The following is a 60099-nucleotide window of genomic DNA, read 5'->3' on the forward strand; positions in this document are numbered from 1 at the left end:
GAATACTGCAACCAGGATTTATGCTCCAGATCTTGGCATACCATACAATTTGTGCAGGAATACACAAATTGACATATAGACCTGCTGCCTCATTTCTCCATGATTTCTTCTCTTTGCAGGAGTTCTCTAACTGTGAGTTTTTGTCTATGGGAACTGAGAGGGCCAAATAAAAAGTGACAATAGCAACTGTGCCACCAGTAATTTTTCTCAAAATTATTTTTGTGTCCCTCACTGTATAAATTGGTTGTCTTATTCTAAAAGTATAAGACTATACTGCCATAAAATAACATAAAAAACTAATATATTTTAATTTCTGAGACAACTTCATCTGAGGTGCCAATTTTTTGTTTGTATATAAAGAATTATAATAGCTGTGATGCAGATGTTTACATAGCCTGTGAACCCGTTGTAATCATTACATTATTAGCGTGAACACTATGGTCACAACTTGTCATTGTGATTCAAATATTCTGCATGTAATCTATCATCTTATCAAGGAAGCAAAGAATCCAATCACTGTCATTTCAACATGCAAAGCAGACGTTTTGGAGATTTAATGTCTTAAGTTAATTACACTGCTGACATGAAAGAGCATTTCATCCCGGGAATAAGTTGAGAAAAAGAGCAGTTGAGCCAAGGTGGAAAACTCCAACACAATTAGATGCATGCAGAGCTCTGTTCTGAATTCTGAGCAGGCTTTCCATCCGCGAAGCTCCTGATGATCTGAGCCGAGGAGAGCGTGTGCTGGGTGCTGATGTGACTGACAGAACAGCAGTGGAGCGCTGGTCGGGCTGCCGCAGAGGACTCTGGGTAATTAGGCTGCAGATGAGTGTGACCCAAAAAACAATGCAAGAGAGGGGGAAATGGATGAGGACATCTGTTTGTGTGTGTGTGTGTGGGGGGGTGTGGGTGTGTGTGTGTGTGTGTGTGTACAGAGAAGGAACCTCTTGTGCTGCTGGTCTAAAGCACATTTTTGGATTTAGCAGCACAAAAATGACAACATGCCAAAGGACTGGATGCAGTGTTCAGGTGGTGCATATGTTTGTGAGAATACTGACCTTAATTTCTTAATTTCAATCCTTTATTAAACTTAGCAACATGTAAAACTAATCCAAGCATTCTCCTTAAATTCTAGCACAGCAGCTTTTTCCCATGTGTGCTAACAAAGAAATCAGCTTTTCTTTTATTCCTGTTTGTCCGAACTTGCTATTTTTTAATTGTTAGAGCACAATTCAGTTATTATCAGTACTTTAAAAGATTAAAGACTGAGTTTCATAATGTATGTAGTAACAGAGGTATACAATTGTGTCAGAAATTTCCTTCAACATTCTGACCCCTAGTAGTTATTCTTGGTCAATCGCTCAGCTTTGTAAAGTTTTGTTTGTAGAGGCTATTTAGTGTACAAGCCTTACATACCGACTCTACACTGCAAGACAAGCCTCTGCTTGAGTGATGGTTACCACTATTTCCTCAAGTGGCAGTAAGGATGTGTGAAGTATATTGTTCAAATAACATTGACACAGCTAGCATAATCAAGTGTTTCTTTCACTTAGCCAAATAAAAATAAATAAATAATGAACTGAGCTGTAGCAATACACATGAAGATTACATAAAATATTTTAGCTTTTAATTGTCACAATTACAAACTGGGATGAATAAACAGAATAATCTGGTTGCAAGAAAAACACATGGGGGTTTAATTTAAATCTACACCATGTCCATATCTGCTCATTTTATTTCAAATTAGTTTTTTCTTTTATATTTATATTCTGTTATATTTATTGCTTTTTGGACATCACCAGGCCACTGAAAAGGCTGGATCTAGGTCTAATCGTACCGATAATGCCTCAACAGGTGTGAACTAAGGATATATTTTCGAAACTGAAACTGCTTAAATTTTTGTCTGACCCTGTCCACTTTTTAACCTCCTTAGTGGTTGATGGCATGCTATTATTTTAGTGGAAGTTGAGTTGTTGCTGCATAAGCATCTTTTCCATCAGAGCAATAATTTGAAAAGGATGCCTAACACTTTTGGAATTTTTGAAACTGATTAGTCGCCACTGGGCCTTTTAAGAACTACAGATGATGGATAATCTGGTGTCAGAGTCAGCACAGTGGTTGTGGTCCAATATCAAGCACTTTCTTTGAAAATTTGAGGGATCAGCATGAATGTGCTGTTTGTGTCAGAGTGACCAACACAAGTACACTGGCTGAGTGGTAAAGAAATACAAGTTGAGGAATGAGATGACACCCCACAGCAGTGTGTGACCAATCTGCTGAAGATCATGAAGAGCGGTGTCAGGGCTGTGTATCATTCTCCTACTGTGGTCTCTGTTTGTTCAATAAATTTGTTAAATAGCCAGTTTGACTAGTTTCTGAATTTTGATAATTTTATCCAGGAAGCGCCACCAAACCCAACTCAATAGCAGAACAAGCTGTTTGGCATTGACAGAGCTGACTTTGGAGGTTTTTCAGAGGCCCAACTTACAAATTGAAACCACAAACACACTTCCTTACAAGTGTGGCACTATTTCAAGAAAAATAAGTAAAATTTCCAACCACACAGTATTTATTGCCATGAGGGACTGTTGCAACAACAAACAAAAATAACCAAGCAAACAATTTCCCTCACTTTTTGTGCTAAGTATACAAAGATCACTCATTAAAGCTGCAGTATGCTGCAGTAAGTTCAAACTAGATTTTACATATTTGTTGAAACTATCACAAGTGTTTCCCCTACCATTATCTAAGGGGGCACCACTCCCTGCCAACCCCAAGAAGGTCGGCATGCAGTAATTGAAGGTATTCACAGTTAAAGTTATTGACTTTATTATTGGGCATAACTGATGCATGCATGCATGCGTCATTTAGAAGCTATGCCCAAGCCGCACTGCTAGTTTGGCTAGCACTAATTGATTGTGAATTTTCTAAGCTCCAACAACAAACTTGACAAAAACTGAAAGAAAACATGCGCTTAACTCTCATGTGAGCGAAGTCAGCTGCTGCTAAGTTATGCGCTTGCACATGACTTTGCACCCTTTCATGTAGGCGTGTGCAAGCGCACGTCTTTCCTCTTTCACAGCAGACAGACAGCCACAGCAAAACAATTGCAAAAACTTTCAAAATAGGAAGCTACATCAGCGTTTTTTTAAATGTGCCAAATTTTATTTTGATGGCAGCACTTGCTCTCCTCCAAGCAGCAGCAAAAGATTCATTCTTCTACTTCTGGTTCATCTGGCGAAGGTACAAGGACCTAGGAGTTTTTATTGCCCAAGACATGTTCAAGTACTTCTTCAATTTCTTCAATAGTTGTTAAATATGTTTTGTTTATATTAATGGTCATTACTCAATTGCTCTTCAGACTTATTGTTGTTATTAAAGAACGGCAGATTATCTGTTTCTTATTACACCGTCACAGCCTAGTGGTAGTTTTAACAAAATATGTAAAAGAATGGATTTCTCCTTTTACATAGTTAGTTAGTTACTTGCTGCAGATTTAACTAACATTTCCAGTGTGTTGTAAAATAGTACAATGATTTTCTGACTCGTATCTTTAATTTGGTCCACCATTATTTAGTTAGTAGATAGTGGATTTGTAACTGTTCAAAGTCACCAGAAGGTGAATCTAAATCAAATTAATGGTTTTAGAAAAATAATATAGCACTGGAATTCTGTAAATATTGTAGTCTAATGTTTTGGATTTATAACCACTGAGCACCGCTTAGTCCACTCAAATAAAAGAAAATGTAAAATAAAGGTCAAACTTGGTATTTGGGAAGACTGATGTGACACATTTTCTCAGTTAAACCCTTCTATAATTGGTACCAACCAATCGCCACACATGCTGCTGGAGGAATAAAGGGAGTCGTAATGTTTTGCAAAAAGCTTGAGTTACAGCCAGGAGAGCGGCTCAGCTTTGCCTGTGGAGCGGCGGCGTCTTCATGCTTCACTGGCTGCTTTAAAAGAAAGTGTTGCTCTGTTCCTCACCGAGGTCTTTGGAAGGTGAACGGTAATTGCTTAGGGAGGATTTAGAATGACGACGGAACAAAGCACCTCCTTTGTCTTACAGTCCTAACTCTCATGATTTAAGATGGAGCAGTGATTCAGACACAAACTACAGACAGTAACATGAAGCTCTTCTTCGTGCGGCTGTGTGAGGGAGTTTGTGTGTTGACCAGAGACTAACAGAAACTGATTTGCAGACTACATGGTATTGTTTCTGACTCATTAGCTGCTGTGCCGGCGCTGTGCTAACATGACATCATGGTGGCATTGGCTTTTAAAGTCTGACCACAGGGTATGATGCTCTGTTAGGAATGACTTCTTTCAATGTGACTTCATCATGTAAATCTAACTGGAAACCCCAAACAGGTCGCCTCCATTGTCTGACTTGTGCATAATAAAGTTGCTGGAAAGACAAACAGTCGGGTGGTTCAGAAACTGGCTGACTTAATCAAATCCCACGCAAAACAGAGGAAAAGAAGTATATGAAAGACATGCTTTTATGTATAATGTTCTCAAAAAAACAAGAACAGAGAAAATTGTTTTGCATATAAAGAACGTATAATGCGCACAATGTGCTGCAAATTAAAAAAAAGGAAAGAAGCAGAGGGAAAGGAGCAACAGAGGATGTGAAAGACTGGGAGGCGAGACTGTTAATGCCATCTTTTCCTGCTCCTAAATGAGCCTGTCTACGTGTTAATCAGCCAGAGAAGCTGACAAAGAACCGGGTTCTGCCTGGTTGTCGGATCTTTCAGCACCCTACAGGAGCCTCCTCTGTCCCGACCAGCATTGTTTGGGAAGAAGAAAGCTATCAGAGGATCTGAGCAAGATTAGGGCTGCCAACTGTTCCCTCTGTGGCTTCCTGTTTTGCCGCAGGAATTCTTTTAGCGGGTGCAAAAAAAAAAAAAAAAAAAAAAAAAGAAAAGCCACATAAGTGAACAAATCCAACAGATTTAACCCTTTCCTATCCAGCAAAAAGCTAAATATTTAAAAGTGCTGGTTTGAAAAAAAGTCCTCTAGGTTAACAAAGTCTACAAAATAAATTGTTTCATATTCAGAGGGTTTTTTCTATTTTATTCTCAAAGTGCATGGAACATTTTTTTTTTCAACGCCACATAATCTTGAATTATAAGGAAAATGATTTGTAGTTTTTAGAACCGTATTGGGTACTTTTTCATACCTGTGTTTTGCCACAGATGACATTTTGCATACAGTATATGCAAAATAGGGTCACATCATGCCAGAGCACCTTTCTTCAGATGTTTGCTGTGTATCTTCTATTAGTATGTGGTCATTTTTAACCGGGGCATCTTCTTCGGAGTTTCCTTTAAGGGGGGCTTTCTTTTGGTCTCTCCTCCATTAAATCCAAATACGTGGAGTGAACAAAGAATAGTTGTCATGTTAGCAGATTGTGAGCTATGCATATCTACAGTTTTCCCAGAATTACCATGGACCTCTTAGTATTACTCTCCTTGTCATACTTTAAATTTTTTGGGTAGCCTAATGGATGAAAAGTATTCCAATCTTGTTTTATAGAACTTCACAACTTTCTCCCTGACCTGATAATGTTTGGTATCTCTGATGGTACCTGTTCACTAATGTTTGCTAACAAACCTCTGGGCCTTCAGAGAAGAGATAAATTTATACTGAAATGGAATGCCATTTCAGAGGACTCTATATACTAACTGTGTTACTTTTGAAAGCAGTTAGGTTAACTTGATTTTATTTAGGGGCTTCGGAATAAAGGGGACGAAAGGCAGATACTCCACATTTTTCAAGATTGTATTATTTGTAACAACATGTATCTTTCTCCTACTGGCATCTGCTACATTGTATTGGTCTATCACATGGAATCCCAGTAAAATTACATCTTGGTTTGTAACTGTAATGTAACAAAATGCATGAAAGACAGAGAAGTATGAACTTCTTTAATGTACTTTCTAGAAATTCTGAAAAATTGCTTTTATTGTTATAAATGCAAAATATATGAGAAATTTGACCACCAAATCTAAAAAGTCAGGCATGTGGTTCATCTTATATCATTCTGTTTCTCTCACTCCATCTATGTTCCACTTTACCAAATATTTTTTCTTGCAGTGCTTCCACACTACCTCCTCTTTCTTTTCCATCCTCTCTTCTCTTCAGCCTACTGCTGCTCACTGTCAGACTTCTTCATTTTCCTCCAGTTTTAACCCACCACCTCCTGCTCTCCCCCTTCCTCTCCATCTAAATTGCAAATAGCAGCAGTGCCGACTGCCAGAAGAGCTCCTCAATGTCATTAGAGCTGACCCTGTGGATTAACCAGCGGAGGGAGGTGCTGTGCAGAAAGTACAGATCAATAAAATGCTTATCCTCTGGGCTCTTTTACTTCACTGTGGATTTAGATCTAACTATCTCAAATGTTTACTCCAGTCTTGAAAAAGCAAGCAGCCAAGGTTATAAGTGGCTGGTGCAGTTTGAATATTAGTAAAAAGCATAAAGTGTGAGGAGTGACAAAAGGAGGGAGCTCTATCATGATCATTTGGCTGCAACGGAGAGCCTTGTAATAACGACTGAAACAAGTTGCATGAACCTGAGGGATCAATCAAAATGCCAGTCACTGTTGTCAGGATCAGCCAACTATTTCATGAGAACATTAAAAAGTGAAGATGATGAGCTATGAGTCGGCGTGCATTTGTCTGTGGACCTAGACACCATTATCAGAGACTGATGAAGCTACGTGCAACAAGAATGCAGTAAACCACTTTCTACAAACACATAGAAACACACAAGCCAAATGGACATGGGGAAAATTTGTTGCCACTATAGGGAAGTAGTCCTTTATTGCAGTAACAAGATGTCACATTGTTTTTTTTTTTATAAGCCTTATCTTTATTCTTAATACATTTGCTTAGCAGGGACAAAATGTTGAGAATAAATATTGTTTAGACCATCGTCTGTTGTACAATTACACATGTGCACGGTTTTCTAAAATCTATTGGCACTAATTGGAACCATGTGCTTTACTGATGGATATTTGGGAAGTGAGGAGGATCAGCGATGCTGCTTGTTTCTCTCTCAAAGGTTCTGAGTGCATTGGAATGGAATGATAAACTTTTTGAAATATCAACATCATAGATAAAAATATGAGAATCCTGCCTGGAAGCTAAACATTTTTGATGGTTGAGTCATGAATAAAAATCAAATCTACAGTAATCTAATCTTTTAATATCCAGAACTTCAACTTTACAGTAAATGCTTTTTCAACTTAACTGCACTACATATGAAGTACAATGCCAATCAAATGCTACTACTGTATGTCCAAACACTTTTTAAAAAAAAATTCTAGGTCAGTTTCATCTTGTTCTTCTCTCAAAGGACTGGACTTTGAGAAAGAGACAGGAGGTAAACTCAACAGATCAGCAGACTGTCACTGTAAAGATACTGACTTCAAGTACAATCAAGATTTATAGAAACCCATACCAACAGATGTGTTGTGCCAAACCAATGTGTTAAAACACCGCTCTGGTCTAATCCTGAAATATATTTAGTTTGGCAAGTCAAAAAAGGAGAGCAATAAAATCTTATTGAAAAAAAGGTTTATTTTTCTGAAATTGTTCTTGAAAAAAGAGCTGGTAATAGACAAAAAGTAAAGTGAAGGTTTTTGTATAAAAGACTACTTGGAGGTCCAGTTTGTAATTACCAGTAGCATAGAATGGCGACACTGTGACACATCGTCCATCCAGTTCTGTGCTGATACTCATACAGTTTATTGAGTATCTAAGTGTTTAGGGCCATCTAGTGGTTGATTTTAGTAGAGTCAAACAAGTACAGAAATAAAATAGAAAAATAATTAATTAACATACTTCAGCTTTTATATTATTATTATTATAATTTTTATTTGTAGTAGTAGTATTAGTAATACTCATAGTGGTATTAGCATTATGAACAAATAATGAAATTAAGTGTCTGTTTGACACTGCTGAAGTTAGCTTCAGGGTAGTAGCTTGAGTGAATGTTTATTTCAGCTCGTAATAAATGGAGTTCCTATGATCAGTCCAAACTCAAGAAAATATTTCAACATTTTTGAAAACTATTTGAATTATTATAAATTGAAGCCAGATCTTCTAAAACACAGTGTGTGATTTTTGAAACCATTTTTATTTAAAATAACATGAAGGTTTGGCCTGAATTTATATAGCACTTTTCCAGTCATACTTACTCCTCATAGCTCTTTACGCAATACCCATATTCACCAAATTACACTCACAAACTCATTTGCACACCAAAGGAAACTTGGGGCTAAGTGCCTTGCCCATGTGGATGTGGAATTGAACCCACATCCTTCCAATTACAACATAACTACTCTGACTACTTAATGTAGTAATCCACTCTAAGCTGAAATTCAGACGACTCTGCAGTTGAAATAAATGTAACCAGAAGGTATAACGTCTTGTAAACTCACCATTCACAGTTTAAAACAAACTGTACTTTATAAGGCCCAGTCTAATACAGGTGCATGAAAAAGACTGTTTTGATTTAATGAGATTTTACACTACCTGTAGTTGTTGGACTTTAGAGATAAATAAAGTACTTTAAGCTTGATGCTTCCATGTTGTCTTTTAACAAATGATATGACTTTCAAGAGGGTCAAGAGGGAAAACCTTAAAACTGCCTTATTCCCAGGATTTAGCTGCATCAAGGATTTCTTCCAGGGTTGGCCTGGAAGAAACTCAGAGTTCATCTTCCCATGAACTCTGACCACACCTCCTTTCCAGTTCTCCACTCTGCCTTTTTTTTTTTTGGAATATTTTTTTTTAAATAGATTCAGTTTTGAAAATACTGAATCTGTATTTTCAAATACTTGTCCTTGTTTTGTCCCTAAACAAGGACAACATATATGTTGTCCTTGTTTATTAGGAGAAAAAAATACTAAGGAGGGGACAATTGACTTTAGAGTTTGTTTAGTTTTGGGTGGCTGGGAATTTGCTCCGCCTCATAACAAGGCGGTTCCTGCCCGGATGTTGCCCAGATGTCCTCCCAGTTGTCTGTTTTGAACGTAATTTTGTTAACTCTTCCCTTTACAATTTTAGTATTTACCGAGAAACTCGTGAAATTTAAAATTTACAAATTTCCCACGGTCCACGCAACTTCGTGATTAACGATGTTTCAAGATACGATCAAGAATTTTAGCATCAGCTTTGATGAGAGAAACACGTTCTCTGCAGGCGACTTAACAGGAACTATCAGTTTTGACTTAACAAAGGAGATCAAGATTAGCGCCTTAACGATAAAGATAAAGGGGGGAGCGAATGTGCAGTGGTCTACAGCATCACGTTCGGGAAATCTGAGAAGAAGAAACTACCGCGCAAGGATGGAGTTCTTCACTTACAAAAGCGCCATCATACAAACCAACACGGGTATGCGCACTAACTAACTTTCTGCGCTGGTTTGCATGCATGATATTAAGTCATTTGCTTGGGCTTTTACAGCTGTTAACGGGACAACAAAACTCGCTGCAGGCACGCATGTTTATTCGTTCTCATGCCAGCTTCCAGAGGGGTAAGTGCAGGGCCGGCCCAAGCCTCCATGGGGCCCTAAGCAAAATTTGGTTTTGGGGCCCTCTATTTCTTCTAATAATGTGGATTGCTGCAATCAACAGTGAGATGATTAGCTCATTCAAACGCCTGCCATAAACTTAGTGCATCTCTGACAGTGCTGGTTACATTATATCCTATGTGCATGTATCATACAGGATATATTTGTCGGCCAGCCAATTTATTGGTGCCAGTTTCTTTAATTTTGGGAGATTGGTGATCGGCCACTACTCAAATGTGAAGCCGATTCTATCCTCCAATCTTATCTTCCTTAGCAAAGGTCAAAAAAAAAAAAAAAAGCCACTGTACTCTTCTTCTCTGCTATGAGAAAGGTTTGACTGATAGACCGGCCCACCAAGTCAAGTTTCCATGTTAACAATAGTCACCCCAATGTTGTCAACTCAGCGACTTCCTTGCTAGATTTAGCCACATTTCAGACAAAAAAATATAAAAATTGGTATTAGCCAAAATCATAATCGGCAGGTCAAACTCTGAAGATCGGTAATTGACAATCGGCTAGAAAACTGCAATCGGTGTACCCTACTTAAAATGGAATATATACACATATGTTCATGACATACTTTGATTAAATTAATTTCTCTTAAGTTCAATACCAAAAGCTAAAATTTGAGTTTGTACTTTGAATTCGTCTTGCCTAAGAATATGAACTGGTATTGGGCTGATTCTGTCACCTTCAAATAATTTGAACAGCTTCTGGAGAAGTTTCATGTTGTAATGGCAGTATTGATGCATAAGTCTGTCATTAAATAATTCACCTACTGATGCATTCATTTACCTGTGGAAGGCATTTTGTGACAATATTTGTGTGCTTTCTGTACATCATGGTTTCATAAAGAAATCAGTTTTTTTTGTTTCCATTGACATTCCCAGTCGACTCCTTGCCTCTTTTCCTCTCAGATATGTTCCTTATATATTCCATCAAATGTAATTTTGTTTGTTTGCATCAACATAGAAACTTTCCTTCTTCTTTTCGCGGAATACATGGACGGATATCCTACTCACTGACAGTGAGCATCGACAGACCGTGGCATTTGTCCAAGGACTTCAGAACAGAACTGAACTTTGTCAGCTACATTGATCCCCACCAGCCAGAGTTGTGGGTAAGTGAAACAGCTCCTGACACATCTCCTTTTCCTCAGGAAAATAAATGCTCTCTGTTGTGTAGATGCAGTTTATTGATGGACTTAACTGCAATGTTACATGATAGACAGGTCATGGTCAAGTTCTTAATTTTAATGTTTTAAAATGCCATGGGACATTGCCCCATGTTTTCTGTCTTTGCAAACGTGAGAGGAAAGTAATGTTTTCAAATGAATGCACCTTAGAAGAATCAAAGTCAGTGATCCCTCTTCTGCTGTTTCTGCACTCAGAATGTGGAGTAAAGCTACCCTCCAACATGGACGCAGCTGTAGCTCCAGCACTTTTTAAGTCTAAACTTAAAATTTGTTTATTCAAATTGTTCAGACAGGTCATATTTTCATCCATCTGAAAAAAACACCTCCTTCCAATCCCAGATTATGGCACTGTCATCCTCATCTTTAATTATGGGTATGTTGTTCTTTTGCTCATTTTCAATTTTTATGTCAAACATGCCTTATGGAATATCATCCCAAACATTTTCTCACAAGTTTGATGAAGATTGTTGCCAAGCTTGAATATTTTCTTTAAAAGAAAAGGCGTTTGTTTTACAGTTCTGCTCATTTTTCTAGAGAAAACCAGAGATTTGTGTCGTATGTGGAACTCAATCTTAATTTTGCTGCAGCTCCATTGCATTGCTGTTCTGCTCTTGGTGCCATCTTTTAGCTCTATAGTGTTTAAAATGGCACTTTTCTCAGGAGGAGATTCAGTGCTCCATCCAGCTGCAGACTAGGGCTGAGCTCACGCAGAACATTTCAGCTGGATTCATAGGAGGAGATCTACTTGTGTCTGGTTACCTTCTTCTAGAATGTTTCTCCTCGCTTCCCTCCTTCTGTGGGTTAACTTACTAGGTACCAGAGTTAATTTATCTCCCACAGATCACAACCGTTAACGGTCGTTCTCCTCATTTTCACAACATGCTCTTAAAATTTGCCCAGGTTAGGCTTTTGCGTCTTGAGTTACAAGTCGCAGAGGAGATATTTTTACCTTCTACTTGTTTGCTAAGCCACAGGTGGTTACACCTGTCAGTTTATTCATTCAAACAACATGATTAAACCTGGTAACAAGCCATTCATTTGATTCAGCTGTATTGAAGCTGGAGTGCATCAACACGTTGCTGGATAGCAGACCTTGAAGCCTGGACTTGGGTACTCCTGATTTAGAACGTTCATATTTTCTTCAAATTATTTATGACTAGTTTTACTGTCCATTGGCATATATAGTTATTTCTCAATATCCATTATAAAATGTGTTATTAGAGTGATCAAACTTTTCCTGTTCTTGTTGCTGCCCTTTTGTTAATGCATGTTTCTACAGGTGTTTTGATGATTCATCTTTGACGATGAGCCCCAAATCTGAGGTTGGATGACCTCTCTGCCATCACTGTGATCTTTAACTCTGTCTAACAATACTCTGGGGTATTACCAAATCTTCATTTTATTTATTGTCAGAAGGAAGATATTTTTTTATGGCGAGGAGTAATTTACAGTTAATCTCTCTACACTGCTGTAGATTCTTTTGCACCATTTCTGACTGTTGTTTGTGCGGGGGAATCCTTTGGAGCTTTTGTAACCTTTCTTAAAATCATGGCTTTAGGTAAAGGTAAATAAGCAAGTGTCAAGAATGAGAAAAAAATTGTGCTCAATAAATTGATTACATATACAATATTTTTAGTGGGTCTAGAGATAAGGAGATGTTAATTGTAGGACTATTGAAATTCATTTTTAATACCAACAGATTGTCTTAATTAGGCTTCAATACTTACGTTTTATCCAGTGCTATGGGATAGATTTGCATGTTGTGTTTGTAGCTTTTTCTTTAGACCAATATTTACCTTTCTTCATAATTGTAGCACAAAAGAAGAGGGATTTTAGAGTTTCTGTGTCGTAAAAATGTAACGTCATTGAGATTGGATTTCTTTTGTTTGCTCTGCATGACTTACATGAGCTATTATTTCAGAAAAGATAAACAAACAATTGGAGAATAAAACTTTTCAGGTTTTCTGCAGCACCTCTGTCATTGTGATGATTTTCTGCAGGCCCCGCTCTCAGGATCAAACTTCAAGACATTGTGCTGCCTGTGGTGTACATCAGGTCCCATCACAATGACAGTCAGCTTGGAGAGGAAAGCCTTTAAACCTGGTATGATTGCCTTCCCTGGATCTGTTACTTAACATACCACAATGTATAATTCTTTTAATGAATCAAATTCTTTTCTCCATCAGGAGAAACGGTAAAAGTAATGTGCAGTTTTAGCAATGCTTCATCTAGAACGGTTACTCCAAATGTGAAGCTCCAGCAGAAGCAGACGTACTACACCCACTACAGGACGAATTGGACAAAGGTGGTCAAGACTCTAGCCAGGTTCACTGGGAACCCTGTCAGTGCTCACACGTCAGATGTGCAAACTGAGATCCTGCTCCCTATTCCCTTAAATGCACCCCCAACCATCTCAAACTGCATGATCCTGGAAGTTGAATACATTATAGAGGTTAGTTCCCCAGATTGATTTATTATTTGATAACTCAAAGTTGTAAGGTGATCTGGCTTGCCTCAGCTTTGTCTATGCTGTTTTATTTGACAAAAGCTAATTTCGATTAGCATGATGGTATTGATTTTCCAGATCCTCTGGGTGTTCTTGTTTCTTGTAGGTAAGCCTCTGTCTTTGGGGATCACCTGACCTCATTGTGGTGTTTCCCATCGTGCTGTGTGAATTGCCGGCATACTGGTATCTAACAGAGTAATCGTGAAATGCATAAATGATGAAATGAATTCTAAAAGTTACAGAATGTAAGAGGAAATCCACTCCTATCAACTCTGTCGTGCTTACAAGTTGAGATGGTGTATTTAAAAGTTAAAGAAAACACAATTGCTGTATTATTACAGTGTGTTCAGATTTTTATTTTTGTGCTGGTTTTATGTCTTTCCTTTGCTGAACATCATCTATGTCAATTTATATTTGAGTATAATTTGGAATACCTTCATAGTGTCACTAATTTGTTCTCCTCTATTACTACATAATGACTGTTACATTATTTTTTTTACCACAAACCTTCTTCACAGTGCTTTTAATCTCTTCAGTTATTTAAATGCTTTTGTAGGTTTAGATTTTAGTCTGAATGTAATTCCTAATGTCTGCAGTTTTACAAGGAAAACATGCCAAAAGGATGTGGCTGTATGTTAAAACGTTCCTCCTTATTTCCTCTGTGCTATTAACTGAAGGAAGCAAAACAAAAACTGCTGATTACTAAATGTCTAAAAGCAACACTGTGGGCCACCAACACAACACAAGCAGTGCTTTCGTTGTTGATCCTTGCATTGTGTTGGTGGGAAGTTTCTAAACATTGTTCAGTAAGCCTGCCAGAACTCTGATACACACATATAAGCAACTTTTTAAAAAAACAGTTGTTTATATGCAACTGTTTTAAAAAGTTGCATATAAACAACTTCTTATATATCATAGTAGAAAAAAGAATTGTGCTCTAACTTAAAGATGTGCTCTTATATGAAGTTAGCAAAAATGTGCTTTAAGTTTTTTTCTTTTTTCTTTCTCTAGATGCTTATCTAGAGATTATTTTATGTAAAGTTAAATATTGAATGAAATGTTAAATATTATTGTCACGTGATTTTTAAACTATTTTCATCTATCATATTTTAACTATCTTTTTTCTTTTTCTTAAATTTTATAGTAAATATGACCACATCTATATACTCACTTTTACTCAGCAACAGACTTTAAGCACTTTGTATTGCCTTGTGGCTGAAAATGTGCAGTATAAATAAAATTACCTTTACCTCGAATGCACCCAGATGTGTTTTTCATGAATTTATTGGATTTGTTCTTATATCTGAGAATTAATTACATAAATGGGGGTTTGTTCAGTCAAGTTCAGAAGAATTTGCAAACTGTATTTCTTTCTAAGACAAACATTCAAAACAATTTACCGTTCTTATTGCTATTACAAATCATAATTGATAAAATGTGGGGGGGGGGTAAACAAACAATCCTCTCCCTCCCTAACTCTCTTGACTGTCTATAAAAACTGTTTTTTACAAAATCATAACTTAAATAAAAACATTTAAAATATCAATTTGTTTTCCTGCATTCATTTTTCAGTACCTTTTACAAGCCTTAGTAATTTTTGAACCATCCCCTGAGTTGTGCTTATATTCTTATTTTATATTATTTGTCAAAGAGTAAAATTTAAAAGAAATTTGCCAGTTTCTTTCTAGTATTTTTTTATTATTTCATAGGAGTGAGGTTATTCCAGCCTGCCGTGACCTCTGATAATGTTTCCTCATTCATACTCTCATGCTCTTCAGCGACGTGAGACACATGATGTCTGCTCAGATTACATGTGTAAATATCTAAAGCACTCCCTGCTTTGAACGTTCAAGTTGCATCATGTGGCAACACACAGTCAGTCATGTAGCTAATACCTACGCATTCAAAGGCTTGTTTTGTAACATGCTTTACCAACTAGACATAATTTAACCTCAGTCATGTTCCTTGCTCAAAGCAATAAGTTGTATACCAAAATAAATTTTGGTTTTATGCATTTTTGCATGCTCATTAGTGTGTCATGCAGTATCTCCAGCATGATTTGCAAAGGGTAATGTGGTTTAATTATTAGCAAGGTGATTGTATCTTTATTTTCCGGCACACCTTAGAACATAAAATCTGACTTTAATATCTGACTTTATTGCCTTGCACGCCTTTTGTTTCCTGTGTCATCATGTTTGCTAGTCTAAAGACCTACTTCTGAAACTAATATATAAGGATAGTTGTTTCTGTGAAATTGCTTCCCACTCTGTATTTTTATATATATGGGAGTTATGATACATGGCACCACTTTGGAGCTTTCCATCTATTTTATAAGTGTATTGTAGTAAAGGGGAATGAATACAAATAAGGACATGCCACAAGTTAAAATATTTAAACATGTAGCCTATCTCTTTTCTCTCAATTTTGTGTTAGTCCACCCACAAATTGCCATTAAAAGACCTTAGAGATTAAAGTTAAAATATTAGAAAAGTTCAAATTGTAAGGCACTCTTTTCTGAAAAATCTCCATTTACTTGAGCAGCTATGAGCAAATAATAAAATTACTTATTTCATTAATGAAATTACATACGTTTCTCTATGATCAGTCATTAAATCAACTTTTACTTTCTAATATTGTAAACAAAACGATTGGAAGCCATTTCCTCATTCAACATCCAGACCCTGTTTAAATTGACTCACAAACATTCATACAATTTACTTTCAAATGCCAAAGTATTGGAGATAAATTATAAACAAGTCATTAAATACTAAAGAGTATACATCACGTTTACAACAAATGTTCAGTCATTACCATGAACACACATTTATTGAACAAAATCTGTAGCTCTTGATTTTAGGAACATAGCAGCTGTGGGAATACATGATCTATTAAGGGCAGGTCATTAAAAAAAATACAATTTCACAATAGTACAAAGTGGCTGATAGACCATATGGAAATCTTTATCACATGGAAAGTTTTTATTGTATGAAGATCAGATAATATCTGAGACGTATTGGAAAATATTGACCAATAAATGCAAAATAATATGTCCTAGATTTGACTGATAAAGCCTTGTTTTATTAAAGAGGGATAATCGACTGCAGAAATGGTAATACATTTGAGTCATTTCTTAATACAACTTTTTTAATGACACCACAAACAATCTCTAAGTAAACATTTGCAAATGCTGTGAACACAAGGCTCTAAAAAGTCCACATATGTTTAGGGAACATTGCAAATATTTACTAAAATCCAGGATTACATAAAACAGTTCAGAGTAAGACTGCTTGGAATTTAGAACATAATGTTTTCAAAATAAAAACCCATGAGTGTCAGAGGAGTAATGTTTAACATGATCTCATTTAAAGCTATACGGAAGAGGATTAGGGCCACCGAAAAAAAAAAAAAAAAAAAGAATTCTGAGTTTAAAGTCAGAAAGTCTTTAATTCTTTAATTCTGAGATTAAAGTCAGAATTCTGAGATTAAAGTCAGAAAGTCAGAATTCTGACTTTAATCTCAGAATTCTTTTTTTTTTCTGTATGTTTACTTTTCTGCAGTGCAGATGCAGCTTTCTCACACCACTGTCCAAAATGGAGAATTAAGCTTACTTTAAATTATGTTAATGATATGGACTTGTCCAGTCAAAGATAAAAAGCTGAATTATGTTACCCTGGCTTTTTTTTCTTCTTAAATACATGTTGGTTTAAATAATCTGATTTTAGTTAACCGCGATGCATTATGTTGTTAGTTTACTGTACCTTTAACCCATTTTAAAGGAATGGGTTAAACTGCCCTGTCATTTTTAACCTTACATGATCAAGCTTTGTTCACACATAAGTGCCAGTTAATACCAACTCCTGACGGTATGAATTATGTTTAAATTTTACTTGTCGTTTCGAAAGCTGTTTTCTCCAAATACAATTAGATATGCAGATCTGTATACACCTATTGTAAAACACAATGAAACTGTGCAATCTGGACAAAAGTGAAATAACTTCCATAATAAGAGCAGGAAATGTTTGCATAACTCCCACCAGCTGCTCATTTTGTGAATTTTAGCATCTTAGTATGTTGTAAGGATTAGCAAGGATGGGCTCTAATTCTTTTCCCACAGTCTCAGCTTTTATTTTATAAAAAAAAACAAAAAAAAAAACATTTAAGATAAGACAATCGCTTATTGTGATGGGAGGAGGCGGCGCCGCACATAAATCAAGCCAGTCCTCTTCACTGTACAAGTATGCCCTCCTACTGTAGGCGGAGGGAAACGCCTGCTTTTAGTGTCAGGTTTCCTCATCTGCCAACGACTTTAGGTTTCCTCATCTGCCAACGACTTTAGGTTTCCTCATCTGCCAACGACTTTAGGTTTCCTCATCTGCCAACGACTTTAGGTTTCCTCATCTGCCAACGACTTTAGGTTTCCTCATCTGCCAACGACTTTGGTGCGTAAATCCTCTGTCACGATGTTGTCGACAATAAAGAAGATAGAAATTACTTATAACTCCATCAATGCCAGCAATACTTTTACAAACGGAGACATTGTTTCTGGTCATGTTTCGGTGGAAGTGGCCAAGGATTGCCAGATCAGCTCCTTCTACATCAAGTTTAAGGGGAAAGCTGACGTCTTGTGGTCGGAGAGGCACGGTCAGACCACCCACGTGTACCACTCCAAAGATAAGTACTTCAGCGTGCGGCAGTACTTCATCACAGACCCAAACAGCAAGGGTAAGGCTTATTTCTCTAGCTTTCACTGCAGGAAGAAGTTGAAAACTGAAAAAGTAGCAAGTGGTAACCTGTCGTTGAAATAAAAGCTCCATGCATATTTTTGATTGGATTTTCTTCTGAGAAACAAAGATGACAAAACAAACAACCCCAAAAAAAAAAGTTGTTCGATTTTATTTTAAGTACACAAAATAAGAGCTTTTAGCTTTATTTCTTTTTGTTACCTAAAATGAATAGAAACCTTTAACGGTAGCTCTATTTTCTTCATGTTTAAATCATGGTTAACATGAACCAGAAAAAAAGAAGATTTTTGTTAAGATCGCTAACAATGCAACCAATTCTGTGAACCATCATGTAGCCTATTGTGACTTTAGCAGGCGCTGTTTCTCCTTTGACCTGCCCTTAAAGTGATAAGAGCAGAGCTAAGGGTCAACAATTGTGTCCTGATAACAACAACAACAATAGTAATAATAATAATAATAATAATAATAATAATAATAATAATAATAATACATGGTTTCAAAGTGCTTTACATTACATTGTAAAATAAGAATGCATAAAATACATAACATAAGTAAAAATGTTGTCAAAAATCAGCGGTTAAAAATCAAACTAAATAATAATAGTTATATAGGGATATAAGCGTAATTTGTATTAGAAGAATATGAGATGGTCCATAAATGAATCTTCTGATCTTGCAGATGAAAGCTATGGTCCGTTTTAAAAATAGGCTGAAGCTAAAAGGGAAAAAAAAAAGCTAAGAGAAGAGAGGAGAGTTTATTAGATGGATCAGAGGTTTTAACCCTTTCATTTAAGGCAATTATACAACAATTTCTGTTAACTGTTTAACATGGGTTTCACATGGAAGTAATGACCAGCTGTATCCAGAACATGGAAATGATGAGAATGAATCACAGCAACTTGCTTTCTCACATTACATTTTTTTGCATGGTGGTGCAATGTTCTGGATTGTTTATAATAACAGGTCACACTGTGAAACATTCATAAAACAGTGTTTTTTGTTTTTTTGCTGTTGTTAAGAAATATTCATTTTAAATACTGACTTTTGGGCCAAGCTGGTTGCTTTTCATTTATTGTATTGTAATTCCTGTTTCTCTGCAGATGACCAGCAAACCTTGATTACACACCAAAGTGGAGAAACTTGTAAGTCTTTGTATTTCTCTGTCAGGCTTTTTTTTTATTACAATGAAAACATGCCAGTGATTTAACTTTGCTTTTTGTAATAACAACACACATTTTGATAGGACATGCGTTCAGTTTAGAAAAGCTTTATGTGCGTTGGTTTAAATGAGAGCTTCAGAGCTTAGACTAGATTTTACCTGAGATCTGGAAGGCCATCCCAAAGCCCCCACAAAGGAAAATGAATTGTGTTTTCTTATTTTTATGTTCTTTTGTTATACTTCTATGTTTTTTATTCCTTGTTAGACTCCAACGTTTTGCCTCCAGGAATCCATGTGTACCCATTCTCCTTTCAGTTCCCTCTCCAGTAAGAATCAGTTCTGATTGTTTCTTTTGTTGTTGTTGTTTTTCAGTTATTATTAAGGCCACACTGTCCTACATATACTTTATGTTGTGTTGGGGTTAAATAAGGACACTTGAATTAATATACCATATAACTTTTTTTTTTTTTTTTGGTTTTTTGCTTGTCACTGTTGAACTTGTCTTTCATTAAGCCATTTATAAAAAATGAACAACAAAAAGTGTAATGCATGATTCTCACTGTTATCTGTCTCCATGTTTTTCCTCGTTAGGAATATTCCTTCCTCCTTTAAAGGTGAAAACGGTAAAATTGTGTACTTGCTGGAGGCTGCTTTGAGCAGGTCGATGAGGATGGACAGCAAAGAATCAACCATGATCAACTTTGTGGGAAGAGGAGACCTGAACCCAGTTCCTGGATTAATGGTATATTTGACTTCTGTGCCATGTTCTGTCTCTTTAGATGTCAGGGGCCTGGTGTACAAATTCTTGAATTAATTTGGTACTACAACATGCTGTATGCTTAAATCAAGAAAATGTGCACAGACTAATCCAGATAACCCCAGACACATAGATCCAAGCACACTCCTTTTGTGTATTCAAATCAGTGTGAATTTGAGAGCATATGAGGAAATGCCAGGCAACCGTAAGGCTAGTTGGTTCACATCACACATAATTTGTGTGGAGGAAATGTTTCTTGTTTGCATTGGAAAATAAACTGTTTTAGCTGTATGTGTGCAGTTAGTAGCTTCACTTGCATTTGGAGAACTGTCTCTTGCTGCAAACGATACCTTAATGTCTGCTTGTACAACAATGCTACTTGGATTGACCAGGCTGACAAATGGTTTCTCACCATGCCGTGCTGTGACTGGCCACAGTCCCAAGCACAGATCCAACATGATTGCTCTAGAAAACCTAAACAGCTGATGAGTCTGATATTTTGGACCAGAAGATCCTCTTGTACGGTATTTTAACTAGAACCAAACAGAGAATATTATCTTTCAGCCTTTGCAAAGGGGGAGAATCACAGCAGTTCCTCAGGACAAATCCAACTTGCCTCCTCGCAGCCTTGGTGTTATTGAAAGCAGGGACGGGGTCGGTCATAAAACAGAAACTTAAAGATAAGGAGTAGAGAGGTCTCACTGAACTAGCTGAAACCGGTTTCTCCAAGAACAGGATGGTCCACCTCATCCTGTTTCAGCTTAGAGCAGAGAGACAAACAACTTATTCATGAGATAACTATTATGGAGGAATTTAAAGGTGCCTAAACTCATGGACTATATAAATAAAGAAATTATACAAATTCCCTCTGCTCATAGCCAAAACGGGAAGAGATTTAATGCACATCTGCGGAACCAAAACATCACATCTACATCGTTACAGGAATCCAAAATCTCTTGACTTCTGCTTCGTACATTAGTTTTTTATAGAGTCCCAGCTCTACTGATGTGTATTGGGAAGCTTCGATCAATAGCGTTACTTCCCTTCATAGCAATTCTGGCTCCGTTTTACACTGGATGTGTATTTGGAAGTTCAGAGAATTAGGAGTTGACTTCCTGGAATCAAATCTGCAAATCTTAGTCAAGTTGTTTGTTCCGTATCTGTCCAAGCAGAGATTTTTTTCCCCAAGTCTTGGGCTCCGCCCCGGTTCCGTTGCAGGCGAGCATGGGGAAAAGTCAGGAGCCGGAACTATCTTGCACAACATCTTAAAACTAACATCTTTCCCCTCTTAAGGTGTATGTGAATGTGGATTGTTATTCCACATTCCTCAATCTGACTTGAGGTCAGATTGACCCAATCCATTTGACACAGTACATTTCTTTTAGGTAAAAACATATCTTAGTGCGAACCAACCAAGCAACATAATTTTTAACTATTAATATAATTATATTCCTCTACACTATTTGCAAAACACTGACAATTCAGTAATTCCCTCCCTTAGCAAGATATTGCTAAAGATAGTGCCTTTAGCAATATCTTCTAATTTGAGTTGAAGCCATTGTCAATAAAAGGTATTTTCTGCGCTACATTCCACATCCTTTTAATATGAACTCATCCAAATGTACAAACATAGATCTGTAGTTATTCACCTTGTACTTCGGTTTTGCTTATTGTGCATTTTCACAACTTTAAAAGTTTGCGAGTATACGCTTTGAGTGTTACCAAACTAACAACCGTAGAAAGCTACAAATGATAGCCATGAAATTTTCAGTTGGCTAAAAGTGTAAGCATGAAATTGGTCACTTTGTGCTCTTTGTATTTTAGATCCTGACCTGACCAAAATGCATGTTACCTGTGTTGCCTGCCCCTTGACATATATCTGCAAACTTTACAGACATTAGAAAGACTGTTATGGTGTTTAAGGTTTCTACTTGTTTTCTATTTGCATTTACTGTCTTGTAGGAACCCCAACATGAATCTAAGGATAAGAAAATGAAACTTTTCACCTCAGGAACTGTTGCCATGGATGTAAATCTTGAAAAGTCAGGCTTTTTCCAAGGTGAGACACTTTTATAGTGACAATGACTGCAATTCTGGAATACTCTTATACCAGCTACTCTGACCATTTTCTTTTTCTCACAGGGGAAGGATTAAAAGTTAAGGCGTTCATTAAGAACGATTCATCTCGTGAGATCAAGCCCAAATACTGCATATACCGGAAGCACAGCTTCTTTGCCAGAGGGAAGAGAAAAGTTCACACAAAAGACCTCATTAAAGAGGTTGGGAGACCCATCCCTCCTTCAGCCTCAGAAAACGTCACACAGGTTATTGCCATTCCTCAGGATGTGGAGACCTCCATCCTCAACTGCAGCATAATCAAAGTAGAGCACAGACTCAGGGTTAGTATCAACATTAAACGTATTTGGAAAGCTGAATAAATGCATTTATGATTTTAAATATTTAACAGCAAACCGAGCCAAACTGATCAAATCAGCCAAATGAATGGGTTTGGAAAGTGAAAGTAAATGGACACTTTTTACTTTTTTTTTCATTTAAAGGCTTGCCACAAAAGTTGTGTTGCAGATGCCACATGTCAACTCAATGCTTTTCAGCAACTCCTTGTATAATTCATGGTGCTTTTCCAAAGGTGTGCCTTATGTACACATGTGAATACAAAACCAGAGCATAGTCTGATTACTGCAGCTCATTCAAACGGAGCAGATAAACAGCAGCTGTAATTGTAATAACATCTGCAGTTCCAAATTATATTCAGTTCTGTTCTGAGGTGAAATATTTCCAATTATCTAGAAATAACTTTTAATTATTTCTAAACAATTTAAAGGCCAAGAGAAAGACCATGTGACTGCAACCTAGATGTCTTGTTTTTACTTTTAGAGATTTGGTACCTGTTTTTAAAAACCTGAGCATTTTATAGCCTGAGCTCTAACTTTCTTTGAATCCAAAATGTTAGATTTAAATGCTTTGAAAATATAAATCAATTTTCTTAGAAGCTGGTATCCATATTAAAAACAGCGTCCCTCTCCCCAGGTCTACCTTGATGTGAAATACGCTTCAGACCCAGAGATCAAATTTAACATCGTCATCCTGCCGGCCCATCAGGTCCCTGCTGTGGCAACAGCACCAACAGCTGCTTCTGACTTTGGAATTGAGCCATTTGGGAGCTATGGAAATCCAAACCCTCCCGTGTGGGGCTTTGGACCCCAACAACCACCACCGGGGTATCAACCTGCTGGTCCTCCTCCTTCTTATGGGGCACATGGAATGTACCCTCCTCTGAATGAATTTGCTAATAAATACTAAACACACCAATTAAATATTAAAAGCATAATATATTGCTTTTAAGGAGGAGAAAGATAAAACCAAAAATATATAGCAATTTTATGTAGACAGAAAAATGTATCACTGTGCTTTCTATTTATATTTGTATAAAAATGTAAACTGCACAGTGCCATGCCTTATAATAAATTATGTCTTTCTAATAATCATTGATTTCAAGTTGTTGTGCATTGGCAATTTAATGAACATTATAACATTACAAGTTTTATCCTTTTCCATGTGATTTTTCTTTCAGTTAGGAGCAACAGGACAGTTCAGGCTATGATTCAATTTCTTCTTTCTTTATGGATTTATTTGGCCAATTACAAGCTATTGTAACTTACAACTCACTGCTCACAGTGAGTTGCGTGGTTTTGTGACCCCAATAAAAAACTACCCAGTTCAGTCACTGATCTGTAGATCAGTTGATCTAAGTAGATCAACATACAGGTTAAATTGCTTCTTCACTCCAATATTAGTGAATCATAGGGATGCTTCATTAAAAGAAATATTTTTATTTCAGAGTTTATCTGCACTTCAAATGATTCAGGAATTGAACTGAAATAATTTTATTCAAATACACAGAAAAACCAAATGACAATTTTCAGCTGCCCAAGACCAAGAGTGTATATCTACGCTATACACTTTCAACTGAAATTATTCACACAGTTCATACATTTGGGCCTGGTTCACACTGTATCAGTCTTAGAAACTTGTCCTGCTGCATTTATTATGAGTTTATAGACCATCAGATAACACATCTGACTGACAAAGGAAGTCTATCATGTGACACCAACTAAAATGGAAAATTTGACCAGCAACGTATCTTGTGACCTGATGACTGTGACGTTACACATTCATTACTCCTCACTGGGAAACATGGCAGACTTTCCTTATTCCCTGTTTTCCATTCAGGTGCTTGTCATGTTTGCCACAGCAGTCTGATATTTGGACTGCAACATTCAGTTTCTACTCATGCTTTTGCTTCAACAGGTTTTATTTTCTTCCCGAGTTTCACTGTTTTTCCGAGATAGTATTTAGAGTATGCTAACAAGGTGTATTTGTCATCAAACGTGACGCAACCAAAACTGGTTTCTCAGGTCCTGAAAGTTTGCGGCGGGGTATAAAACGAGCTGTGCTGGTTTAACACAGGCTGATTTGTATCATACTCGGCTGAAAATGACCATCAAAAAGCTTCTTATTGAATACGACGCTGTAAACAACAGGAACACTTTTACAAATGGAGATACCATGAATGGACGGATAATCTTGGAGGTCTCAAAAGAAACAAAAGTTCAGTCGCTTCTTTTCATTGCTAAAGGAAAAGCAAGAGTTTGCTGGACTGAGCATTATGGCCAGAACCAAACTCATGTATACTGGTCTAATGAGAAATACTATAGTGTAAAACATCATATGATAAGGGAATCAAGACAAGATGGTAATGTATGATTTTATATTATAAAAAAAACATATAATGTCTTGAGTTATTTAATTGTTTACGTGCCGATTTGATTATTTTTTTCTTTTCCAGGCACTGAAGTCATTAATGGAGGAAGACATGTTTTTCCTTTTACCTTCAAGATACCTGACAGGTATTTTTGTCTTTCGTTGGTTTACCTTTAAATCTCTTTTTCGTCTTCTGCGGTAATCCTTCTTTGTTACTTTACTTAACAGGAAGATGCCATCCTCTTTTCAGTCATCTGTGGGCAGAATTGTTTCATAAGTTGAAGGCAGAGCTCAAACAGTCAATGAAGCTGAAAAAGAAAGCTAAGATTCATTTCATGTTTGTGTCCAAAGCCGACATGGACACACCAGGACTCTTGGTGAGAAACAGAATGACTGAAAGTGAATCTTGATAAAGTGCTGCACACTACAAATTAATTTTTTTCAGGAGATGGTAAGATGGTATTCAAATGTTTATTTAAGTAAATCTGTGTTTCAGGTTCCCCAACAGGAAAGCAAGGATAAAAGTCTTGCATTTGGTTCTGGAAATGTTTCAATGGATGTCCATGCAAAGAAAATGGGATACACACTTGGTAAGTTTTTAGCTAGAGAAGAAAAGCACTTCATATTTTGATTTGCAACTTTGCACCAAAGCAGAACCTGCGAACCATGCTGTCATATCTCAGTACCAACCTCCTCACCAAGTTCAATCCTGTCATATTATTTTCTTCACCCCACTGTCTATATTTTACGTTTCAGTGTAAATTTGTGCCTCTATTTTACAGGTGAGGCCATGAATGTCCTCATTCAAATCAATAATACCTCAAGTCGTTCAGTAAAACCCAAACTTGAACTATATGAGAAGAGGAGCTTCTTCGCTCAGGGTCACCGGAAAGTTGAGACACGCACTATCCTAAAGGAAAAGTCAGATGTTGTTGAAGGACGATCCGGCCAAAAAATGGTAACGAAGATTATCAACATCCCCAGAGAGCTTACCCCATCTATTCTGAACTGCTCCATCCTGAAACTGGAATACAGACTGAAAGTAAGCTTCACCAGTCATTCCATTGTGACTTAGCAATATCTGTTTTGATTTTACAGACATTAGATCCTTACATTTATTTAAAGAAAACTAAATCAAAAAGTTGTCACATGATGAGAAAATGTTAACATTATTCAGGAAATTGTCACTAATACAAGAAAATGAGCACAGGAAGGAACCAGCCTTCTTAGTATTTGATACTTCAATTAATTTTACAAACATAATAATGCAGAAAATCTTTGTCTAATTATAGAGAATATTAACAAATCCCTTGATATGATGTGGTATAAAATCTTCAAATATTAAGGAAATTAAACTAAGCACAACATTTATGTTTCCCCCCTGACTTTTTCTCACAGGTGTACCTTGATATCAAATGTGCTGCAGACCCAAAAGTTAAACTCCCCATTGTCATTCTCCCTGAAGATAACAGCAGACAGTCGGGTGAAGTACAACCATTTCCTCCTGCTGGGATTGGACTTGAAGCATTTGGAAACCCAAACCCACAAATCTGGGGCACCACATCAGGAGCGATGAGTCCTCCACCTCCCTATGAAGCATCTGCCATGTATCCCTCCTTCCCCTCAGATTATAAGACTACCTTGTAATATCAGCATATCATATTTTTCTTCTGTCATGACCACAATACTGTTGTACCTGCACTATTTACTTTCCACTTTGTGGTTAGACACTCTTGTTATGTGCAGAAACTTTTAAAAAAATGTTCTTTCTAAATCGTAAATTAAATCATGACACAGATTTAACAAACAACCATGACAGTTTTGAATGACAGTGAATGTAATTTTAACAAAGCAGTGCATTGTTAAAATGGTTGTTTGTTTCTGAAATATTTATCTACAGAGAAAATATTTCAGAAACTGTGCTTCTGAAGCAAAACTTTAGTAAAAACTTAACTGAAATTAGCTATTATCAGTAAAAGGGGAAAAATTTGACTTAAAAAAGACATCCTCTACCAGAGATGAAGCTTATATTTTCTCCAGAGAAGTTATGTTCATGAACTAGTCACCTCTAATCAGGTGACACGATAATGGGCGCTCTGATTGGTTGAGACTCTGAAGATGTTAACCCTTTCCGAGCTGGAGTACATGTTTACAGTAAAGAGTACAAATATTTCACAACATATTTTTGATGATATATCATGTCAAAGTAACTCCCAATGATATTATGAAATATATTAAAGTCTCATCTTTAGACTTCTACTTCTTCCAGCCTGTGAGAGTTGATAGGTATCTATGCACTTTAAACATCCCATTGTCGTCATACAATCTCGGAGATGTTTCAAGTGAAGCAACTCCTAACACAATTCTGCCATTTAAATTGTCCTATTTTCAGGCAACTTTTTTACAGCTTCTAGTAGATACTATTTTGCCATTTGCTATCATCTCATTTTCAGACAATTAAAAGAGGCACATAGAGCATACATAAAAATAAAAACAAGCTCAAGTAAGTATGTAGTATAAGGAATGTTAATATAATATGCATTTACATGGTGCACATGGACATTGAGGTAGAGATGAGTCGGTTGGTGACTTCTGTGGACAGTGCCCTCTGCTGATAGGAAAAAGTCATCTCCATATCTGTAGTCTTGTCCCTCCCCATCCTTGCTCTGTAATAACATAGATGCATTGCTCAAGTGTGCCTTCAACTAAAACAATTTAAAGACAACAAAACCCAAATATTTGTGAATTTTTTTTATTATAATGTAATGTGATCCCCATGTCCTGTTGTATAAATGATTTATACTGACCACCTCTTTCTGTTAGGCAGGGTGAAGATCTCCATGTCACTGCTAAAATGACCAATCTTTCTAATCGTTCAGTCAAACCCAAATTTGTACTGGATGAAAAGAAGACATACAATGGAGGAAATTATATCAAAGTTGATAAGCATGACATTCTTCAGGAAAAGGCTGATGCTTTGAAGTCATGGAGTGGCACAAAAACTGTGACAAAGGTTTCTATCATCCCCAGAGAGTTACCTTCATCCATTTTAGTTTGTCCTATTCTCAAGCTGGAGTACAGGTTCTTGTATATTGTACTAATATTTATGTAATTAGTGACATCAAAATGAAAATATTAAATTAAACAGTACTGCTGCTGTTTCAAATCACAAACGGCATTGTCGTCATGGTAAATTGAAAATGGTAAATGGTTTTTACTCGCATAGTTTCTTATCCAGAGGACCCTAAAGCTTCACACTATTCACCCATTCACCCACACATTCATACGCGGACGGTGGTGAGCTATTAGATAGTAGCCACACAGATCCGATTGGCAGTCTGTCATGCGCCGGTGCCACCGGACTCTCTGACCACCAACAGCAAATGGATTAACTATCATCCCCAGACACAAATATGCCCATCAAGTCCAACCAGTTGGATTTTATTTCTGGTGGTATATTTAAAAGGTCTAATTTTAACTAGGATAATTTGAAATAATATAAATACTGAAACATTTCGTCTTCTAATCATTTGGATGGTTTTTTTTTTTCTCATAGGTATATCTTGACATCACATGTGCGCCATACATAGTTCTTAAACTCCCCATTGTCATCCTACCTGACCTTTCCGAAGAAAATCTCTTACCTCCTTCCAGTAGCTACAGTTGTGAAGTATTTGAAACTTCATATGAGCCAAGTATTTCAACACTCAAGATGACCAAGTCTTTCTATCTATCAACTCTTCAAAGTGTTGTCCATTTGTTTATTTCTCCTGGCCTGCTTTTAATATCTCATGTATCAAAATGTAACAGTTTTCACTCCACTGTCATTTAAATGAGATTTTTTTTTTCATAAGAAAACTCTTATGTCACAATGACACAGCATAACAAAGTTTCACATTTTTAACTCCTATATAAAATAAGGATAATCAAAAGGATGTTTTCAAAAATAATATGCGCTACATATCTGAACACTGAATTTAAGCTAAATCTGCCTCTATTTTTTTCAAAAAAATACTGCCGTGTTTTCATGGCTTTATGTTTTTTCCCTGAATGCACACCTCAAGGTGTCCCAACCAGTTTCACGTTTTGTCATCAGACAACCTGAACAGGTTTGTCAGGATTTACAAGCTCACCTGCAGGGTTTATTCTTTAGCAGAATTGACTAAGGAAGACTATTGGATTCACACGGTTCAAACTTCAACTTGGTTTGAGCTTCTCACTCTGATGAAAATGACCATCAAACACTTTCAGATTGAATACGATGCCATCAACAGAAGGAACATTTTTACCAACAGAGATACCATAAATGGACGGATCATCCTAGAAGCCATGAAGAAAACAAGAATCCAGTCACTTGTTTTTAAAGCTACAGGAAAAGCTTCACTTCGCTTAGTTAATTATTATGGGAACATAATAGACAGGGAGGATGAGAGAGATGATCATAATCACCTGGACAAAATAAAATATTATCGAATAAAACAGGATATTCTGAAAGAAGGAGAACAAGATGGTAACGTATGATTTTAATTTACTGTTCATATAATTTTATTTCACTAATTTAACAAGAGTTGATGATATTGATTGAACAAAAGCTTTTTCTGTTCCAGACTGGAACGTCATTGAAAAAGGAAGGCATGTCTTTCCTTTCAGCTTCAAGGTACCAAACAGGTATGATTCATTTATTTATTCTACAGTTCATGTTGTTGTCTCTTGTCAGACTGTAATCCTTTTTTTTTTTTTTTTGCAATTTTGTTTAGCCGAAGAATACCTTCATCTTTCTGCTCAGTCTTTGGTCAAATTGTTCATACGTTGAAGGCAGAGCTCAAGCAACCAATGAAGCTGACAAAAAAAGCTGAAACTCACTTCACATTTGTGTGCAAGGCATCCGAATCAGGACTTATGGTGAGAGAGAAAGAACTGTTAAAAAATTGTCACACTTTAGTGAACTAAGAAATAGAAAACAAACATTTATGTGAATCACAATGATGCAATGCCATTTCAGGCCCGTCAACATGGAAGCATGAACAAAAACATTGCTCTTGGCTCTGGAAAGGTTTCAATGACTGTCCACACAAGGCAGAGAGGATACAAACAAGGCAAGTATCTGGTTTGTGAAACTGAACATGCTGACTTACAAGTACAATTAGGTTCTTCAATACACCTTATGCACTGTATTATATTGTTATATTGCAGGGCTTTGAATATTTAGTCTGTTGTAGGAAAAACAATGTTGGGATATTTCAAATAGTATAAATGTATGCATACATTGCTCTGGATGTTATCTAGAGGAAAAAGAGGAAAAGGGACTGAACATAGTCCTAGTTTATACAAAAACCAAAAGATTTAAAGTAAATGTGTCTAGTGTGTTCTTCGCTCCAAAAGCATGTTCAACTATGGAAGATATGTTCTAACCTGTTAATTGTCCCCTTGTTCAATCCATTCAGGTCTTAAATTATATTTTTATTATATTGTCTTGGTGTGTGATGATGGAAGCTGACTATGTCTCTTCATTGTATAGGTGAGGCCCTCCGGGTCCGGCTTGAAATTGAGAATCTCTCAAGTCGTTCAGTCAAACCTAAATTTGTACTTGATGAGAAGAAGAGCTACTTTAGCATAAACCGAAGTAAAATTCAGAAACATGAGATACTGAAGGAAAAGGCAGATGCAGTTGAATCATTCTCTGGCAAAAAAACGGTAATAAAGGAGATCACCATCCCTCGAGAGCTTTCCCCGTCCATTTTGAACTGTTCCATCATCAAGTTAGAGTACAGATTAAAGGTAAGCTTCACCTGTAATAGTGTTGCTTTTTGTTTACACAGTCCAGTCTAAGACATTACGAGATGGTGGGACTGACCATCCAAGCATAACCTAAAAAGCATATGTGTGTGTGTGCATAGAATCTTGCTGAAAAGAAGGGATTATTTACAATTTCCTTCCTCCCAGGTATATCTAGAAATCACATGTGAGGCAGACTTAGTGGTCAAACTCCCCATTGTCATCATACCTGAGCTATCTGAGGAGGATCCTTCTGGACGTCCAAATCAGCCAGCCTGGATGTCACAACCAATGGGTGCTCCACCTCCCTATGAAGAATATGCAATGTACCCTTCTTTTCCTTTTGGAGTTTAAAGAACTCAATTTTTAAGGCTTCCTTTAAAGGGAATATTATGGTTTTTGTATGACACACCAGCAGCAGTTTTTGCACCTCGTCATTGCCTGTGTGACGGATCATCCTAGTAAATTGTGTCTACAGCACAATTTGACAAATTTGCTGCACAATTGAGCCAAAGAAAACATGACTGAGATAATTTCCTTTAGAGAACACAACAGCTACTGCAGGCGACTTTAATATGAATTCAAACTAGGTTTTCCTATTAAAGAAATGTCTGAAGTATGTAACGTAATGTTGATAAAAGGCTTTGTGATGGGCTAGAAATGTATACAGCCAGGAAGACCACCTCCTCTTCCCACTGAATGCTGAAGATAGGCAATTAGAAGCCATTGCAACCTTTGATGCACAGTTTGAAATGTGTCTACATCCAGCTGGATCACAGAGTCAGAAATGCTGTAAAGAGAGGGAAAATGAAACCCAATCCTTGTCTTACTTGGGGGTACTGCAGCTGTAAATAATAAATTTTTCTATCCAATATAATGTAACATAAATTGGACAAAAGCAGTGTTAGGGTAGTTGCAATAACTGACATTAAAGATACCAGTTTTAGCTGATTGTAGTCTCTCAGCTTCATTCTACAACTCAACAGAGAATTTCATCCTGATGATGTTATAATTTAAATCTTTCTGTGGGAGTCTCCCTCACTATCTTGATTGCACTAAACCAATAGACAGGTTGACTTGGGTTTGGTTACCTTTGTATACATTTTTACTTTTTTAACAACTGTTAGAGTTGAGATCTTAAAATGCAATGAGAATGACTTAATTTGGTTAAGATGTATCTTATTTAAGTCATAATGAGTGGACTGTGGCAATGCCACCTATACTAATTAACCAATATGTTTATAATGACTGTTTTTGTCTGAATCTGGTGCAAAATAGATAAAGTCTTCTTTAAATAGGCTAGAAAGTACTTGATGAGATGGGAATAGTGAGGGCCTTTTTCTTTTGACTTCTCATTTTTAAGATTGTACATCATTATTTTAGCATCTCTTAGAAGTTACCTCTTTAGACTAATGTTTGATTCAAGTAACCTTTTACCTCAACTTAAACATACTATCCTCATATTTGTTTACATTTTAATTTGATTTGATTCCTTTTGATCCCCAGTTTTATTGATTTTACATGTTATAATTAACTCTGTTTAGGCTGAATAATGTATTTTTTTTTTGTTAAACTGCACTTTAGTCCAATTTGTGTTGTTTCAAATGTATTTTTAATAAACTAAAAGTTGTAATTTTTGAATCTTTAAACTTTGATTTTTTTTCTCCACCTTTTTGTTTACAATAACTACATAATACATATATAAACTGGTCTACTATTGACTGACTGATTCTTTGTACCAACTGATTCTTGCTAGAACAAAAAGAAACTTGCACACATGCCAAACATCATCCCCTTGCATATTCACTTAAAGTAATGTAGCCTTCACCATCCTGGCTAGAGTTACCTCTGTGAAAAGGCAAGAAAAGGACACCTGCAGGATTGATTACGTGATCTGTTCTGACACAGTTACCAGTTCTGCACTGCAGTCCACTGTTCCAGTATCGCCAGTATCCCTATTTATCAAAGAGAGGTCATCATCCTAGTTTTAACTCAGTTTAAGCTGTCAGGAGAAAGTATTTAAGCGCATAGATCTTTTATCACAGGGCTTTGCATCAGCTGTTGGATGTTGTCCTATCATGACTGTGAAGCATTTCTCAGTGGAGTCTGACAGAGTGAAGGACCAAGGCACCTACTCCCCAGGGGACATTCTTTCTGGAAAAGTAACTGTGGTAACCACCAAGGAGATCAAAGTGCAGAGCTTTTTGGTCCGAGCTAAGGGAAAGGCTAAGGTGATTTGGTATGAACAAGAAGGACAAAACTCTGTTGTTCGGAGCAACAAGAAGAAATACTTCTATTTTGAGCATATAATTCTTCAAGATAAAAACAAGGGAGATGGTAAGTATGCTTTGTAATTTATTTTCTGAGATTTTTTTTCTTGGTGAATTCCCGTTTAGTGTAACATTATTTCTCTTTTAAGGTTCAGAAATCATGGGTGCTGGGATTAATGTTTTTCCATTCAGCTTTGTGATTCCAAGCAGGTATGACTTATTCCCAGATATGAACTGACTTTCAGCTGCATATAACAACTTAGATTAAAAAATAATGTTATCTTTGGGTTTCCCCCTTACAGAGACATGCCCTCATCTTATAAAGGCAAATGTGGTGAGATCACATATAGTTTGCGAGCTCATTTGACTCAATCAATTTGGCTTGTACACAAAACCAAGACTGAGTTTCCCTTTCTAACCAGCTCTGAGTTTCCTTTTGCCTCCAAATCAGAAATGATAATCATTGGGCTGAAGGTGAGAAATTATTTTTGATTTCCTTGTTTTCCACTTCATCTGAAAGGAGATCTGAAAGTCTGAGATTATTTTCTCTGAACGCGTTTGTGTTGATATGATGTGGTAGGAGCAACAGCATGCAACCAGGATTTCGTTTTGTGGCTCTGGGAAGGTTACTATGAATGTGACCTCTGAAAAAATGGGCTTAAAGCAAGGTAAGTAGATTTCACACATGCACCAGGGAAAATACTGTAAGTATCCACACTTACAAAGAAACCAAAACAAACACTAAACAACTTAACAACAAAAGGCTGGAAAAGAGAAGAGAAAGGAAGAAAACCAATTAAATTTGTGAGTGTTTGGAAACCATCGGTAGTTATTCTTAAATAGTTTACGCCAAGGTATGATATAATAAACATTTTACAATGTTCACAAGTGAAGACCTGTTACAAGAACTTCACAATTGTGGCTAAACATATTAATGCCATTTTTTGTTTTTTTGAATGACAATTAGGGCCATAATTTAAAAGTGGAAAGAATTTTTTTTTTCACCCATAAACTGGTCATGACAATCTGCTCCTTGCAAGATTTATGCCGCACTTCCATAGAACCGCCGACCAAAACTAAAGCCGATTTTTTTTTTTGCGGAATGCCAGGGCAAGTTTCAATCTTCAAAAATCACACTGCTACAACAGGAAAATGCATGCACTGCATCCATATTTTCAAAATAATTCACCAGGACAGACTATATTTCTCAAAATATTAGCTGTATTAATGAAAATATGGGTATATTTATACACATGCTGTCAGCACGCATCTGTTATGGCATACATACAAAACACGTGGATTAAATTCTGAAATCTACTCAGTCAAGATTCAAGGCAGACAAAGTTAGACAACAATGGATAAAAAATATTAGTTTTGGAAGTTGAGAACTACAGCATTTCATATGACACCACACATCCTTTTTATCACTGGCTTTATTGTGCGGTCTCAAATTTCCTGCATGCTTCTTGGAGCAAGTGCAAAGGTTTAAAAGAAAACAGGTAATGCTGTGAGCACCATTACCTCCATGCTTGCTAAGCACACAGGACTTCACTGCTGAAGAAAAAGCACAACGGCAGTTCAAACGTTGACACAGAGCATTTAGAGAAGCCAGTGAAACAAAGGAAGAACAGAACCTATTGATGAGATTAAATTTAACACTTTCAATGTCACTGCATATACATATAAGAAATGGCATTTCACATTACCCACAAAGCAGCATGCCAATATGGATTGTGGGAGGTAGAAACATTATGGTATGGGGCTTTCTTCAAGCACAGCACTTGTAAACTTATGAATGTGGGAAGGAAGGATGAATTGAGAAAAGGGCCTGAAAGACAAATTCAATAAAAAAATTTTGGCAAGCACCAAGCATCAAAGAGCTCAGAAGAGCCCACATCCCATTATTTTTAAAGATCTGTTGTACTAAAAAGATTTATTCAAGTGTTTTTAATAGTTTGTTTTTTTTTCTAATTTAATTCCACGTTTAATTCCCCAGATTTATTTATGCTGATTTCTTTGTGTATGGATTACTTGAACTTTATGATATTCTCAGAAATATATATTAACTGAGCTAAATGATCAAAACTCATTGACCCTCAGAAATATATTACTTCAATGTCTATTTCTAACATGTTTTTTACATCTGTTTGAATGTAAAACTGTAGGAGAAGCAATGGGAGTCTTTGTGGAGGTACTCAATGAGTCTGCACACTCTGTAACACCAAAGTTATACCTGTGTGAGAAGCTAACCTTTGTGGCCCATTCAAAGAAGAAAGTGGAAACAAAGGACATCTTGTTCGGGATAGGAGACGCTGTTCCAGCTGAGAGCAGTCACACTGTAACCAAAGTATTGATCATCCCTCCACACCTTCCTGCTACCTTCTTCAACTGCAGCATGATGAATCTGGAGTACAGAATCAAGGTATTTATGGTTGCTATATAATAAATTCAGACAGCTATCTCACACGAGTGTTTATTAATATTATTATGCAATATTAGAACAATACATGAAATTAGAGGGCTGCTGTTTTCAGAAATCAATACTGTTGCTTAATGTTTTCATTTATTTCACAAACTGAACATTTTTTAAGTGCTTGCATCGAATCATGAAAACAGCTCCAGAAATTGACTGCATGATGGGAAAGACAGAGTGAGGAGGAGGGGTTAGAAGCCTCATGCCTCATCGAGGGAGGCGTTTCATATTACAGCTCAACCTGTTCCATCTTGCCATCCACTCAAATAGATTTGCATGTGAGCTTTCAGAATACAATTGTTCATTGGGGTAAGAGACAAAGTGAGGCATGCGCTACTATTAAATAGTTTAGTTATCCAAGAGTTGTCATTTGTCCTGTGTTCATAAGATACAATCTTTTATTTTTATTATCCTACCCTCTACAGATCACTCTTGGTGTCCCTTTGCTGAGAGACGCAGAAATTAAACTTCCTCTGGTCATCCTCCAGGGTTCGCCAAAACCTCTTCAACAAAAACCAAAAAGATCCATCTGGTTTAGAAAACTTCCTGATTAAAAGAACATTCATGAGCAAGAAGAAAAGGGTATAAATACGTACTTTACTTTCAGGTAGTAATGCAGGGTCTATGGCCATGTATGTAGGTATTGATATTTTTGTAACTGCATTTACATTACTTACAAGAATGATTTCTGTTGCTGTCTAAATTTGAAATGCTGTTCAACGCTATAGTGTGCATGTCCACTAGATGGAGATGTCAGCCATAGTAAAGTAATGGCAGCATGTTTAACTTAAATGATTTTGTTGAAAATCTAGACCTGTTTTGTTGTTTTGCTATGTGTTATAAATCACTGGTATATCCCACATTAAACATCAAAAATACAAACTTGGGTAAAAGTAAATAATTCCGTTTTACTTGGGTCAAAAACCAAATATCACATTTTTAAAGAGGAAAATGTGCAGAGCAATCTGATCTCAATTGAAAAACGGAACCATGCGTTTTGGGGATAATTTATCCAAATAACCAAAATATATGATTTTTGAAAAGAAACATTTAACTATTTAATGAATTAATTTGAAAATGCAAAAGATTGGGGTAGGTCCAATGCCTCCAATGCAAAAGTATTCATAAATATTTCCAATATGTTTGTGTATCAGTATGCTTCATTGGGATTTCTTTTGACAGAGAAGTCAAGAATAGACTTCTCTGTCAAAAGAGACAGATTTTGGATTTTTAAATTTTGGAGAATTTAATCTCCAAATCTCAGGTAGAATCTGTGAAATTGAAAGGACAAATGTGCCCTTTCTATATATGTGGCAATATGAAAACAATTGTTGAAAGAAAGGCAGAGATGTTTTTGTTGCGTCAATTTTTTCTGGCCTAAATAAAGAACGCATATATAGTTAAAAGAGAAACTAACACAGCACATTGCCCTGAACGCAACATCCCAACTGCAAAACATTGTGTTGGGAGAGTCACACAGAGGGGATGCTCTTTGTCAGCTGGGATATTGAAGCAGGTCAGAGAGTTGATGAGGTGATGGATGGATGGATGGATGGATGGATGGATGGATGGATGGATGGATGGATGGATGGATGGATGGATGGATGGATGGATGGATGGATGGATGGATGGATGGATGGATGGATCTAAATCGAGACAATAAGAAAACCAGTTAGATGATGTAAATGATTTGAGACTAAAGCAGAGGTTCACCTCTCAGCAGGATAATTAAAACGAATAATATGCAATTGAGATACAATAGTTTCTTGTGAAATGGTTTGAACTTACATGTCTTTTCGCTACATATGGACCAGCATACAATTTCAGACACTGATTGGGAGCCAAATTGGAGTTACTGCCTTGCTCGTAGGCTCTGTAAAGCAGTAAAGGAGGCTGGAACTGATCCCTCAATTTCTGCCTACCAGATAGTCATCATCTTGTGTCTTCATACTGACCCACAGCTGCCCTATCATAAAATCTGAAAAGTTTTGCAAGGCACATTTTAGGAAAAGAATCCACTTGATCAGTTGGGTGTACACACAAAAGTGTCCATTTAGCTTAAACTAACTTTTTATCTAGAAACTCAATGTAACATGACATCTTTCTACAACACATATGGAAACTATTACAGATAAAACCTCTACAGAACCTTCTCAGTCTTTAAAGGAACCAGGTGTTCTTTTAACTTACTGGTTAAAAGAACATTCATAAGCAAGAACAGTTCAAGTCATTAAGTTGAATAAGTCATCTGACTTATTCATACATACGAAACTATTTGTTTACAAGTATAAAACAGAAGATGAAATAAAAACAGCTGTTGTGAAATGACATGTACAGGCATATAGACAAATACACCCAGAGGTGAAATTAATAAGTTCATCTAAGTCCAAATTATGTGATCTGTCATTCATATCACCAGTGTAAATGATAAGGTTACATTTTTCACATGTATATGTATCTGGTTAGACAATACAAGTGTACATTCACTGAATAAAAAGATATACACATTTGTTTCTATCTCTGTCTGAAGTTAAGTCAGACTAAACTTTTCATTTAAAGTCAGTCAGACTTACTAAAATTGTTTCTATTTCCTAAATTCCATAGTAGTCAGAGGAAATAGATTTCCTCAGTATGTAGACTTGGGTTAAATGTTTTGTGTTTTCTTCCATAAGGCACTTACAGTAGTTTGCTGGAAGTCTGATCCATTCCTCCTGACAAAACTGGTGTGAACCACAAATTCTCTAACGCAGGAATCTTTAATTCCAGTCCACAATGCCCAGCATCCTGCAGGGACGTGTCCTTGGACCACTACACCAAAACCTAATAGATGAATTATCTCCTCCTGTGATGGACTGGCGACCTGTCCAGGGTGTACCCGGCCTCTCGCCCAAAATGTCTCACTGCAGATAGACACCAGTACCCCTCCTAACCCCTGCTGGGGACAAGGGTGTAAGAAAATAGGATGGATGAATGGATGAATGATCTCCTCAGTCAAGTTCTCCAAAGTCCTGCTAGTGTGTGTTTGAACACATGTAGGTGTGTTCAAGGACACCTGAGTGAAACAAGGACAAAAAAAATGTATATATTATTTTCTTTATCATTTTTATAATTAAAGATAGAAATGTTTGATACATTTTCAGCCTTCAAATTAAATCATATGGGTTAGTATAGACTACCGTAGTTTTCTTTACTAAATATGCCTGTGTTAAACTCTATACAGAATATGAGTCAAAAAACTAAAATTAGGATTATATTTAGATGGTAAAGCTTTTTCAGGAACATCCTTGCCTAAGAATTTATATTGCAACAGAGGAAAGAGTTCCTCAAAGGAATATTTATGATTTGACAGTACATGTAAGTGAAAGCAGGCCCATGTTCTTGACATAGACTCTAAGATCTTCCTAGGACCAGAGACGGAAAGCACTGCACATTTCATGGTCGAGGATTCCTCCAGGAAAAATTGCGTCCAGGAAACAGAAGGAGTCAGCTTAGACAGAACTCCATGATTCACACAAAAATAATAGAAAGGAAACACTGTAGCCTACTCACATGTTTTGTTGGAATAAACTTTTTTTTTGGTGCCTAAAAAGGCCATACTATTAGAATTATATTAGAATTTAAAAGTTTGATCGTGTACTGCTCAACTGAATGTGTTTGAGCATCGAAGCTTTTGACTTGCACCATAAATAACCCAAATGTAGCTTAATCTGCCTCATCTGTCTTTGTGCAGGGGATGTTGATTGGGTATTACGAGGGACACATTGAGATAGATTCATCTAATCCCCAGCAACACCTGCATGAAGACATTTCTAGAAAATTACACTGGCTCAGATTTGGCAGCGGCTGTAGTCTTGACTGTGCTTGTAGTCTAGCCTGCCTGGTAACCATTCTGGCTCTGCGCAGGGTGTGCAGGCTGCGAGCCAGTCAGCTCCTACAAGCACACACAAACACACACAGCACTACACACCACCATACCACAGCCCTCTGTACTTTTGGAGAGCTGAGCACGGAGGTGTGGCCTCTGGCACCTCCCATTGCCGTAGCCAGAACGAGCGCCATGACAACCATGTGGGCCTGCCGGCGACTCCCTGTCTTCATCGGCCACGGTTGCCATGGCAACTCCCCACGGGGGCTCCCGCAGATCAGCGGGATGGGCGTCCAGTTGACTAACCCTCTCCCAGCTGGGGAACGGCTGAGAGAGAGAGCAGGAGAGCGCAGTGAAGGGGAAGGGAGGGGAGGATGTGTGTGCCTCTGTGTGATATGTGTGCGTGACTGTGGGAGTGTGGGTGTGTGTGTGTGTGTGTGTGTGTCTGTGGGATGGCACAGTAGAGCCTGGAGAGAGAGAGTGATAAAGAGATAGACAGCTAAAGAAGGAGAGAGACCTCAGACGGAGGCACGCTGGAGACGGGTAGTCTGCCCTGCTGAAGTGGCCTATCTCTGCCTACATGCAGCCTTAGCAGCAGCCTACAGCAGAATAAATTCAAAAGCTCTTCTTAAAAGATGTTCAAAATCTTCAACTAAACTCTCTTGATGGCTACTGCCTGATCAAGCAGCTCTTATCCAACCCATGCTTGTTTAAATAACTATGTACAAACTTAAAATGTCATTATACCCTATGTGCTTCCTCTAATGTGCCCATCAGAGATTATTGTATCAAAAGCACAGTGTTTATTCCTTTCCACAGTTTTGTCAGTGACAAGTACCACAAGTTTGGATATGTTGTAAATGGGCCACAGATGGCTGCTGTTGGAAGGAGAAACTGAATATCTTAGTCCATTGGCTGGAAAGACTGAGGGGCTTTTTCTACCCTCTAATTGCTCCAAGCTGTGTCCCCTCAAAGGTCCCAACCAAAAAGTATTTAAGAATATTCATTAAAGATCTGATTCTCTACAGGGGCTAATCTTGTTTGCTCATTAACCTTGGTGTTGCTTTTCATGCCTAAAACCACAAAAACTGAGGTTAGGGTTCGGTTACGTTCATCAAAATGAAGTCTTTATTTTGGAAAAAAGAGAAAGATAAACTTCCCATCGTAAACATTTTGTGAACTATTATGAGTGCAGAAACATTTGCTTTCTTGTTTTTTTTCTCATATAAAATGTTTACAATATTTAAATGTATAAAAAGAGATACAAGGCAATTTTGTCAGTGTTACAGAAGGCAAGATGCCAAAAACATTCAACTATTTAAAAGAATCTACAGCTTTTTTAATTATTTTCTCTATTATTCGTGCAATAATACCTCTAACCTAAAACTATCTCTACATAAAGTGTGTGGCTATACTGCGCACTTGTAGTGGTAACCTTTGGAATTACATTTCTTTTATGGTTTAAAAAAAAACAAAAAAACATTGACAGGAGTTGTTTGATTACAGAAATGTAAAAAACAAACAAACAAAAACCAGTTCAGAATTATTTATGAAACTCAGAGAAGCAGCCGCCCCTGCACAGGTGGACGTTGCATATCTTGCAGCCAAACACACTTTCATGTCGCAGCCCCTTGTTTGTGCAGTTCCTGCATCGCCGAGAGCGCTCCGACATGCGCTCCAGCCGATGTCCATACTCTATGGGTGAGTCTGCGTGCCTCTTGCGTGCTGCCCGCTCCATGCCCCTCGCACCCTGGTAGTCTCCAATCAGCTGCTGTGCTAGCCGTACGCGGAAGTGGCGCTGGGTGAACTGCTTCCCGTTGAAGCCCGCTGGCGGTGTGCCCCCACGGCTCTCCCTAAGTATTACATAGGCGTTGACGATGCACAGGTTCACATAAAACCACAAGAAATAGCGCCACCACTTCTTGCATGGCCTTCCGACCTGGTAGCATTCCCTCAGCTGGTCACACAGGTCCACCCCCCTCATGTTCTCCTGGTACAGCAGCAGTGGCAGAGGTCGGGGTACACCGAAGGAGAAACTAGAACCATCCAGGCTGTCGCTCTCCCCGTCTCCATCTGTGTCAAGCTGCTGACGGCCCGGACTGATTCCCACAATCCCAGGTGTGGAGTTGGTGGAGAGGCAGCTAACCATCTTGATATCCCGGGTCACCGTAGCAACCAGGTTGCCACGCTGGCACTGGTAGAATTCTCCTTGACACAGCTTCCCCACGTTACGAGGGCGGAGGACTTCTGGGTAACCTTTTCGCCCGGCCTGAGAGGGCCCACAGGCGTACAGTCCATCCCTCAGCAGTCTCTGGAGGAGGGGCACAGAGGTGAAGAAGCTGTCCATGAACACATGGTGGTACTGACCCTCCAGACCTCGCACTAGAGAGGTCACCACCCTGTAACCCAAAGAGGCCGCTGCCTCATCATCGCTGGGTTTACCTACATAGATTTTCGTCCTGTGGCAGTAGCCTGAGCGGGAGTCACACAGCATCCATACTGTCAGCCCCTTCTTCAGGGGCTTGGAGGACATGTACTGGGTGGGAGAGAAGCGCCTCTTTGTGGCAATGGCACACTTATCTATGGTCAAGCAGCGGTTGGGTGAGTACGCATCCCACATTGTGTTCTCCACCACATCCAGGAGAGGCCTGATTTTAAAAAGGCCATCATATCCACGCTCCCCACGCACAGGCTCAGAGTCCCGGTCACAAAGCTGGAGATACTGGGTGAGTTTCTCAAAGCGTCTGGCTGTCATAGTTTTTTTAAAACCTGCGTTCCCAATAAAAATATCACTGGCCCAGTACATGCCAGTGTCTGGAAGCTGATTGATACCCATCAGAATATTCAGACCCACATAAGCTTTCATCTCTCTAACATCAGTGGGGTGCCAGTGGGGGTCTGATTTCCCACTCCTTCTCTGCCGATAGAGGGCGTAATTGTTTGTTTGTTCTACCATGTGTTCAAAAAGAGAATCTGGGAAGAGTATCCGGAAATAGTCACGGGTGTCAGCTTCGTCCCCGAGCGAGTGCTGAGGGCCACTGGCGGCGGAGAACGGTTCGATCGCGATCACCTGGTCCGGTTCGCCCCAGAAGTCTGGAGACGTGCAGTCCTCCTCCAGGTCCTCCTCAAAGCCGAAAAAGCTCCTGCGCTCCTCCTCCTCCTCCAGATCGGAGAAATCAATATCCGAATCGTTAGAGTTGGTGTCGGAGCAGTTAGTGGAGGTGGAATAATAGCAGTCCTCCGCGTAGTCCTCATCGTCGTGCTTGATCCCGTTGCTGCCGGTGACCAGAATAATGTTGCAGCCTCCTCCCGCGATCAGGCTGGCCGCGTCCGCAGTCTCCGCCGCGGCTGCCGTGCTCGTCACTCCATTCTCTCCCTCGCCGTCCTCCGCCGCCTCCCGCGTCTCCTCGTCTTCCTCCTCGTCCGAGTCCGGCTTTCTGTTGGGAATTTCAAACCACTTCACATCGGCCGAAAGATTAAGCGGGGCGTCTTGGCTGTCGCACTCCGTGCTACTTTCTGTGTCCGCGCTAGTTTCCAAAATAGTAAAAAGCTCTCTCCCTTTTCTTGCCGTCGCCATGTCGGGGTATTAAAGTGCCCCTGCATGAGTCTTTTTATGTATGTGGGGTTTTTTCAGCGTGAAAAAATGGAATAATCTCACGAACCGCTCACCCGAAATGAACTGATGCGCTCTTAACAGCAGCCTGTTCTTAAAAAACTTGCAATTTGCGGACCTATGCGGCGCCTATAAGCTCGGTTCTCATTGTTTCCGCTCCTGGGTTTTTCTGGGCTTTGTAGCGCAGTGTGGCCGCAGACGTCAGAAGCTGCATGCATGTCCTGCTTTGTAGGGCGTTTTGCGACTGCAGCTGGTGGGGTTGCTAGTTCGTTAGGCTGGCAGATGGCCGCTCGCTGTTCTAATGCCCGCTGGCATTCACCGCCATCAATAAGCCGTATACCCATTTATGCAGAAAGCATTGTTAATAATACAAATGATCAAAAAAACAAATACATTATGTGTAGTTGCATCTCAAGTGACAAAAACTTTACAAGCAAGCAGATGTGACAAACAGACACAGATCTTAATCCCTCTCCAACATTTGTTGCATCAAAGTTCATTAAATCTCTTTTTTTTGGCATTCTTTGCAACAAAACGTATAAAAAATGCACATGTGATGAAAGTGCAGCAGGTGCCGTTTCCCCACACCAAGCACACCTCCCCTTACTCATCCGTTTACTTAAAGGACTTCTCCCTGAACTCGGGCAGAGGAGCACTATGTTCATTCATAAACATGCTTCCTCCCTCTGACAGGTTTCCACATGAATCTGAAGCCCTATAGGCTATTGTAGAATTAGGAACCTCCCTCTAATTTATGAATGTGGGAAGAATAGTGTTTAACTTCAGAACTGAGGATTACCCCTGCAGTGTGTGTCTGCTGACCAATAGATATCCTGGTTATTTATGAGCAACACTCTGGTTACATTTTCTGGGGGAGAAACAGAACTTGAGAGATTCAAATGTTTCACAGTTACTGTTTTCTTCTGCACCGGGCATGAGTGAGTTTGAGCTTTTTACTGTGTGATGACTTTGAGGAAAAAACATTCAACAAAAATGTTTGACATGTACTAGTTACTTTTACGCCTAACAGAAAAGCAGTGATGATTCCGACTGTTGCAATATTAATATAGCATATTAATCATTGCAGTTCTTATATTAGTTATTTATTGTTATTTTATTGTAACACAAAAAGTAACAACTGAAACACCTTCTTTACTTTGCCAGATTATATTTGTTTCTTACTTTGCTAAATTTAGAGCAACACTAATGTAGCAAGCCAACGTTCAGGGCTGAATCTACGAAGATGTAGAGCCCTGGGCTACAGTCAGTTTGGTGCCCCATATATATACAGTATATATTTCAAAATGGTGTACAGTGTTTGCCACCTTCCTGATTTCCTATTATTTTGGATGCTTATCACACTTAAAGGGGATATATAATGTAAAATCCACTTTTTTTTAGCCCTTAAATGCATTTTTTGTGTACATTGAGAATGTCAATTTATTCTCTCCCGGTGCCATGTAGATGTATTTTTATTCTTTTTAGGTTATATCTTTCTGTCTGTTCATTTTTCTCTACTGCCTATGATGGTATTTTTGTCTATTTGCTGTGGAACTGCTAAAATAGGTCATGACTTGCAGCTAATCAGTTTGGTGAATCTGCCATTTTTTTTCTCACAACAATTTTGTAGTCCAAGTTCAGTTATGCCAAAGTCTCATGTGGACATGTCAAAATGTTTGCTTCTAATGTGTATTAACACACACATTTTCTTACATCTTCCCCGGCATCAGAGCCTCTTTGAAGTGTCTGGTTAATTTTTTATTTTCTTTTTTTCACTTAAGGACAAGTTCTTCAGCAACCTCTGCCAATATCAAATGGTATTTTATGAAAGTTAAACTATGCTAGTTACTCTTATGCCTAACATAAAAGCAGTGATGATTCAGATTGTTGCAATATTAATATAGCATATTAATCATTGCAGTTGCAGCTGTAGGCAGTTGGCATGGATAGAGAGGGTGTAATAACACCACTGTGATTCGTTCATTTGAGGGCGTGGTTCTGCAAGTTCATTGTCTTTATTTTCCTGCTCTGGGTCAGACTCTGGCTCCACCATGTAAGTTTTGGATGGATAAGTCTTCCGTTATTGACGTCTTTTATGAACGTAGGAGTAAAACTGTTTCTCTGCTGGTAGATAATTGTGTCGTTGCTATCAAACTACAAAAATGGCTGAGCGAGGTGGAGAGGAACGCTGTGCGTGAAATGTCCCATTCACATTTAAAAAGCAAAACCAGTTGTTCTGAAACTCGCCTCAGAATAGGTGTAAAAGGGGTCTGTAGAGATACAATAATGAGGAATTCAAACCAAACCATTTCAGTTCTACTTTATATAGGCCACAAGTGACTAAATTTCATGTGCAAAAATAAGGATTTAGAAGCATAATATGTCCACTTGAAATGTTTCAAAACGTCAAACTAATTTTGATATTAGTCAAAGACAACACAAGTAAACACAAAATGAAGCTTGTTATATGAAGGTGTTTATTATCAAGGGAGGAAAAGAAAAACAAATAAAACCTAAAAAGTGATTGCCCCATAACCTAATAATTGGTTGGACCACCCTTAGCAGCATCAAATGCAATCAAGTGTTCGCTGTGAGGAGCCTTTTCCAGCCTTGGAGGAATCTTGGCTCACTCATCTTTGTAGAAATGTTTTAATTCAGCCATATTGGAGGGTTTTCTAGCATAAGGTCATGCCACAGCATCTCAATAGGATTCAGGTGAGACTTAGACTAGGCCATTCCAAAGTCTTCATTTTGCTTTTATTCAGGCATTCAGAAGTGAAATTACTGGTGTGTTTTGGATCATTGTTCTGCTGCAGAAACCAAGTTTGTTTCAGCTCGAGGACACATGATGTTCATTTTCTGAAATGCGGTATTACTTTTATGCCAGATGTAAAAAGTTTAATGTTTTGTCCCGTCAGACCACAAACTGTTTTCCTAAAAGTCGTGGGGATCATCAAGAAGTGTTCTGGAAAAATTGAGACGAGCCTTAAAGTTCTTTTAACTCAGCAGCAGTTTTTGTCTTGAAGCTCTGCTATGGAGACCATTTTTGACTACTCTCTATTAGTAGAGACTGGATCATTGACCTCAAGTGAGGCCTTCAGTTCCTTGGATGTTGTTGTGGGGTCTTTAGTGACCTCATAGATGAGTCATCACTGTACTCTGGGGGTTATTTTGGCCAGCCCGCCACTATTGTTCCATATTTTTGTCATTTGTGGGTAGTAGTTCTCACTATGGTTCACTGGAGCCCCAAAGCTTTAGGATTGGCTTTGTAGTCCTTTCCAGACTGAGAGATCTCAATTACTTTCTTTCTCATTTCTTTCTGAGTTTTTTATTTATTTTTTTTGCATTTCAGCATGATGATTAGGTTTTGAGGATGATTTGATATACTTCACTTCTTCTTGTTGGATTTACAGGCGGTTGGCAACAAACTTTTGGTAGCATTACTGCCACTTACTGGTATGGAGTGTGGTGTTCGTGATGGTCTATCTATTTATATATATATTTATAAATTCTACCAATAAATAAATAAATAAATCCTACCTATACATATAAATATATATATATATATATACACACACACACACACCCACGCACACACACCCCTACACACATAAATATCTATACTTATACATAACTTTGTATTCTACCCATCTATATCATACACACATTCACAACCACACCTATAATCAAATTCTATGAAATAATTTAGTTTTCTTTAAAAATCGAATAACTATGTTTACTATGTAAACTATGTTTACTCCCCAAATTCTTCCTCAAAATATCTAACAAATTAACCTTTTCCTTTATACATTCAAACTCTCTCCTCATATATCTTCTCTCTCTTTCATATCTAGGACATTCTAATACAACATGTTCTATTGTTTCATATTTTCCACAGTAATCACATTTGCCAGTAGTACGCTTTTGAATTTTAAAAAGTGTATAATGAAGTCCTGTATGTTCAAATCCTGTAACCTTGTTATCATTCTTTCCTCCTTTCTATTTCGTCTTCCATTTCTTCTTTCTCCTACTATCTTCTGAATGTTATAAAACCATCTTCCTGTTTTTTCTTCATCCCACCTTTTTTACCATTTTTCCATCAGTTTTTCTTTAACAAAACTCTTTCCCTCAGATTTATTTGTTTTAACTGTTAAACTAATAGGATTTTGAATTGCCCACTTTGCCATTTTATCTGCCCTCTTGTTTCCTTCTACTCCAATATGTGCTGGAACCCACACAAATACAACTATCAAACCCATATTTTGTATTCTGAATAATGTATGAAATATTTCTAATAAAATGTTCATCCTACTATCTGATTAATTATATTTTAAACTTAATAATGCAGAGCTTGAATCTGAACAAATTATTGTTTTTAATGGTTTTATGTCTTCTACCCATTGTAAAGCTAATAATATTGCCAACATTTCTCCTGTGTATAGTGATAATCCGTCTGTAATTTGATTTCCTATTTTTATATTGAATTCTAGTACTACAAAAGCTGTTCCTATTTTTCCAGTTATTTTTGATGCATCTGTATAAATTTGAATATTTTGATAATAATTGTTTAAATATAATTGTACTGAATAATTATTTATGGTGTCAGATTTATCTTGTTTCTTCTGGTGTACTTCACTTTGTCAGGCAGGTCGTACTTAAGAGATGTCTTGATTGAGAACAGGTGTGGCAAGTGCTCAGGCTTGGCTGTGACTCCAGACATGAACTCAGGTTCAGGTGTAATAAACCACAGTTAAATTATGTTTGAACAGCTGGCAATCACCTTTTTCACAAAGGGCCATGTAGGTCTGACATTTTTTTCTCCCATGGTAACAAATATCTTTATTTGAAACCTTTGACAAAATTTTAAATGAGTTTGATGTTCGAAACACATAAGTGTGACAAACATGCAAAAAAAAAAAAAACAACAACTGAAAATCAGGAGGTGGGGTGGTTTGGTTTAAAGCACTTGCTTCATATAAAGATTAAGAATAAAATATATATTTTTTAAAACTAAACAGTACATACGCATAATTTTATTCACAGACATTTTTTTTCTGATACTTTTTGTAACATCCATTTTAGATTCATTTTGATTCTAATCCAACTGACTTTGGGATATATCATTTTATTTGGAGTAACTACATTTAGTTAGAGCAGGAATATTGGTAGATTATAGGAACTAGCACATCCTCTAGGAACACACACACAGGAAAAACATGACCCAAAATGCAGATTTAACAATATAGCAAGGGTCATAGGTGGACCAAGAAGCAACTCCAATAAGCAGCCCGCTCCCCGCTCTGAATCTAAAATTTGACTGGTATGTTGATAACCTTAGCTTTACAGACTGTGAACGTGTCTCCTTTGCTCTGAGTAGTTTTGAAAGTATGTTTTTGAACTGATAACTGTATGAGACTGGCTGCAGGAAGCAGGAGAAGCTAGTGGAGGCTAACGGCTGTTCTTGCTGTCCACTCAGGACGGACAGGCTGCCTGCTGCCAAGCTGCAGAGCGTTGTCACCATAAAATTCCCCAACAATATAAGAAATAAAAGAGTCACAAAGTGGATAGGTTGACAACATCACTTATTTCGTGCTGATCACAGTCCCATTCACTCTCTCCTCATAACACTTTAGCTCCGCCCATTTTGTTGGAATTTTTCAATGTTTGCCAGAGGTGGGGTTTAGCTTTCAGATGGAGATTAGTTACACTTTAATAAACCAGTGATCAACTTAAATAATGTCACATTAAATGTGTGAAGCATAATGTTTAAATATGGATTATATAAAGGAGATTTAGTTGTGCTTCAAGGTAACTGGAGGGACCCAAATCAAATTGTCCTTAAAAGTCTTGAATAAGCTCTGAAAAGATTTTATAAATGTAACATAGTGCTTCAGATTTGAAGATGTTCTGAAGCCTCCTCTGCTTTGGAGGACCTCAGTTAAACCATGTTTCTTTGAATGGGGGGGGATGGGCTGCAGGAAGGGCCCTTCCCAAATTCTTTTAGCTGCGGCCACAGCCTACATGGCTGGCTGAGCACTGGGCTGCTGCCTCTGGGCCCTTCAGCCGAGGCACGATTTATGCGTCCTTCCTCACTGGCTTATTGCTCAGATTCTCGTTGTCTCAGCGGTATCATATAGCCTCTGTGAGCTGCAGGCCTCGCTGCTGTTTCTGTCTGCTCAAAGAGCTGTGAGGCTGCGGCAGGCGGTGCACGCTGGGAACCAGTACGCTGAAAAACTGTGGAAAATGAGGCAGACTGAGGACCTTCGTTATATGCAGCCCAAAAATAGAAGTAAGAGAGGGGGAAAAGAGGCTCACTCCAGCGTTTCCAGGACCCTGGAGCAGAGTGCTGCAGCAGACCCCTCAGAGACTCTGGCGGTGGGGTGGAGAGACGTCAACCAATGGGGGCTGAGACGTTCAGGGTGTATGTGTGTGTGTGTGAGTCTGTGCGGCAAACTCAGCTCTTCCACAGCTCAAATCTCTTTCTTGTGGATGAGTCCAGAGATGGTCTCTCTCTCTTTCTCTTTCTTTTTCTCGCTCTTTTTCTGTGTGTGTGTGTGTGTGTGCACGCACATCTGCCAGCATGTGAGCAAATGGTGCAACCACTGCAGCCCCAGCTGAAGACAGACCGACGCTTGTTTCTGCCATTCCCTGACATGGTGTCTCCTCTCCCTTCTGTGTGTGTGTGTACGTGTGGGTGTGTGTGTGTGTGTGTGTAGGGGTGTGTGTGTGTGTCAGTGAGGGCCTTATTATTAATGATGTCTCTTTTGTATTGCCAAGAGCAACCTTATTTCCAGGTGATGTAATTGGAATTAAGAAAGGAAATCATAAACAGAATGTTGTTGTCTTTTTTTTTTTTTAGTAAGTGGTTAATCGGCTCTTTATGAGATTATCTTTAATATAAATTAGCAAACCTACTTGTACACAGTTATCTAAGTCAACAGATTTACCATCGCATCAACCTGATATGAAGTTGTGTATCATGCTAATCACAAACATTTCCATCATTCTGATCTTCCACTCAACTCTGACTTTGTGATGAGAAGATTTATGACACTTTGTTGAGCGTTTTGAGAACTTCAGAACCATCCCAAACTTTTGTAATGTGAAGTACAAAGCTGACCTTGAAGAACACTAGGCTGATCTCCCCCTTTCTTTATAGATTAAAGTGATATACTGCTCTCTTGTGGTCAGAAGAGAAAAGAGCTTTTTATGACAGAGTTTGATCATTGACAAAAATGTGGTTTTTTTTTAATCTTTTCAACGAAAAAGCTGATTGTTAGAGTACCTAACTAATGACAGGAAAACTTAAGATCAAACTTAATGCTAACATACGTGTTCCATTTTGGAGAGCATCAGGTAAAGTGGAAATTAAAATAAATGTGTTGAATGAGTCCAAATTTTGGAGTACAGTCCATAAATATGTTTAAATGCAGTGGGTTTATAAAGATTACAAAAGTACATCTTGACAATAAATTCTAGATTTTTGGAGAGCTAGTATATCTTCTCTTTAACCTGTGCCACATTTGGAACAAAATTCATGTGTGAGTTGAGTGAGCTGTTTGTGACCAATATACCAAATCCATCCTATCCAAAGCAAAATAAATAAACAACTTATTCTGCGAACGACCTTGTTTGGTTTCATTTACTGGATTGGATAATTGAAGTTTGTAAGAAAAAGCTAATGGCAATTAGAAGTTTGTTAATTTAACAAAAAAGAGCATCAATAGTGCATGGAATAACCTTATAGAGCTACAGCAGCTGACAGTATAATTTTCTTCTTTCTCTTAAGTGACAATTTAAAGGCATGGCTTGTAGAAATGATATTATATCAATTGGGAAGAGATACTAAAAGATTCGCTGTATTATAATTATATAGTTACACAGGAAATATGGTCACCAATAACTGTAGAAAATATGGACCAACATTTGCAACAACAGGGCATTTTCCTTAAATATGGAAAAAAAATAGGACTGGACTGAAACGGCAGGGAGGTTCCCAACAGAGGATTAACTGTTTTGTTTTTCCTCAAACATGATCAACATCAGTCAACATCCGTTATAAAGCTTCCCCTTTTAGCTTTTACTTCTTAGTACTTAGCATGAGCATCTGCTTTGAGTTTCTTTTGACTGAATCAAATCCCACAGAACCAAACCAAGATGAATGAATAACAAGATTAATTATTTACTGCAATAATTATTAGTTCCCTTGTCATTTTCCCAAAGCCAATTATTTACAAGTTTAAATGTAATTATTTTTTATTTGATTTGTCTTCAAATTTGCTTGCTTCTTCAGATTGTGAGAAAGATGAGTCAGTGACAAGCAACTGATTATGGAACTGATTATATGTTTCCATTAATATACTTTAACATAGTTTATCACTGACACAAGAAAGTAGAAACATACTTCCAAACACACATACTTGTGTGTTTTGTACTTCCAAGTACAAAACACACACACCACCAGTGAGCGAGCTCCTAACATTTTATCTACCAACACATAAAATGTCAATGAATTTAGCAGATCGCTGAGATCTCTACTAAAACTCGTTGAAGCTCATCCATAGATTATTGTCTTTATCTATTTTAAACAGTTATGAGTGAATGAGGGGGAGAGACAGACAGAGAAAGATGTCCCTGAGCCAGCAAAGGAAATACTCAAGATTTTCTGAGAAAAGTGTTGATGATGCAGGTATGTCATTCCGTCCACCAGATGGAGTAAGAACACAAACTAAAGAAAAGTTGAAATAATAATAATTATTTCATTCAGCTACACTTTGTGCTTTTCCAGTGTATATAGTTGCCTTCTTCTTAAGTTGTGAGTAAAATTAAAATCTCTCTCTCACTGTTTTAAAGTCTGACTTGGCTTCTGATTGTCTGACAAGCTTGTCCGGATCAACGGTTGTGGTTATTGTGACTTTGAGCCTATTTTTTCTAAGACATTCATTAGTTGTGCTTCTGCTTCCACTCCTTGGTGTAATTTTTATAATAATTATTTCCCCCTTTTCACAATAACCTGTTTTACTTGAACATTGCATTCCTGCTCACTTTAAATGCTTTACCATATATTTTTCTTACTGGACAATGTAAGGTTTAGCTAACATAAATTATATAAGTGTCCTCAATCATTGTGTTCAATACTCTAATTGCTAGATACTCTACATTTTTTAGATGTTTTTCTGTACCTAATGATTATTAATGATTATGACTATTTTGATAATGTTGGGATTTGAAAACACTTTGAACTCCTTTAATTATTATTTTATTAGAGTGTATAAATTATGCAACAAACTTCATTTAATTTTTTAAACCTTGAAGTGTGCAGTCTAGTTTGAATTTAATTTGTTTTAAACTTAACCGGCAGGCTCAACTATAAACATACATACACTAATATTTGGACAAATGTCCTTTAGAAAGCTGCAGAAAAATCACATAGTTTTTGTCGCTGTTAAGAACCTTCTGGCTTAATTCAGGCTGCATAATTGACAAGTCAGTTTGTTGAGTTTATTTAAAGTGATTGCTTTTCTTGCCATGAGTTATAAACACACTCCACAATTAGACCTTGTCACAATTTGTTGAAGTCGTGGCTTTTCCAGAAACCTATTGTTGACCTTTTTATTCCAAACCTGGTTCATTGTGTGTTTGGATCTTTTCACTATTGGATCCAGCCAATTATTTACAAGTTCCAACCTTCTGACCCAAGCTGTCACCTTTAGAGGAAACATTTGGTTACAATGATCAGGATCAATGACCCAGTGCTTCGTATATTTGAGTCAGTATGTATTTTAAAACTGCATGAGAAAATGAGGTTTCAAGATAAATTATAGCTTTTGAAAAAAAGAAAACTGAAATTTATCATAAGGTTATTTTGACCTCAATAAAGTTAACTTCAGATGTATCTTAAAATGCTCTGATTTTCCAGAACTCATGCCCATGATTGGTGCATTTAATTACTCTTATGACCAGCAGTTAAAGATCAAATAGCTATAACCTCTATTACAATCAGTGTAATCTGATTCTGATTTCAGATGCTTTGTTTCCTGTTGGTTTGAAATTTTAGCCAAATGTAGCAAAATTTATATTTAGCAGATACATACAGTATTTAGCTGATATCAAAAAGTTAATGTCAGCACAACAGAATCATTTATTTTGTGCTATGTGTTAATGATCTGTGTTGTCCCCTCTAAACTGTCAAACAATTTTCCTAAGTTGCTAAGTTTCAAAACCAGTGATGTTGCTAGGGGAATCCCATTTTGCCAGCCTCCTCTGGAACAGCCTAGTAATATTGTTGACAAGTGACATAACAAGCAGAGTCAGATTCCCACAGGGATGGATCCGAGACCACAAAATATGGAACGACTGGGGATTGTGCAAAACTGTTTTGTCTGCTGCATAGTGAGAATAACAAAACAAATTTTCACACAGTAATAACCAAACAAAACAATTGTTTTAAATAATGTGTTTTCAATCCTCTGCCACATGTCAGTGATTTACCCCAACCTTTTTATGCATTCATGGGAAGAGTCACTGCTTTATATGGGTCACAGCTGACGCACTAACCCTTGAACACTCAGCTGTGTTTGATGATTAGCAGTAAATCATCAGTTTGCATCGGAGCCTCCCAGATTACAGGAATTGGTTTTATGTTGTTTTTAATTGGATCCAAGCTGGATGGGAAAATATTGAGAGATGAGCTGTGCGTATAATGCACAACTGTCAGTGTAGATGTAAAAAGAATATGTATTCATCTGACTGTCAGACGTTTGCAACTAACATCCTGCACAGAAGCCATTTAATTATTCTTAATAACATACAAGTTTCTAAAGTTTCACAGAGTTGCATATTTGAATAATCAGAAAATAAAAAGACTAACTAAGATGGCTTATTCTGCAGGTGCCAATATTTTTATTTGCGGTGAGTTTGAAAGGATAAAAATCAAAATGTTCTCGCTTGACCTGCATTCTCTTTTTCCAACAATTTGCATGAAAATTCATCCTGGTTTTGGTGGTTGTGTAATCCCTCTTGTGAAACAGTCAGTAAGATAAACAATGAAGGATAATACTAATCAAGTATTCCTGCCCCTTCTTTCATGTCAATGAAGGAAATATTTTCCTTGAACTGTTAAAGCTTATTCATCCTTATAACAAATTAATTTGCTTTTGCGCTGGTGCAATTAGTGTCTTGTGAGCTTGAGTAAGCTCTTTTTCAGTGGAAAGCAGGCTTAATTACGACACCACTGGAAAATGACTGAAAATTCAAATTTATATGGCTCATGAGTTGTGCATATAGTTTATATAATTGGGCAAATAAAAGCCCAACTGTCATCATGTGCATTTAACAAGAAACATTACCAAAAATATGCTGTTATTGCTCAAAAAGCCTCACTTATTATACATTTACATTGGAGAAATAGTGGCTTGTAAAAGTAGCTTTTTTGTGTTTTGCCAAGAAAGCATAATATAATAAGTCATAATAAGTCCAAGCATAAGCCTATGCTATGCATGCCTACATCTAATTGGATATGTCTGGCTGTCTGTCAAATATGACTGAGTCTAACATTTTTTGCATAGAATTATCTTCACAAGTTTCAATGTGTAGTTGGGCAACGAGATATACCCTAAAAGGCTCTGAACTACAACTGGAGTGAAAGGTGCTGCCACAAATTACTGACTCAAGTAAGGCTGAACACAAAAAATACTCCACACATTTTACATATCTATTTGGAAAATAAATTTAAAAACCATATAGCCTTTTCCTTCCAATTTGCAATAATGCTTTGCACTGGACTGGTCCTGATGAAAACATTTATGCATAAGGTTTTAATATGACAAAATGTAGATGAGTTCAAAGGGTATGGATGCTTTTGTAATAGCCTTGTTTTTATGTTTTCACTCAATGGGTTTCACAATAGGGTCAGCCTCAGAAGATGCAAGTGATCTATGATGGGAGAGGATATAAACCTTCCAGACTTTAGACTTTGCGCACATTCAAACATAAAAAAAGTTATTGCACAAAGAAGCTTGTAATTCCCCTCATTTTGTGTCTTAGTCTTTATTCATCCTCCAGCGAGTTAATCAATAGATTCTGTGGTCTTGTTAATACAACCTTCTCGCAGTAGGGCGGTAGTGGGAGGAAGTGACTGCATATGGACCTTATTACCAGCCCTTGATGGACTCTTCAGGTCAGAGCAGAATTGTGGTTGCAGTGAGGATTTATGTGTGTGTGTGTATGAAGTTTACAAATTGCTAAATTTTGGTCTACAATGAGAATCCATCCTCTGAGACAATACTTTCCATTTGATGCTCAAGGAAGGCAGCAATAGTTTAGCCTGTATTGTTCCTTTAAACAAATGTCTATTTTGTGCATAAACAATTTGACAAATTAAAAAGAAAAATTATATTTTCTTATTGCAAAGTACGTGACTGGAGTAAAGAAAAATGTCCCCCCTCCCTGTTTCTGTTGTGGTACAGAGACCAATACATCATCTCCCTGTCTGTGCCTTAGTCATGTCTGAAAAACAAGGAGGGGACAGAAGAGTCTTTGTAACTCTCAGTTCCAATAAGTTCCCACGTCTAAAAAACGTGTCTTATCTGGGGGAAAAGAGCATAGTTTCTCTTCACTGAAGTTTTAAACAGCTAAAAAACCTAAAGTGCTCAACAGGTTACAACACAGAGAGAAAAGTCTCCGTCATCAGACGAACTGCCTGTTGGACACTGAGACACTGAGAATGTGTGGATGATTTGTTTATGGGATATTGCAAAAGGAACCCTGTAAGACCACAACAGCTTGTGGTGATCAGTCATCTTTTAAGGTCTTTCCTCCTCTCTCAGTAATCTAAATCACTTTGCCGTCATAACTTCACATAGCAGTCACATGCTGGAGCACAAAAAAGTATGCTCCAAATGGTAATTTGGAGATTCCATAGAGGTGACATTTAATATTTGAGTCAAAGCTATTTTCTTTTTTTTTTTTCTTTTGGATATCTCTTTTCATATACTTTTTGAAATAACATGCACAAGATGATACAATTCATAAAATGTAAGGTTTATACAAATAAAATGTCAAGATTTATTACAAGCAAATGCTGCTTTAACAAAACTTGTGAGAGAAAGGGTAGTGCTACCTGCAAGGCTGGGATTTTGGGGAAACTGCCTCTTCAATCTGGATCTGGGCAGTGATTTATTACGGATGTCTCTGTGACGCATGGGGTTTCCATGATGCAGCATTCTACACAGCGTCCAAGCACAACATAGTTTGTAACTGTTGGTAACAAGCCAGCTGGGTGTGGCCTGTTGGACAGACCTTAGAAACCCAAACGAGTGGGAAGAGTGAAGTTGGAGCACCTAGCAAAGGATCCAGTTTGGGAGACATTTAACTCACACCACTGACCGGGTGTCTTTAATTGTCTAAGGGAAGTTTTTGGACAAGAAATCTGAATTGGCAATGTCTAGGACTTCTAGTAGAAACCAGAGGAACCATTGTTGGACCCCAGTGGGGACATCTGACATGCTTAAGAAAAGAAGCAAAAAGCAGAAGTCGCAATGGTAGTTAAAAAGGTCCTGAACTGCTGGGTTTCAAGAGTGAATGAGATTTTCTCAAGTCAAGGTTCAAGACACTGTGGGTCAAACATCACCGACTCTTTAAAGTAGTAATACCTGCAGAGTATCAGACTTGGTGTTCCCAATCTTTAAGAAGCGGGGGATGAACAGTTTGTGTATCACATAAAATTCCAATAAAATTAATGAATGTTTGTGGTTGTAACTTTAAAGAGTGTCAAAAAAGTTCAACTGGTATGGAACGTTTTGCAAGACCCAGTACTTTTATTGCACAACATCAAAACTTGCAGCAAGACAAGTATGAGACTTTTGCTTGTGGTCTTCTGCAGCATCACTGTTTGCGTCACTCTGCGAATGGAGATTTACTGTAAATCCAGCTATTGCACCAGAAAATACTGGGACTAATTAGAAACAGTTGTATTTTAAAAATGTTTTTGCCAGTGTTAGAAACATTGTTTATGCTCAGAGTCACTACAGACTTGCCCCATTAGATATAGTTACTGAAAAAGAAATAACTGGTGGTTGCACCCATAAGTACGATGACTCCAACATAGGCGTGTATCTGACAGAATTTTCAAGTCAAAGTTGGCATGTTTCTTCAGCTATACGCTCTCCACCCTAACATTTGGGCCATAAATTGCCTGGTGATTTTTTTTTAGGGATCTACTGATCAAAGAAAAGTGTAGAGCAGTCCTGTAGCAAACATATCACTGATCTGTCCATGTTTTAAAATCCCTTAAAACATTTCAAGTAGCAAAGGACAGAAGGAAATGCCCATGTAAGAAACCTTACAGGCCAACAAAGTGAGTTATGATTTTGAATGATTAAAATGCATTGGAAGATGTTTACTGAAAATTTGTTTATCGAACAAATGACTTCCATTCTTTCCATTCATATTAAATGTCTTTGTTTGCCCTGTCATTTCATGTTTTAAAACTAAACGGTCCTCGAGGGTCGCTGTCCTGCAACTTTTAGATGTGCCTCTGCTGCACCACACCTGAAGAGAATAATTAGGTCATTAGCAAGGCTCTGCAGAACTGATCTACACAAGGAGGAGGTAATTAAGTCATTTCATTCCAGTGTTTTGTACCTGTGGCACATCTAAAAACTGCAGGACACAAGCCCTTGAGGGCTGGAGTTTGACACCTGTGGATTATATGTTATTGGATTAAAGTGGATTCATAAACTGATTTTGAACTGAATCATTTTCAGAAACTTAAGGTGACAGTTGAATTAGAACCACATGAACAAACTGGCAAGCAGCTGGAGTACCCAGAGAAAATGCTGCAGAGTGAGAGGCTGCAGACACCACACAAAAATACTGTTTGAATTATTCAGCACTTGTGGCAAGGCAGCATTTGACAACCAAACAGGACGTCATCATTTTTTGTTAATTCTAAATATCTACATTTAAGTTTCAGCTTTGAGGGGTTATAGAGTAGGTCGTGGTACTTATAATAAAATAGCAACATGTACCAACAAAAAACTGAGTGTTAAAGTAAACATGATACATGTGAGTACTCACAGACAGTGTGTAGGTACAGAACATGAAGTTTCTGCACATGTTGTCTCATCAACAAGCTTCTCTCAGGTCCACATTTGAAAGTTCCTATTGCCTTTTGTGTGTTCATTCAATTAATTGGTTTCCATGGTAGCTTTGAGAAGAGATGTAGAAGAGGCAATGATCCATTTGGAAACCTATCTGTTTAACATTACTGAACATTTGTCCCTAGTGTACAAATGTTTGTCACTGGAGGTGATAAATGAACCTATACAAAGGCAAAGTCACACCACAGATTTAAAGATGAGAAAACAAAGAAAAGCAATACTTTAATGTTTTCATATAATTTTCCGAATTCTAGCTTTATTGGCCGAACATATATACAGTATATATATATATATATATATATATATATATATATATATATATATATATATATAGGGGTTGGACAATGAAACTGAAACACCTGTATATATATATATATAGGGGTTGGACAATGAAACTGAAACACCTGGTTTTATACCACAATAACTTATTAGTACAGATGCGCCGGATATATATATATATATATATATATATATATATATATATATATATATATATATATATATATATATAATTTCCTTGTTCCCTATGCATCTTTTTTGGAGATTTCTCAAAAATCACAACCCCAAAATTTATTCCATATATCTCAAAAACCAGAAGGTGCATTTGAATGATTCTGGAATCTAAATAAAGGTAACACTCCAGAGGATATTTTAGAGGTCTAAAAATCAACATCTTCATTACTGAGTGAGAGCAAATAAATATGGCATACATTGAAAAAAAAAAATCTAATAGAATATGTTTTGTATTTTGTATTGTAGATTTTCCTTGAAAGTATGCAGTTGCAATCCAGAACCAGAGTTCACATTAAAAGATAATTTTACTTTAATCTAAAATAAGAACTTCAGACTACTGAGCAACAATTCAATCTTTTAAATCCATGGCCTCAGTAAGATGTTTCTAATGCTCTCTGTGGTATAGAAGTGGCTTAGCACTAATAATAAAACATTTTGTATCCTGTTCTTAATATATCTGTACAATTAAATAATTATCATTTTCATTCTTTAATTTTATCTAGGACTCTTATGCAGTATGCACATTTATTTCTCCTAAAACAGTTATTTAAACATACACCACTACTAATGTTGAGCGCCATGGTCTTCTTGAACAACTTTGGGTTGCTCAGCAGGAGATAAAGTCTTTATTAGGCTTGATGGCCTTTGAAGTCCCTAAAACGACCAGAAGAAACTTTCAAATTTGATCAAAGAGACAAGGAAATGAAACTAATGTGCTCTGGATGCTTTAATGGACCTAAATGAGTGATGATGTGTGCAAAGAAAGGGAATGCTTTGAGTTATGGTGCACTGCCTTCATTTAGTAGAGCCCTAATTGGACCATAAGTTTCTGCTGAGAGAACGTTTCTAACCAACATTAAATATATAAGAGCTCTTGATTTAGTCTGTATTAGAAAGAAAACCAAAGCTGAACTAAAAGTTGTAAGGTAATTTTAACAACATCATTTGTACATAGGTGTGTATGTTTGCAGTCTGATAGACATTTTTGGCTTTAATAGTGTAACATGTTAAAATCTGTTACACTTGATAGCAAGATTTATAAATACATCATAATTTTTTGTCTAAACAGCAATGTTTTTTTGGGTTTATTATGTTTTTCAATTTGATCACAATTACAGGTTTCACATTTTAAAACAAGTTTCAAGGACAAAGACAAAGAAGCTACCCCAAACCCTCTCTATCTGGGTGGAAACTTAGTGATTTCCTTGAAATTTGAACTAGCCTCTCTTTTAGATTACTAATTACAAGATCACAAGCCACACTCAGATGTTGTTCCTGCTGGATCTGTAGATTGAAGAAATCACTTTAAAAGAACCTCCCTGCAATCTAAGGAAATTCAAGAAGAGATTAGAAACAGTCACGAGTCATCAGTCTGGAAAGGGTTACAATGACATTTATAAGTCTTCCAGAGTTCAGTGAACCACAGTGAGAGGCATTATTCACAAATGGAGAAAATATGAAAGAAGGGTGAACTTTCACAGGAGCTGCCAACCTACAAAGTTACTACAAAAGCCACTACAGAACAAAGAAGATCTACAGGCTTGACTGGACACAGTTAGGAGACTGTCGTAGTGTCCGGTCCCTAAGACAGATACTGGAAAACAAATGGCATCCAAAATAATATGCAGATTGAGCTTACAAATCCAATCCAAGACATTTCGAGAAATACTCTAAATGACAAATGTGGAATCTTTTTCAAAGGCGTGAGTC

The 60099-nt window shown here is 37.4% G+C and overlaps 5 protein-coding genes across 5 annotated transcripts; all 5 read left to right on the top strand.

The window, feature by feature from the left end:
• The first annotated feature begins 8995 nt into the window (after nucleotides 1-8995).
• Nucleotides 8996-14540, top strand: LOC116730358 (arrestin domain-containing protein 3-like). Its single transcript, XM_032579511.1, has 6 exons — nucleotides 8996-9401; nucleotides 9474-9543; nucleotides 10552-10699; nucleotides 12775-12877; nucleotides 12961-13226; nucleotides 13387-14540. Exons 1-6 carry the CDS (start codon nucleotides 9146-9148, stop codon nucleotides 13477-13479), a joined length of 936 nt encoding a protein of 311 aa, XP_032435402.1. The 5' UTR covers nucleotides 8996-9145; the 3' UTR covers nucleotides 13480-14540.
• Nucleotides 14541-17574: 3034 nt separating this feature from the next.
• LOC116729979 (arrestin domain-containing protein 4-like) lies at nucleotides 17575-23443 on the top strand. The gene is made up of 7 exons (XM_032578903.1): nucleotides 17575-18002; nucleotides 19122-19163; nucleotides 19446-19506; nucleotides 19772-19922; nucleotides 21900-21996; nucleotides 22080-22336; nucleotides 22986-23443. Exons 1-7 carry the CDS (start codon nucleotides 17741-17743, stop codon nucleotides 23256-23258), a joined length of 1143 nt encoding a protein of 380 aa, XP_032434794.1. The 5' UTR covers nucleotides 17575-17740; the 3' UTR covers nucleotides 23259-23443.
• Nucleotides 23444-23802: 359 nt separating this feature from the next.
• Nucleotides 23803-27405, top strand: LOC116729980 (arrestin domain-containing protein 3-like). Its single transcript, XM_032578904.1, is given in 7 exon segments — nucleotides 23803-24711; nucleotides 24805-24865; nucleotides 24948-24990; nucleotides 24992-25096; nucleotides 25216-25309; nucleotides 25502-25761; nucleotides 26118-27405. Coding segments are annotated over 7 exon segments (1071 nt in total). The 5' UTR covers nucleotides 23803-24452; the 3' UTR covers nucleotides 26367-27405.
• Nucleotides 27406-28004: 599 nt separating this feature from the next.
• Nucleotides 28005-31366, top strand: LOC116729978 (arrestin domain-containing protein 3-like). Its single transcript, XM_032578902.1, has 6 exons — nucleotides 28005-29229; nucleotides 29327-29387; nucleotides 29477-29621; nucleotides 29722-29815; nucleotides 30238-30497; nucleotides 30663-31366. The coding sequence occupies exons 1-6, from the start codon at nucleotides 28770-28772 to the stop codon at nucleotides 30846-30848; spliced, it is 1206 nt and encodes a 401-aa protein (XP_032434793.1). The 5' UTR covers nucleotides 28005-28769; the 3' UTR covers nucleotides 30849-31366.
• A 223-nt stretch (nucleotides 31367-31589) lies between these two features.
• Nucleotides 31590-36781, top strand: LOC116729981 (arrestin domain-containing protein 3-like). The gene is made up of 6 exons (XM_032578905.1): nucleotides 31590-32831; nucleotides 32914-32974; nucleotides 33067-33238; nucleotides 33345-33432; nucleotides 34930-35186; nucleotides 35663-36781. Exons 1-6 carry the CDS (start codon nucleotides 32573-32575, stop codon nucleotides 35789-35791), a joined length of 966 nt encoding a protein of 321 aa, XP_032434796.1. The 5' UTR covers nucleotides 31590-32572; the 3' UTR covers nucleotides 35792-36781.
• The last annotated feature ends 23318 nt before the right edge of the window (nucleotides 36782-60099 follow it).

This window comes from Xiphophorus hellerii, chromosome 12 (assembly GCF_003331165.1).
Source record: "Xiphophorus hellerii strain 12219 chromosome 12, Xiphophorus_hellerii-4.1, whole genome shotgun sequence".
NCBI lineage: Eukaryota > Metazoa > Chordata > Actinopteri > Cyprinodontiformes > Poeciliidae > Xiphophorus > Xiphophorus hellerii.

Excerpts from the sequence above, each read along its gene's own strand:
- LOC116729981 (XM_032578905.1), top strand. The coding sequence starts at position 32,573 with ATGACTGTGAAGCATTTCTCAGTGGAGTCTGACAGAGTGAAGGACCAA. Across the intron at positions 32,975-33,066 it reads AGCTTTGTGATTCCAAGCAG|AGACATGCCCTCATCTTATA; the intron begins GTATGACTTATT and ends TCCCCCTTACAG. Across the intron at positions 33,433-34,929 it reads AAAAATGGGCTTAAAGCAAG|GAGAAGCAATGGGAGTCTTT; the intron begins GTAAGTAGATTT and ends GTAAAACTGTAG.
- LOC116729978 (XM_032578902.1), top strand. The coding sequence starts at position 28,770 with ATGCACACCTCAAGGTGTCCCAACCAGTTTCACGTTTTGTCATCAGAC. Across the intron at positions 29,388-29,476 it reads AGCTTCAAGGTACCAAACAG|CCGAAGAATACCTTCATCTT; the intron begins GTATGATTCATT and ends AATTTTGTTTAG. Across the intron at positions 29,816-30,237 it reads GCAGAGAGGATACAAACAAG|GTGAGGCCCTCCGGGTCCGG; the intron begins GCAAGTATCTGG and ends TTCATTGTATAG.
- LOC116729979 (XM_032578903.1), top strand. The coding sequence starts at position 17,741 with ATGTTGTCGACAATAAAGAAGATAGAAATTACTTATAACTCCATCAAT. Across the intron at positions 19,164-19,445 it reads ACACCAAAGTGGAGAAACTT|ACTCCAACGTTTTGCCTCCA; the intron begins GTAAGTCTTTGT and ends ATTCCTTGTTAG. Across the intron at positions 22,337-22,985 it reads AAGTAGAGCACAGACTCAGG|GTCTACCTTGATGTGAAATA; the intron begins GTTAGTATCAAC and ends CCCTCTCCCCAG.
- LOC116730358 (XM_032579511.1), top strand. The coding sequence starts at position 9,146 with ATGTTTCAAGATACGATCAAGAATTTTAGCATCAGCTTTGATGAGAGA. Across the intron at positions 9,402-9,473 it reads CATCATACAAACCAACACGG|CTGTTAACGGGACAACAAAA; the intron begins GTATGCGCACTA and ends GGGCTTTTACAG. Across the intron at positions 13,227-13,386 it reads AAGTTGAATACATTATAGAG|GTAAGCCTCTGTCTTTGGGG; the intron begins GTTAGTTCCCCA and ends TGTTTCTTGTAG.